This window comes from Alligator mississippiensis, chromosome 5, assembly GCF_030867095.1.
Source record: "Alligator mississippiensis isolate rAllMis1 chromosome 5, rAllMis1, whole genome shotgun sequence".
NCBI lineage: Eukaryota > Metazoa > Chordata > Crocodylia > Alligatoridae > Alligator > Alligator mississippiensis.
In genome coordinates this window covers 151,540,690-151,602,291 of record NC_081828.1, presented here as the reverse complement: position 1 = coordinate 151,602,291, position 61,602 = coordinate 151,540,690, and the positions used below count along the sequence as shown (strand labels likewise).

Below are 61,602 nucleotides of genomic sequence, written 5' to 3'. Positions count from 1 at the left end.
TATCTGTCACAGATGAAAATGGCTTATGAATCATAGTAATCCATTCATTAGTTTATGGATTCAGAGTTCTCTGGGGACTGTCAGAAGTCCACAATACCCCTGAGTGTTATGGGATTTTTTTTCATGAAAGATGTGTATAAATATGTGTATTCAAAAAGTTTCCTATTGATCACCTATCTGACGGAGACTAAGTAGAAATTATTGAAGTCAGAAGGAACTTAACGTAAAATATTTTTCTTTAATTCTATTTTTCAGAAGGGGTAATTCATAATAGCATGCGTTTGCCAAAGTACTTTAGGTCAATCTGTACCCCGTCTTAGTACTCTCTTATGACAAATCTGAGGACATACAGATATAGGCATGCCATTTTAGATGTGATAAACCAGTAGATCCTCAGTTAAGTGTGTACAGGCTGCTGTCAGGTATTTAGATGCACGTATAAATAAAGCCGGTGAGAAAATGAGAGTCGAATCTGGGCATGCGCATTCATGCAGTCCTCTCCCTGCACCTCCACTTCTTCCCCAGCCTCTGAGGTGTGAAATGAGACAGTCAAATGAGCCAGAAGAGGTACCATATTTTCTCACATACAACATGCACCTCCTCCCAAACTCAGCCCCTTAAAATTGGGGCTCATGTTTTAAGCAGCTGAGCTGTTTCCTTTGCTGGAAAAGGAGCCTGCGTGGAGAGACACTGCATGCCATGCAGCTGCCAAGATGGCTGCAGTTTGTGTGTTTGGCAAACTGAACGGGTGGAGTCTTGTGTTAACCCTCTCACAGCTGTAGCTAGTGCCTGAAGCAGCAAATGAGCTGCTGGTAGTATTTTAATGAGGCTCGTGATGTGGAAAGAACACTTTATTTATAGGAACTTATTAAAAAACCCAACAAACTACTTACCATAAAGAAGTAATAGCCTTGCTACTGCCTTTTGCAAGGGCCTGGGACCTAACTTTGTGTGACCTAAAGTAAGTCCTTCTGGAAATGTATGCTGCTGGCAGATGTTTAAAAAAAAAAAAAATCCCAAAGCAGAAAAAAAACATGTTACTGGAAGCAGTGTGTTACTACAACCTGGCTCCACAACGTCTGTGTAGATTGGGTGCTTCAGCAGGGCTTTTTGGCCCCGCTGAAGCACCCAATCTATACAGATGTTGGACGTACAGTCTCTTCTGGGCATGAGCTGGAAAGTGCCAAGTTTTAAAATAAAGCGCTGTTTTATTTTGTTTTTTTTAATGTCTGGAAGCAGCCACAGTGTCTAGGAAGCGTGGCATGGCAGGAGACAAGCTGCTACACCAGAAAGTTCCTGGTGCTACTCTTCCTGGACACACTCTTCCCTGGAGGACTTGCTCTATCTATGGCATACAGTTGGCCATGATCCTGGAAAAAAAAAAAAAAATTTCTGCATTCTGCCTTCTAAAAATAAGGTGCATGTCTTATTTAGGGGCAGTTGTTCACAAGATAACACAGTACTTCAGTAGGTATGTGAAGTTGGTATAATACTGAACTCTGGATGATACAGAAGGCCACATTTTTGCCTAGACTTAGATTAAATATCTGTAAGTGTAACTTGGATTCATGTTCTGCCCGACAGTAGCGCAAAACAAGTCTCTCTAAATGACAAAACCTCTTAATAAAGTTAATATGTTGAATTACTTAAATTGTTCCCAAGCAATTTGTTCCTAGTATGAATCTTGCTCTTTCCTGGCTCTGAGCATATGACTAAAGCAACAGCAATGAGATGTATTTCACAATAATTAATCGTTTTTATGATTTGTTGCTTTCACTACGGTTGATCTAAACTTAGCAAGCCAGAAACCAAAAATAACATCATATGTCAGGCCTTTTCCCTTTACACCCAAAAGCAACTTTATAATCAATTCACAGCCTTTATAATCAATTCACATTGTAACGCTGCTAAAGCAGTCAAAATACTGTTCAGTACCAAGACTTGCTCATAGCTGTGTTAGTAGCTTCATGACATGAGAAGACTGTAACCTTCCAGTTGCCATCAGGATTGAACACACACACACACACACACACACACACACACACTGCTTCATAAGTATGGTTTCACATAAAATGGTTATCTATTTTAGTTTAAGTTTATTTGACAGTTTTATCCTTATCTACTCAATGTTTGAGCCTCCAGATTCTTTCTTTACACTAGTACATCTGTAGAAGGAAATTTTAAATGACTCCTTTTGAAGGAGATTACTGCTCTCACTGTGGTCCTTCGACTACCCTACATCATTCTGTGCTGATTGTTCTAGATCTAATGCCATCTTTAGAAGTAAGATGGTGGAGGTTAGTCTCAGTCATTGCATGACGAATAGGTCCAGGGAGGTAATACTTCCCCTGTATAGGGTGCTGGTCAGACTGCAGTTGGAGTACTGCGTGCAATTCTGGGCGCCACACTTCAAGAAGGATGCGGATAACCTGGAGAGGGTCCAGAGAAGGGCAACTCGTATGGTCAAGGGCCTGCAGACCAAGCCCTACGAGGAGAGACTAGAGAAACTGGACCTTTTCAGCCTCCGCAAGAGAAGGTTGAGAGGCGACCTTGTGGCTGCCTTTAAGTTCATCACGGGGGCACAGAAGGGAATTGGTGAGGTTTTATTCACCAAGGCGCCCCCGGGGGTTACAAGAAACAATGGCCACAAGCTAGCAGAGAGCAGATTTAGACTGGACATTAGGAAGAACTTCTTCACAGTTCGAGTGGCCAAGGTCTGGAACAGGCTCCCAAGGGAGGTAGTGCTCTCCCCTACCCTGGGGGTCTTCAAGAGGAGGTTAGATGAGTATCTAGCTGGGGTCATCTAGACCCAGCACTCTTTCCTGCTTATGCAGGGGGTCGGACTCGATGATCTATTGAAGTCCCTTCCGACCCTAACATCTATGAATCTATGATATGTCTTCCTGAAAGTTCATTCACTGAGATCCCTAACGCACCTTCAGTAATAGGTTCAGTTGTCATTCCTTCAAACAGACTTTCTCTCCTAATTGTTCCTTTCTGGAAAGGCCATGTTTTTCTCCCTGATCCTCCAAATCATCTCAGTCCCTTCAACAGTCTTCCTAAACCAGGGTAGTCAATCTGTGGCACAGGTGCCGCAAGCAGAATGGGCAGCCTTTGTGTGTAGTGCAATAGATTAGGGAGGGGACAGGCAGCACAGCAGCAGATAGGGTAGGAAGTTGAAAGCAAAGTAGCAAATTGAGCAGGGAGCACAGGGATGGAAGGTGAAAGCAAAGCAGACGATCAGACAGGAGAAGGATCAGAATGGCGCTTGAGGAGAATGTAAGACTAATTTTGCAGGACAAAAAGGTTGGTCCCCACTGTTCTAAACAATACTTGCCTTCTAGTCAACATCACTACAGAAGATACTTTTGGTTACCTTTGGAAGTCAGTCCTACCCTGCAGACAGCCTTTCATTTGCTGTGTAGAAAGGAGGGCAGATCAACCTACTGCAATTGCAACAAGTACCAACATTTTTTTTCTATTTTTCCTGATTTTTTTTTTTCTTTCCTTCAGCCTGCTTTCAGTTTGCATATTCAAAAAGTTGCATTTCTGTTTGTATAATCTCTCTTCTTACTGTCAACTGTTCTTTCTTTCCTCTTCTGCATGTCTGCTCTGTCTTGGTTGCATTAAGATGTCCTGTTGCTTTCAGTGACAATACAAATCAAATCAATACAGAAACCAAGCAAACACCACACCTTTACAGATGTAAGATATGTGCAGTAAATGCCAGCTTTACATTTATGTACATTCAGTAATCATCTATTTTGGCTTATACAATGCTTGCACAAAAAGGTTTGTGTTTTGCAAGTGATACCTATCTCATATGTATTTTGATTCTGATTAAGTAACTAGATGACATTGGGTGTGTCACTAGAATTTCAAAAATATGTTTGGGAGAGGAGAAGAAATACTAGAATATCAGCTTCTCTAGCATACTTACAAAGTCCTGAGAGCAAGAATGGCTTTTGTTGCCATACTTGTCAATAATACAGATACCTATATCATTTCTGGGAGCTGTCTAGACACATGATAGGGGTGCAAACCTCTACATTAGTATTTCATAGAGCGTTAAAGCAGTAAGTGAAGAAGAGCAAGGGACTGCATATATATTTTTTCCTTACAGCATCCATTCTGCCACTGAAATAGAGGGTACTGGGTGAGAGGGACCTATGGTCTGACCCAGTATGGTACTTATTATGTTCTTATGACATCAGCATACATTACCTGCTCCAGATTAGAGGGTTTATATAGAAGACCTGGTCAACAAAACTTAATCAGCAAGACCTGTACTTTTTCTACTAGACAATGGGAAGAAATTAGTCACAATATAAAAATAAGCATTTTACTTCTGCAATTATGTTTTCACCTTGGTGACACTGTGAAGTGAAAATAGAGGATTTAACACAATTCCTCCTGTAATAGATGGGACATTTTTAATGTGGGGCCTTAGTTCAATAGTATGCATCCTAACCATTCACCAGAGTGTGAGTTTATTGATCATCAGCTCTGCTTCAGGAGTTAATTATAGTGTGGTATACAGTATCTTGAGTACTTCAGTAATGAGATTGATCAACAGGTTGTGTGTATATATTTTAAATAACATTCATTATAAAACAACCTATGATGCATTTGTAAATGAATAAAAACAGGGACATATTGTGATGAACACACATGCTTCCAGCAATGCTTACTTCTCAGTGAATAAGAGGGATCCAAAGGAGCTGGTTGTGTAAAGTGGGACTTGAGTCTAGAATTGTGTTACTGGAAAACCCCACTCAACTGTTGCCCTACTTTAGGGGGTATCTAAACCGCACAAGTGGCACAGTTTGTGACCTTGAAATTCCCTAGACAACTTCAGTTCTTCTACATGTGCAGCAACACCTAATTTTCAACAGTGCAGAGCAGGTCAGCACCTAGATCACACCTCAGCCCATGCAGAGCCATGCAAACAGGTGTTCCTCTGCTTAAGTCCTTTGGGGGCGGGGGGAAGAGGGGTCTTGTTCCAGTGGCCATTCTCAGAGCACACCTATAAAATACTGTTATGACTAGACTTTCACAAAATGCAGTAGTGGCTACTACTTAATTTAAGATGTGATAGTGCCTGCTCTCCAGGTTTGTTTTGTTTTATCCAATGACTACTAAATGCAAAACGCATAAATCCCCCGGGACCAAACAGTGGCACCCAGGACAGGTGCCCTGTTAGGTTAGTGCCATAACCACTAGGCTACAGAGTCGGCCCCCCACACACCTTTTTTTTTTTTTTTTTTTTTTTATTTCTTAGCCAATTCATCTTTTTTTTCTGTAGCAGTTTGATCAGGAAACAGCTTTGCCAAAATAGCCTATAGTCTGGTAGTTTAAAGCACTCTCTTAGGAAGTAGGAGCTGTGAATTTGGTTTCTTAGGAAGAAAGGAAAACTGAACCTGGATCTCTCACCTGGATGAGTGCTCTATCTACTAAACTCTTAGGTAAAGTGGTAAGAGGTGGCATCTCCTCCCTATGCTGTGTTTTAAAAGAAAAAACAATCAAGCTCTGCTTTATTCTTTGAATGAAAGGTCACAGGTACTGGTCCCCAGGAAAGTGTTAAGGCTGTGGTTCCTGGGTAGATTAAAGTATCTCCCAGCAGCCCAAAGATACCTAAGCTCTGTAAGAGGGTTGTGCTTTGGACTTCATTGTTCCCTATTGGCTAGTTCTGGGCAGCTGCGTGCTAAAAGTGGCTCCCTGCTCACTGCTTGCTGTCTTGGATTGCCCCTCTGAGGCACTTAACTCTCCCCCTGTGCTGCATGGGGAGCCTAAGCACAAAATAGAAATGTCTGGTTTCATAGGAATTAGGCACTACAGTATCTAAGTTTTAGGTTCATGAGTCCTTTATTGGTTCTGGCCCTCAATCTTGACAGTCATATTATGTTTATTCATAACACTCACTAAATGAAAACTAAATCTGCTATGAATGTCTTGTTCTCTGAAGAATATGTGAAACTTCGTATCATTCATATTAAGCTTGTCTAAGTCAAGTTTAAGCCATTCATCTCTTTCCCTCTTTCTGTTGCCAAAGATGGGGGTCATGAATCTTTTCAATTGATCATTGGTGAGCAGGTGACATTCCAGATGTCCAGTGAAAGAGGTGTGCTTGTGTGCATGTGTCTGACCATTTTATGTTTTACCTGGCCAATGTTTTGGTGTGTGTTCATCTATAAATTTACTGTATTGGAATTAACAACTTTCTCAACCTTACCTGTTGTGACTTACCAGCAGGTTTTTTATTTCTTCCTCAGAAAGTCTCTCATGTTTTCCTGCTTTAAAATAAAAGTGTCACATTATTCTTTACAAAATTAACTGTGGTCAAAAGGGATCTGCACATGGTGCTCCCAAATGGTACAAAATGTGTATTTGTTTCATATATGACAATCAAAACAACTGACTTTTCCTTTCAATGCTTGTATTATACTGTAAATGGTTTACTTTTATATTAAATTTGAAGCATCTTAAGAGCAGCACCACACAGCACAGTTCAAGAATATTCATTTTAAATAATTTATGATCTGATTTCTGTATTTCAGTGGATTGCATAACAAGATCCTTATCTTAATTTGAGTCCAGCTAGATGGAGTGCCTAAAAATGTGATTCATTGCTACTCTAACCCCAATGTTAAAGTCATTTTTCCTGCTAAAAATTAATTTTTTTTTGTAAATTTCCAAAAGATGAGAAAAGCTTATACATAAAAAAAAAAAATATTAAGAGCATAACTAATTTAGACTGAATATGGATTTACCCTAATCAGTTCCTAAACCAGGGATGAGGAGGCTGTTTAAAATCCACTAATATTCTGTAGCAACTCTCAGCACCATGTTAGAAGGAGCAGGGAAGGTGGGTGGAACTGGTTTATTATGGACTTCTCAGGTCTGCAGTGGCCCCTGCTGATACCACAGGAAAGGAGGGTGTTTTATCTACAAGGCAGCAAAAGTTGCTATAGAGCTATTCCACTTGCATTCTACCATCAAGAGTAGGGAATACTTTAAATTCCCTGGACTCTCCTCAGTAAACAAGCTGGTTGTTCTGGCTGTGCATTGGGATACAGATTTGAGCCCTAATTAGCACCTGCAGCCTAATCAGAAAACTCCGTATGATCCTGAGAAATTTGAACTGTAGACTTTCTGGTTTCTCTGACAGGCAACTACCTACCATAAACAAGAGGAATTAGAATAAGAGTTTAGAACAGACAAACTTGTTCTAAGCTTTACTCATGGCAGCTGTGGCATTCTTCATTTTTGCAGAGAAACCAGGAAGTCTGCAGCTAAAGTTCCCCAGAAACTTAAGATTTATCATATAGCAATTCTTAAAACAATGGATGTAGATACACTCCTTTGGGAATTTCTCAAAAAAATGTTGGCAAACATAATGTTTAAACCACTTCTTGTAGTTCACCTTTAATGATTTACATTCTCTAGTCCTAAAGCCATATTTGTTATAAATGACCGAACTTAAATCAATTGAATTGGACCTACCTCTGCTAGCAGGGAATTTGGCTGAACAGAGCAAAACAGAGATAAATATGGAGTGAAAGTGAACTAACTGTTTGGCTCCCTGATCTGCTGGAGCTGTCCAGGACTTTATCTCTAGTGCAGACAGACCTTTGTTTTTTATTACAGCACAATTTGTAAAGAAGTTTGGAATTGTAGTCTTTAATAACAGATATAACTGTTACTTTTTCTAACCACCTGAGACATGCATTTAAAAGTATGCAGGTGTTAGAAAATTCTAATACACTCCTTTTTTTACTTTGTATTGTACACAAATTGTGAATATGTATACATATGCATATACTTCTGAAAATCTAGCCCATGTGGATCATCACTGATGTGAAAGACTCTTTACTCTTTAGGTTTATATTGAATGCCATTCATTATGACAAGAATCATATTAGAGCAAGATTCAGTACAAGAACAAAGGCCTGGTAGATGTTATTTTTCTTGGAATACTTGTTTTGAATTTTCCATCTCTTGCCATAGGGATCTAAATTATTATCAGGATTACCGTGATCAGATGCTTCATCTTTATATAGTACTGTTAGTCCCTATTATTCATTATAAATGGACCAATTATGAATGGTGGGTTAAAAAAACCCCTCATTTTAATTGAGTAAACTTTCTGACAAAGGAAAATACTATCATGGAATATTTTATCTGGTGCATTTGCAGGGATCGTATCACATGTTAAACTATCACAATTATGAGGCTCTAAAAGCACAATGCTGGAAATTCTGTGCTCAATGATTGTTTCTCCGACCACATCATGCAGAACTTTGTACACCGTAATGGCATATTTACAGTCATTGGAAGTTCAGCAGAAATAAGCTTACTCTGTATGAACTTCTAATATAACTTCCATCTTGAGCACAGCAAACATAATTGTCAGTATTTCTGCAAGATGTAGGCTCTTGTGCCAGTTCCTTACAAAGATACTGGCTGTTATAATAGTTACATCAAAGTCATACTTAAGAATAGACCATACAGTGAACCACACAAAGTGATTAAAACAATCCAATTGTTTAACTTTATCAAATACTCACTGGTTCTTTAGATCTAAACAGAATTATTTCATTCTCCAGAAAAGCATTCAATAGTGGCTATTAATATGTACATTTGATTTGTACCATTCTGCAGTGGCATTCAAAGCTTTTACAATACCACACAATAATATAGAGAGAGAAATATCTAAAATAGCATTCCATATTTTAAAAGCATTTATTTTTCTCTGAAACCCAGTGTTTCAGATTGCAGACTGTGATGAGATGTCTGGGATAACAGTTTATCCACAGAAAAGGGTAGCAGCATAATGAGCTTCTCTATACTGACCTGCCTTTAGCCATATTTCCAGAGAAATTGAGTCTAAGATATTAGAAATTTCAGCCCCTGTGCCGATTCAAACCTAGACTACTTTGTTTAGGCTACAAAGAAAAGTAGTTCTTAGGACTACTAACCAATTCCATGAAACCCACTAGATAGCCAAAGTTTTTAGAGTTCACATAATTATGTATTTGAGCCAACTAAGAACCCTCCTTTATCAACAGAAGGCATCATAACCACATAGTAGGTAAGTTGATACCTTGTAGCAATGTACTTTAATAACCAAGAGCAAAGTAATTAATGTGAATATGGCTCTAGGAGAAATGTTAAACACAGTCATACCACTGCATCATTGTTACCACTGACCTTGTTCAAGATATGGTAGGACAGTGTTAGTATCTGTCGGTGGTATTCATACAAGTGGGCAGGGTGTTGCAGATTATGACTTTGTAATAGGGAATGTCTGTAGAAAACCTCTCCTTTTCATGCAGAAAAACCACTAAACCATGCAAATTATCTATGTGAATTATCTTTCCTAAGCCAGGTATTTGTGCAAGTGAGGTTGTTTACATACCAGGCAAGAATCCTGGTTCACTATTGCCTGGAAACATTCAGGTCACTACATTCAGAGTCAGGTAAAAAATACTGCAATTGAGACTGACGTAAACCAATCAGAGTGCATATGCAAATGATGCCTTCTGGTTTGGTTTCTCAGTAGTGTTTAGTCTTTCATGAAGTCTTACTGATAGCGTATGTTAATCTTTGCTTCTTATTTGACTCATAAGAGATAAATTACAGCTTTATCAGAATTTCCAGCTTCCTGTCCTTTTTACAGTGTTAAATTAGAAATACTATTCTTAAGATATTCATGACAATAAGATGTTTCTAATGAAGGTATTCAAAGAGCCAAGTCCTGCTTTCAGTTATACTGATCTAAGTCTGGCATAAGTCCATCAAAGCCATGTTTCTCTTACAGCGGGGCTGTTCAACTGGCAGCTCCTGCCCAGCCATCACTTCCCCTATCGCTTTGGCTGCAGCAGCAGCCCAAGTCTCTGGGCTCCTCCTGCTTCTGGTCCCTGTCCTTGCCTTGGGGGCAGTGTGGTATGGCCTGTGGAGCTAAGAGTGAGCCCAGTGCCATGCAGTGGATCAGGGGGAAGATGTGCAGCCTGGGGGGTGGGGGCATGACTCGTACTGGTGAGGCCTGCAGACGTGTGTACCCATGGGGTGTTCAACCTCCAGCCATTTAGAAGTTGGACAACTCTGTGTTACAACATTCTCACTGGATTCTCACTTACAGAAAGCTTCCTTTACACTGCACATGGTGTAAATGGGCCATAGTGTAAATGAAAATCAGGCCACATCATTTTTTCTGGTTTTATATGGTATGACTGAGAGCTGTAATTGGCACTTTGACTATACTGAGTATACTAATAGATACTTTATGCCATATGTGCAAGATACTTGGTAAAAGGAGTGAATGTGCGCCCCTGTGTACTTTCTCTGCCCATTTTTTCAACAGTTGCCTCCATCCCAAGGGCAGCAGAACTGGTAGAGAAGAGAGGCTAGATTTACTTTTTAAGGAATAACAAGACCTTTAAGGTGTGTTTCTGCAATATAAAGATAAAATTGGCCTGTTTCTCTCTCATGCTAAGTGTTGATCTTGTCCTTGTTCAATAAATTCTTACAATCCCTTTGCATGGAAGTTAACATATGTTGTAGTATGAATAAAAATAGATTAAGAAAATAGAAATAGCAGAATATATTGTTTTGCTTTTTTTTTTTATTTTAACCCCCTGCTGAGTTTGTAAATTATCTTTTTCTTTTTCAAGGCTTCTTGCTTTTTAAGCTGGTGGTTTTTCTTTTCCTTTCTTCTTTTTTTCTTTTTTTCTTGGTTTTTTTTTTTTTGCTAAGTTAAGTCACACTGTCCCAATCGGGATCTTCCCATCATTGCAGTATTTGCCACCCATAACCTTGTTTTATGATCAAAGGGGAAATAAAAGGATAGCAGCAATGTTAATAGGCTTTCCCATGCAGTCTCTCTGGGAATGGTCTTTTTATAAGTGTCTTGAACTTGACCTCTTTGGAAGGCACAAAGGTCCAACACACATTTTAAAAGTTATATTTAAATTTTAATTTTTTTTATTCTGTGAAGCCATTTAAAACCTGGCCCTCAAAACACAAAGCATAAATCTTTCAGGATAGTCATACAGTAAAATTGATGTGTGCAGAGAAGTTCTGGAAAACCCCTAAAGCTCTGTAACTTCACTTTCATGTCATTTTATAGATAATTTCTCTGACACACCAACAAAATAATCAAATGAAACCCAATATATAATATTGTGATTTCATCATTTTGGCATTTGAACTTTCAAATATAATTCAGCAATGTACTAGGTGGTTGGGAGGGGGAAGTTTTCCTTGCCTCACCCTTTTTATAAAAATGTTCTTTAGAGCCAAACATTTGAGGCATTAGAAAGATTTACAGTAATAATATTAGTAGCTATAATGAACTTGGGAGCAAGGGAGTGTTATAACAGATTGTCAGAATAAGAGTGAGTTTTTGTAAGTGATTTTACCAACAGATAATAAATATTTAGGAACATAGTCTTCTCTCTATAAATGTTTATGCTAACAGTAACGCTTGTAGGAAATGCATATGTTTGAGATGAGGATACAGATATCTCAAACTTTATAGCATGCTTTATTAATTTGCTTAGGTGAATATAGTTCTCATTAAGGGTATGGGCTTGACAGTCCTAGAGGCTTAAGTCCTTTAACAACAGAAAAATAGGTGCAGAGTAGTTCCACACCAGTGCAGTGTGGAACTACTCAGTAGTTCCACACTGAGTCTAAAATAACCTTGAAGAGAATAATTAATTCCCTGGGTGTGTTTAGTCCTCCATTGCTTTTCTGAGACTGGCAACAAAGAGGCCAGAAGTATATATACATTTTTCAGTGCAGACAGCTGTAGGCTTGAAGTTGAACTGAACAGCAATTTAATTCAGTTACTCAGAATTACTGACCTGGGCAGAGCTGGAGCTACTGAACTATAAAGATGCGGAGCCCTGAAGTCCATCATTGATGGACTAGTTGTCTGACATGCATTATACCAACTACAATGTTACACTACACTTAGGAAAACAAATACAGTGATAGAAAATATCTCTGTGTTCTACTATGTAATGTCCTAAATGCTGTTCCTAAACCATGCCAGAATTTGCCTTGCCAGAGCTGGAGGGTGAGAGCAGACCACATGAAATGGCCTTGTCCGCTTCTGCTCTAGTCCCTAGAGTTCCTCTCAACTGCATCTAGCTTCAGTGCCCACCTTGAAGCAGGGATTGCTTGATTGTAGCATGGCTTCCCTTTCCTGACATAGAGCTAGGGCTCCCCTGTGCCAGGGGAGCTGAGAAAGCTAAACTAAAAAAAGTTTATCTTAAAATGGTTTTGGCCATTTTGAAACTGGTTTATGTGCACGGAACTTCTGTTGTGTTACAGATTTGAGCCGGTTTCCGATCACTTATACCAGTTCATGTGTAATTTCTGTCCCTAGCCCTAGAGTCTGATCTAAATCCTATTGAAGTTGATGGAAAAACACTCACTGACTTAATGAATATTGGTTTAGGCTCATAGGACAACATTATGCTCCCTTTGTGCTAATGGAACAGCACAGAGGACCTACATTTGGAATGAGATAAAGACTCTAGAGTGAAATGATCCTAAACAGGCTGCTAGAAATTGATGCAAACAGAATATGTGCTCAGACACAAATGGCCAGAATTTGACCTCAGTTACACCAGTAAAAATCTTCTGACTCATGTAAGTAGAACTTAGAGGGCTAGCCCCCAAATCTGAAACTTAGATACACATACAAGCCAGAAGATTCAGAAAGAAGAGTGGCACTGTAAAGCAACAGCCCCATGGTTTGCTGGAACACCTTTGGACAAGCAAACGTGGCGGGGCAGCTGACTGAGAATTTTCATTCTGCTTAATCACTACTGTTGGTAACTAAGCTTAGAGCCTAGCTAGACTTCATTATGTTCATTATAATTTAATCTAGCTGTATTTAGATTCTATATAATACTGGTGTTTTTCTTTCTTTTTTTTTTTTTTTTGCTCTATACCAAATACATTCTGTTTTCATTTTAAATCGATGGCTGAGTTAAAATAGTTTTCAGGTGCCCCACAGAGATGGAAACTGACTTTTTCTGCACGTAAACCTGCTTTATAATTGAGACAGTTACTTTTAACAGATCAAGATTTTCCTTTCCATATAATGCTGTAATACAGCAGTTAGGCTGTTGGAGACCACTGTAAACAGAGAGGGAACTGATTGGTTTTAAGCTAGGTTACGTTCATTTTTGTCCATGTGTCTGCATATGGTCACTGAGGAAGAGTACTGTATTCGCCCTCAAAGACTGATATGCAGATAGCAACTTCAGTTTAAACTGTGATGCTAATGAGAGCAAATCGGTCCATTCCTGACATGGTTTATTAAAATCTTAATTTCAGACATCAATAGATGAAGATCCCAAAATTTGGAAGGGCAAAAAACTCCCACTATCATCAAAGTATATAGTAGTTTTGCTTGGGTAAGAATTGAAGGATTGGCTCTTTTTATAGCTTTACTTGCTACCTATCCAGGACTGTTTTCATTATTTTCTGATCGTTTATCTTAATGTTGCCAAATTAACTTTTTTATTTGGTAATTAATATAAAGAGCTAAGAGAAATTTTAACCTACTATCCATCCATCTCATTTTAGCTGATTAAAATCAAACCTCATTTCTTAAATGCAGGTGGGGGGGGGAGAGGGTTTGGCATTGCACATCTAAACTTGAAGGGGGAGAGAATATAAAACAAATAAGAATCAGTTTCTTTTCTGGAAGTTTTGAACAAGTTTAAACAAATCTAAAATGGTATTCACAATAATTGATACTAATTAAAATGTTGAAAGCTTCATTGGAGAGAAATGAAAAGGAATATTTTGAGCTTCATCTTCTGCAATTTGAGTGTGTGTGTGTGTGCATGTGTGAAGTTTTTTCATGTTTGAAGTAAGTGTGGAAGTATTATATACCTTGTGTTATTTCCCTGATAAATGCTATTGGTATTTGCCATTTTATGGGGTGTGATTTAAACAGCAGATGGAGTTAATACATTTATAAAAGATAATACAGAATGGTTAGAAATTATGAAAAAATGCCAGTGTGCACAGATTCAAGAGCAGTATTTCCTGTTTGTGCCTTACCTGGTAATTTTTTTCTACATAAACCTGATTCATAATGGAGCCAGTTAAATTTAACAAGTCAAGGTTCCCAGAATGCTACAAGTATTTCTACTTGACTATATTATCACTGTTATCAGTGCCAAATATACAATCTGTGTCTAAACAGCATTTGCTACCAGATCTATGTTAAAGGTGCTAAAAGAAAAAAGCAGGACATGGGAGTGGAATGAAGGATTGGGATGTGCAAAGGCTGGGAAGCATGGAGACTGCATATGATTAATACATAACCAGAGTTAGTCTTTTGTAAGAAAACAAGGAGGAGCCATATTCCCATTTGAGGTGCTAGCCTCAACTCACCTGCACAGGTAAGAGCACACATTGCAGCCATTAAATGGTTTCATCTTTGTACTATTACTAAGCTTGGTTTAAGGTCTTGGTAGGACCAGGGGCAGACTTGGGGACCTGGGTTGCTAAGTACAATGTAGAGGGGCCCCCTGGCTTACTCCCACCCTCATGGTTAGGCAGTAGCAGAGACATGCCTTGTATATAGGTAGGATCAATGACACTGTAGTCTTATTTCTCTGTCTCCCTTCCTAGAAGTTCACAGGTGATATTCCAGGAGATGCATGATGCTTCATCTGCTTGGTTGGATGAGCGAAATTCTAGCATTAAAGTAGCATTGAAACAGGCTGTCTAGAGAAGTTGTGGAATCTCCTTCCTGGAAATTTTCAGGAGCAGGTTAGATAGAGACTTGACTAGAATGCTTTAGTCAGGGATGATCCTGCCTTCATCAGGACAGACTAGATGACCCTTCTAGCCCTACTTTCCTATGATCCTACTCAGTTGTGGGAGAGTCATCCACCCCACAGCACAGTGGGCCATGAAGTTGATGTTATCATTATGCATTATATTGTAGCAAGATTTTTTAAGTCCTAAAGCGAATGGGATCAGCAGTGTGGAGGAGGAATGAATTTGTTTATCTATTTGTCTTTTCACAGAAGTAGAGCACAAGAATTCATCAGGAAACACCTAGAAATATCCGGAGGGATTGAAAGGTGTGGCAACTATGGATCTTACTTAATAGATTTTCTTGAAGTTGTATAAAGATATGCCATCATGGGCAGGTAATGCTACATTTTTTGCCACCGCCCACAGCTTGAGAACTAAACAAATCAGAACTCAAGAGAAGAGGAAGTCATAAATAGAGTTAGGAATGCTTAAGTGGACTTGGAAGAGTAGTGATGCAAGACTGGGAGAGGTGTCTGCAGTTGAACCAGATTTCAAAACCTGTTAACTCTTTGGCTACTGGTGAAGACCTTTCCTTATGAGAAAATATTTGTGATCCATTGTAGTCTGTTTTATGGACCCAGAGAGCAACCAAGTCTTCCTGTCAGTAACAGAATAGATGGAAGCTAATTTATTGGTTACCTAACTACTTAACTGTGGTTTTCTCAATTAAAGAGAAGACAGAGGCAAAGCACAATTAGATGAGGGTTTGCAAACTGTGATATGATTCATTGGAAAGCATAGGGAAAAGGTGAGAACCCTAGAAAAATATTAATTCATTGAATTTTTATAAGTTGATGCCACAAAAGAAAACCTGTAACTTTTTAGCTCCAAGATGCGCATTTCCTATCTACTCTTATAACTTGAGACGGGCAACTGCCTTCTGGACGAAGGACTGGAATATTTCTTAATAGAAGGAACCATCAGTCTGTTGTCTGCTTGTAAGACAAGAGTTTGGCTTCTGGACTGGAGTTTTTTTTCAAATTCTGGAGAGTGCAAGTGATGCGCGTTCTGTGTAAGGCCACATGGCAGCCTGACACTTTTCTCTGCATGTGTTTAAATTGACCAGAGTAGCCATACAGAAATAACCATTTTGCTATACCTACTTTTCTAGAATAATTTTCCTGGGTGAGCACCCTGTTCCAGAATGTAACAGATCTTGTTCTGAAATAATTATTCCAAGTTACAAAGCAAATTAATTATTTCAAATAGAGTCACTTCTATATTGCAATAGTATGTCCATGGGGATCTATTGCAGAATAGCTTTGCTGGTTAACTTTCCCCACCTAGACAGCCCCTGAGGAATCATTTCTAAAAGAAGATTGTGGGGGAAGAATGTGAGTATGAATGAAGTGTGAATGTTATGTTAAAACTATATTTTCTTTACATGAATGTGTGTTGTAATAGCAGCAGACAGACTTTTGTCCAAACCTGTGTAGCAAGAAGCAGTGGTAGATTTACTCTTTAATAGCCCTTAGTATAAGAGTTACTTAAGAAATATTTCAATCATGGTTTGGTTTATGTTAAATGCAAATATTTTGTTTACTATATGGTACTGCCTCTTTGAATCTGTCTGCAAGTTATGCCTAATACCGATCTTCAGTCTTTTTAGCATACGGTGGAACTTGTATCTGGGTGGTTCCAAAACCACTTAATTTAAAATGGGTTACTGAACTAAAAACAAGTTGCACTGATGTTTGCTGTGGTTTTTACTTCAAAGTGTGCAGTTTTTTTTATCAGCTGGGAGCATAGGTGGCATGGTCATAAATACCTGTTTGGAGAGGCATTGTCCTTCAAAATAAAGGTTACTACAGAGAGTTAGAACACCACAGTCCTGCAAAGATCTGAAACATCTGCTTCTTGCTACACAGGTTTGGACAAAAGTCTTTCTTCTGCTATTATAACACACATTCATGTAAAGAAAATATACAGTTTTAGCATAACATTCACACTTCATTCATAGTCCTGGTTTTGACTCTGTATAATCTTTTCCAAAATACATGCCTGAAAATATGGAACCCTAGTCTCTTCAGAGTTAAGCTAAAGTGCAGAAAAGGGGAGTTATTATATTATTTTATTCCATTCCATTAATACTCTGAGATACATAGTACTCCATTGTTTCAGACTGTCTTCAGATTCATATGGAGGACACTGAATTGGTTGTACTGGTGATACATTTTCAAATTTCAAATTTTCCTCTAAAAAATAAAAACAAATATTGGGATACAATGGCATGACTCTAGGACAGTGTTTTCCAAACTTTTGAGACCTGGGGGCACACTTTTCTCTGGATTAAAATTGGTGGCACACTTAACTCTTATAGCCAAAAAGGTGTGTGTGTGTGTAATATATAGACACATGCCTATATACACGTACGCATACTTACATAGAAAAATATTAGGACTGTGCGAAGCTTCAGTCCCTGATTCAATTTGGCAGAGATTTGGCCCGATTTGGTGGCCGAATCTCCGATTCTGAGTTGAATCAGAGGACCCTTTAATCTCTCTGAATCGAATTGGAACCCTCAGAATCGATTCGGAAAGATATGGAGATTCAGACATAGAGACAGCTTTAAATGTTTTTTCTACATGCCTCGCCTCCAGGTAGCAGGGGCTTGTGAATGTTGCGATGCTGGGGCGCATGAAGTGTCCCACAGAAGTACGGGGGGCTCCCCAGCGCACTCAGCAGCAGACCCGGAAGTGGACCAGAACCACTTCTGGTCCGCTTTCAAGTCTGCCGGGGAGCATGCTGAGGAGATTCCCCGCACCCCCCAGCTCAGTGACTGGTGCCTCCTGGATCTGGGGGGCACTCGGGGTCCCCCTGTGGCTGATCATTGAGCCAGAGAGGCATGGCGGGGTGGGGGCGGGGGCAGCAAGCTCCCTGGCAGACCTGGAAGTGGACTGGAAGTACTTTTGGTCAAGTTCTGGGTTTGCTGCTGAGCACGTGGAGGGTCCCCCGTGCTCTTGCGGGATGCACCAGGTGCCCAAGCATTGCAGCAATCATGAGCCATGCCTGCTACCTCAAGATATGTAGAAAAAACTTTTAAAGCTGTGTCTGTGTCCGAATCGCTGATTCTCTGAATCAGCATGGAATCTTCAGATTTGGATTCAGCCAAATCAAATTGGGGACAGTGATTTGAATCAACAAATCGAATCACTGTCCCTGATTCTGGCCGAATCTGAATTGAATAGGGCCTGCTTTGCACAACCCTAACAAATGTGTGTGTGTGTGTGTGTGTGTGTGTATGTATCTGTGTAAGTGTGTATATGTATGTGTGTATACATACGTGTGTATGTGTGTGTGTATATGTGTGTATGTGTGTACATGTGTGTGTATATACGTGTGTGTACATGTGTATGTGTGTACATGTGTGTATGTGTGTACGTGTGTGTGTATATACGTGTACATGTGTGTGTATACGTGTGTTTGTGTGTGTATATATGCATGTGTGTATATACATGTGTGTACGTATGTGTATGTATACGTGTGTTTGTGTGTGTATATATGCGTGTATGTGTGTACGTGTGTGTACGTATACGTGTGTTTGTGTGTGTATATATGCGTGTATGTGTGTACGTGTGTGTATGTATACGTGTGTGTGTATATATGCGTGTATGTGTGTACGTGTGTGTATGTATACGTGTGTGTGTATATATGCGTGTATGTGTGTACGTGTGTGTATGTATACGTGTTTGTGTGTGTATATATGCATGTATGTGTGTACATGTGTGTGTATGTATACGTGTGTATGTGCGTACATGTGTGTATGTATACGTGTGTTTGTGTATATACGCGTGTATGTGTGTATGTATACGTGTGTTTGTGTGTATGCGTGTACGTGTGTGTGTATGTGTGTGTATGTGTGCGTGTGTGTATATATATTTGTGTACGTGTGTGTATATATAGGTGTGTATGTGTGTGTATGTGTGTGTATGTGTGCGTGTGCGTGTGTGTATGTTTGTGTATGTGTGTGTATGTGTATGTGTGTGTATGTTTGTGTGCGTGTGTGTGTATATATGAGTGTGTATGTGTGTGTGTATGTTTGTGTGCGTGTGTGTGTATATATGAGTGTGTATGTGTGTGTATATGTTTGTGTACGTGTGTGTGTATATATGAGGGTGTATGTGTGTGTATGTTTGTGTACGTGTGTGTGTATATATGAGGGTGTATGTGTGTGTATGTTTGTGTACGTGTGTGTGTATATATGAGGGTGTATGTGTGTGTATGTTTGTGTACGTGTGTGTGTGTATATATGAGGGTGTATGTGTGTGTATGTTTGTGTACGTGTGTGTGTGTATATATGAGGGTGTATGTGTGTGTATGTTTGTGTACGTGTGTGTGTGTATATATGAGGGTGTATGTGTGTGTGTATGTTTGTGTACGTGTGTGTGTGTATATATGAGTGTGTATGTGTGTGTGTATGTTTGTGTACGTGTGTGTGTGTATATATGAGTGTGTATGTGTGTGTGTATGTTTGTGTACGTGTGTGTGTGTATATATGAGGGTGTATGTGTGTGTGTATGTTTGTGTACGTGTGTGTGTGTATATATGAGGGTGTATGTGTGTGTATATGTTTGTGTACGTGTGTGTGTGTATATATGAGTGTGTATGTGTGTGTATATGTTTGTGTACGTGTGTGTGTGTATATATGAGTGTGTATGTGTGTGTATATGTTTGTGTACGTGTGTGTGTGTATATATGAGTGTGTATGTGTGTGTATATGTTTGTGTACGTGTGTGTGTGTATATATACGTGTGTACGTGTGTGTGTGTGTGTGTATATACGTGCGTATGTGTATAGATTCATAGATGTTAGGGTCGGAAGGGACCTCAGTAGATCATCGAGTCCGACCCCCTGCATAAGCAGGAAAGAGTGCTGGGTCTAAATGACCCCAGCTAGATACTCATCTAACCTCCTCTTGAAGACCCCCAGGGTAGGGGAGAGCACCACCTCCCTTGGGAGCCCGTTCCAGACCTTGGCCACTCGAACTGTGAAGAAGTTCTTCCTAATGTCCAGTCTAAATCTGCTCTCTGCTAGCTTGTGGCCATTGTTTCTTGTAACCCCCGGGGGCGCCTTGGTGAATAAATCCTCACCAATTCCCTTCTGTGCCCCCGTGATGAACTTATAGGCAGCCACAAGGTCGCCTCTCAACCTTCTCTTGCGGAGGCTGAAAAGGTCCAGTTTCTCTAGTCTCTCCTCATAGGGCTTGGTCTGCAGGCCCTTGACCATACGAGTTGCCCTTCGCTGTACCCTCTCCAGGTTATCCGCATCCTTCTTGAAGTGTGGCGCCCAGAATTGCACGCAGTACTCCAACTGCGGTCTGACCAACGCCCTATAGAGGGGAAGTATCACCTCCCTGGACCTATTTGTCATGCATCTGCTGATGCACGATAAAGTGCCATTGGCTTTTCTGATGGCTTCGTCACACTGCCGGCTCATGTTCAACTTGGAGTCCACTAGGACTCCAAGATCCCTTTCCACCTCCGTGCCACCCAGCAGGTCATTCCCTAGGCTGTAGGTGTGCTGGACATTTTTCCTCCCTAGGTGCAGCACTTTGCATTTCTCCTTGTTGAACTGCATCCTGTTGTTTTCTGCCCACTTGTCCAGCCTATCCAGGTCTGCCTGCAGCTGTTCCCTGCCCTCCGGCGTGTCCACTTCTCCCCATAGCTTTGTGTCATCTGCAAACTTGGACAGAGTACATTTCACTCCCACGTCCAAGTCGCTGATGAAGACATTAAAGAGTATCGGTCCAAGGACCGAACCCTGCGGGACCCCACTGCCCACACCCTTCCAGGTCGAGACCGACCCATCTACCACGACTCTTTGGGTGCGACCCTCTAGGAAATTCGCCACCCACCGGACTGTGCAGTCATCCAAGTCACAGCCTCTTAATTTGTTCACCAGTATGGGGTGGGATACCGTATCGAAGGCCTTCCTGAAGTCCAGGTATACGACATCCACCCCTCCTCCTGTGTCCAGGCGTTTCGTAACCTGGTCATAGAAAGAGACTAGGTTGGTCAGGCACGATCTGCCCACCACAAACCCATGCTGGTTTCCCCTCAGCATAATTTGTCCTGCCGGGCTCTCACAAATGTGAGCCTTGATAATTTTTTCAAAGACTTTACCAAGGATGGAGGTGAGACTGACTGGCCTATAGTTGCCCGGGTCCTCCTTCCTCCCCTTTTTGAAAATGGGGACCACGTTAGCCCTTTTCCAGTCCTCCGGGACTTGGCCTGTGCGCCACGAGCATTCGAATATTCCCGCCAGTGGCTCTGCAATGACGTCGGCCAGTGCCTTCAGCACCCTGGGATGGAGCCCATCCGGGCCTGCCGACTTAAAGGCATCCAGTTCTTCCAAATGACTCTGCACCACCTCAGGATCTATGCATGGAAGTCTGGCGCCTTGCTGCTGCCTCTCTACAACCCCAGTGAGAGACTTGTCGTACCCCTCGCTTAGGAACACTGAGGCAAAGAACTCGTTGAGGAGTTCAGCCTTGTCCCCTCTATCTGTCACCAATTGCTTCTGCCCATTTAGCAGGGGTCCTATTCCTCCCTGGGCCTTCCTTTTACTCCCTATGTATCTAAAAAACAATTTCTTGTTGTCCTTTACTTGGGTTGCCATCCTCAGCTCCATGGTAGCTTTGGCCCGCCTAACTGCCTCCCAACAAGCACGAGCAGAGGAGGTATATTCATCTTTAGTGATTTCACCCTGTTTCCACTTTTTATGTGCTCCCCTTTTGGCCCTTAGGCTGCCCTGGATTTCTCTGGTCAGCCATGGAAGCCTCCTGGCCCCTTTCCCTCTTTTGCCTCGCTCGGGGATCGTCTTGCTTTGTGCCCAAAGGATCGTTTCCTTTAGGCACAGCCACCCTTCTTGGGCACCCATCCCATCAAAACTCCTACTCTGCAGTGCTTCCTTGACTAATCGCCTGAGTGCAATGAGATCAGCTTTCCTAAAGTCTAGCACTTTCACCCTACTAGTTACCTTACCCACTCGCCGTCTTATGTTGAATTCTATCATAAGGTGATCACTGTCTCCCAGATAGCTACCGATTTGGAGGTCCCCTATCATGTCATCTCCCGTTGCCAATACCAGATCCAGTATGGCATTCCCCCTAGTGGGACCATACACCTCCTGTGTCAGGTGGAGGTCCTGTACACAAGTTAGAAACCTGCGTGAGCGATGGGACCTTGCTGTCTGCGTCTCCCAGCAGATGTCCAGGTAGTTTAGGTCCCCCATGACTACCGCCTCACCAATTCCCTTCTGTGCCCCCGTGACGAACTTATAGGCAGCCGCAAGGTCGCCTCTCAACCTTCTCTTGCGGAGGCTGAAAAGGTCCAGGTTCTCTAGTCTCTCCTCCAGGGCTTGGTCTGCAAGCCTTTAACCATACGAGTGGCCCTTCTCTGGACCCTTTCCAGGTTATCCACATCCCTCTTGAAGTGTGGCGCCCAGAATTGCACGCAGTACTCCAACTGCGGTCTGACCAGCGCCCGATAGAGGGGGAGTATCACCTCCTTGGATCTATTCGTCATGCATCTGCTGATGCACGATAAAGTGCCATTGGCTTTTCTGATGGCTTCATCACACTGCCGACTCATGTTCATCTTGGAGTCCACTAGGACTCCAAGATCCCTTTCCACTTCTGTGCCACCCAGCAGGTCATTCCCTAGGCAGTAGATGTGCTGGACATTTTTCCTCCCTAGGTGCAGCACTTTGCATTTCTCCTTGTTGAACTGCATTCTATTGTTTTCTGCCCACTTGTCCAACCTGTCCAGGTCTGGCTGCAGCTGTTCCCTGCCCTCCGGCGTGTCCACTTCTCCCCATAGCTTTGTGTCATCCGCAAACTTGGACAGAGTACATTTTACTCCCTCGTCCAAGTCTCTGATGAAGACATTAAAGAGTATTGGTCCAAGGACCGAGCCCTGAGGGACCCCACTGCCCACACCCTTCCAGGTCGAAACCGACCCGTCCGCCATGACTATCTGGGTGCGACCCTCTAGCCAATTCGCCACCCACCGGACTATGTAGTCATCCAAGTCACAGCCTCTTAACTTGTTCACCAGTATGGGGTGGGCTACTGTATCGAAGGCCTTCCTGAAGTCTTAAGTATACGACATCCACCCTTCCTCCTGTGTCCAGGTGTTTCATAACCTGGTCATAAAAAGAGACTAGATTAGTCAGGCATGATCTGCCTGCTACGAACCCGTGCTGGTTTGCCCTCAGCATAATTTGTCCTGCCGGGCTCTCGCAAATGTGAGCCTTGATAATTTTTTCAAAGATTTTGCCAAGGATGGAGGTGAGACTGACTGGCCTATAATTGCCCGGGTCCTCTTTCCTCCCCTTCTTGAAAATGGGGACCACATTGGCCCTCTTCCAGTCCTCCGGGACTTGGCCCATGCGCCATGAGCATTCAAATATTCCTGCCAGTGGCTCTGCAATGATGTCGGCCAGTGCCTTCAGCACCCTGGGATGGAGCCCATCCGGGCCTGCCGACTTAAAGGCATCCATTTCTTCCAAGTGACTCTGCACCATCTCAGGGTCTACGCATGGTAGTCTGGCGCCTTGCTGCTGCCTCTCTACAACCCCAGTGAGAGACTTGTCGTGCCCCTCGCTTAGGAACACTGAGGCAAAGAACTCGAGGAGTTCAGCCTTGTCCCCCCTGTCCGTCACCAGTTGTTTCTGCCCATTTAGCAGGGGTCCTATTCCTCCCTGGGCCTTCCTTTTACTCCCTATATATCTAAAAAACAATTTCTTGTTGTCCTTTACTTGGGATGCCATCCTCAGCTCCATGGTAGCTTTGGCCCGTCTAACTGCCTCCCTACAAGCGCGAGCAGAGGAGGTATATTCATCTTTGGTGATCTCTCCCTGTTTCCACTTTTTATGTGCTCCCCTTTTGGCCCTTAGGCTGCCCTGGATTTCTCTGGTCAGCCAAGGAAGCCTCCTGGCCCCTTTTCCTCTTTTTCCCCGCATCGGGATCGTCTCACTTTGTGCCCGAAGGATCGTTTCCTTAAGGCACAGCCACCCTTCTTGGGCTCCCATCACTTCAAAACTCCTACTCTGCAGTGCGTCCTTGACTACACTACGTATATGTTTACGTGTGTGTATATGTACGTGTGTGTGTGTGTGTGTGTGTGTGTGTGTGTGTATATATATATATGTGTGTATGTGTATATGAGTACGTGTATGTGTGTGTATATACGTGTGTATGTGTATATGTGTACGTGTGTGTGTATATACGTGTGTGTATATGTATGTGTGTACGTGTGTGTGTATATACGTGTGTGTATATGTATGTGTGTACGTGTGTGTATATGTGTATGTGTGTGTATGTACGTGTGTGTATATGTATGTGTGTGCGTGTGTGTATACGTGTGTATGTGTATATGTGTACGTGTGTGTGTATACATGTGTATGTGTGTGTGTATGTACGTGTGTGTATATGTATGTGTGTGCGTGTGTGTATACGTGTGTATGTGTATATGTGTACGTGTGTGTGTATACATGTGTACGTGTGTGTATGTGTGTGTGTGTGTATATATACGTGTGTGTATAATTGTGTATATGTGTGTGTGTATGTACTTGTGTATATATATGTGTGTACATGTGTATGTGTGTGTATACGTGTGCATGTGTGTGTATACGTGTGTGTATGTATGTGTGTGTACGTGTGTATGTGTGTGTACGTGTGTGTATATACGTGTGTGTACGTGTGTGTGTATGTGTGTATATATATGTGTGTGTGTACGCGTGTGTGTGTATACATATATACGTGTGTGTATTTGTGTGTGCGTACGTGTGTATGTATGTATATGTGTGTGTGTGTGTGTGTGTGTGTGTGTGTGTGTGTTTAGATAGATAGAACCAAAAGAAATCTCATGAGTTTCAACAAGGACAAGTGCAAAGTCCTGCACTTAGGATGGATGGAACAATCCCATGCACCAGTACAAGCTGGGGGCTGACTGGCTGGGCCTCAGCTCTGTAGAAAAGGACCTAGGGGTTACAGTGGACAATAAGCTGTATATGAGGCACCAGTGTGTCCTTGTTGCAAAGAAGGCATACTAGGAGTGTTGCCAGCAGGTCAAGGGAAGTCATTATTCCTTTCCATTCAGCACTGGTGAGGCCACATCTGGAGTACCGTGTTCAGTTTTGGGCCCCTCACTACAGAAAGGATGTGGACAAACTGGAGAGGATCCAATGGAGGGCAACAAAAATGGTTCAAAGGCGGGGGGACATGACTTCTGAGGAAAGACCGAGGGAACTGGGTTTATTTAATCTTGAGAAGAGGAGACTAAGAGGAGATTTAATAGCAGCCTTCAACTACCTGAAGTGGGGTTTGAAAGAGGATGGAGCTAGACTGTTCTCAGTGGTGGCAGATGACAGAACAAGGTGCAATGGTCTCAAGTTGCAGCAAGGGAAGTTTAGGTTAGGTATTAGGAAGAATTTTCTTACTAGGAGGGTAGTTAAACACTGGAACAGGTTATCCAGAGAGGTGGTGGAATCTTCATCCTTAGAGGTTTTTAAAACCTGGCTAGACGTGGCTGGGATGATATAGTTGGGTATGGTTCTGTTTTGAGCAGCCGGTTGGACTAGACCTCCTGAGGTCCCTTCCAACCCTAATTTTCTATGATTCTATGATAGATAGATATTTGAAAATCACTTGATCTAAATTCAAAAAAGTTATGCAAGGGGGCCTTCAAGCTAAAAAAAAAAGTTGTGAATTGCTAATCTAGCTCCTGTCAGTTAGGCATAGCAGGGGTAGGCTCTCACCCTGTTGTGCCTTGCTTTTTCCACTGTTTGTCTCTACTTGACCCATGGTCTGTACCTTAGGGCAAGGGCAGCCCTGCTGCTGAGGCTGCTCCAGCAGTCTTACATGCCAGAAACCACTTCCATGGCCCCTTCTGTTGGCCCTGGGAGGGTGGGAGGACCAGAGCAGATGAGCTGGGCAGCAAAGCCTGGCTCCATCTGTGTGTCTGCCTGCTTGCAGCACAGGGTACTGCTGGAAGCATGGAGCAGGGTGTGGTCAGCACAAGGGATGCCTGGGACTGGAGAAGGCAGAAGCAGTGGTGGCAGTCCCCCGAGGAGCAGCCACAGGCATTGCTGGAGTAGTTGGGGCAGGCATAGCGTACCAGATGGGGGAGGAGAGCATTTTTCTCCTCACACAAGGGAATCTTACAGTATGCTTCCATTGATCTTACTGGCAGACAAGGTTCTTTGGGTAAATGTGATATCTTTTATTAGACCACCTAAACAGTTGGAAAAATTGGTTTTTGCAAGCTTTCAGGCACAACAATGCTTAAAGAAGGGTGTTGGTGCCCGAAACCTTGTATAGAACAATTTTTCCAACTATCTAGTTGGCCTAATAAAAGATATCACATTTACCCAAAGAACCTTGGCTGCCTATTTCCTTAGATGAAATATTGATCTCACAGCACACTAGTGTGCCTTAGTCCACCTTTTGGGAATCTGTTCTAGGAGTTTGTAGCCCAGGACATTGTTTAAGGCACTATAAATCCACACCCAAAGAAACAGTTTGTCTCCCAATCTTGAGATTTCTTGGGTCCTTGTTGGCCCCTGAAGGTTCAGAATAGTCTAAAAAACTATTTTATGAGTGTTGCCTTGGATTCAGAGGCTCGTAAAAGCTAGGGGAAAGAGAACAAGAGTAGAAATGACTAATAGTACTCCCTCCTTGCATTCTTCCTGTAATGAAAGAATTATCCTAGGCCTGACTGGGCTGCCGCTGCCACCTCTGGACACTCTTTACACTGGGAATATTCCCTGGGAAGCATCAGGCTGGAGCAGAGAGTAGCTGCAATACCATTAAAAAGTGGTCTCAGTATTGACCTACAAGAGCTCCCACTGGTGTTGCATGCCTTTACATGTCATCCTACCATGGATTGTGCCTCAAAGATTCAGTTTAGATGAAATGTTGCAATAACTATGGACCTAATTCTGCACTCTCACCATCATAACTCTCTTAGCATCAGGGGAATTTCTGTTGATTTATACCAGTGGATAGAAGGACATATCTGAGGGCAGAATTTGCTCCCATGTATTTGAGAGATAAAGCAGTTTTTAAAACGGGGTGGGGGGTGGGGGTGGTATTGACATCCTTGGGAGTTCTGTTATCATGATAAAAATGAACGAAGGACCTTCATTTTAATTTTGTTTCTACATCTGGGTGCAGATACTGCTCCCATTTAAATTAGTTACAAAGTTTCCATTGTCTTCAGCAGAGCAAAATTGAGTTCCCAGATGTGTGACACAGAAATATGACTGACTGTAGTGAGCGCACGATCAGGCCCTAAAAATATACTAATCGATACTGAGCAAAATCTCAAATGTTCATCAGTAATCCTCTGAATGCACATTCCTCCCAACCTTTTTGTTTTGCGAAAACTTTCAAAAACTTTGTGAGTTCCTCAGTTCTTTTTTCCATCCAACTCAATAAGGCTACATGTTTCTCTTAGTATTTTAATATTTCTTCTTTGTGATCTGGATTTAAAAAAATAATTACAGAAGCAATAGATTTTTTTTTAAACATGCTACTGCTCCTTTTTTAGAACCTCCAATGTTTGGGCTCAGTTGAAGAGTTGACTGATGAATCACATGCTCTAATGATGTTATTCCTAGTATTCTAGCATCAGCAGCTTTATTCCTATTACTCTCAGCTACTTTCAGTCAGGGAAATAATGTACTTGTGCCAGTTTTAATAATCAACCCTCTTCTTATATGCTTTTGTCAGCAATGATATTGCTAGCAATGTTCCCCTTTAAAATATCCTGATGGGCTATCTTAGGTAACAGCTTATTGAAGTAAATGGGGCAGGGTCTTTGCAAATGCTGGAAGGCATTGCTGCATTAGTTTACCCTCAGTTCATGGTTATTAACTGCATTTCCTTTGCAATCCTATCCATCAAAAGTAGGAAAATGTATAATGCTATAGTACATGTTAATTAAACAAGACTTAGCACTAAATGCAAAAAGGAACTGTAGGGTGTCTATAGATGTGTAGAGAGGCTTCTTTGATGCTTTGCGTGTTGAAGCAGATTCGATTAATTGAGTCTATTGGAGCGTGCTAGTTAGCACACCTCCAGCAGTCTCTGGATCTCGTGTACCAGTGTCCGTGCTTCACAATGGTGGCAGTAGTGCTTTAACTAAAGCTCATCACATGAAGCACAGGGACACTGATACATGAGATGCTGCGGGTGTTTTAATTAGAGTGGTTCTCAGAGCCACTCTAATTAAAGACCCCCCCTCCCCTGCCCCCACCTCCCTGGAGCACATGTAAAACACCTATAACATAATCTCAGCAGGTCAACCACTGATGAGACTAGACTGCACATCTCCAGATTTCTAGTCCTCTGTTTTATCCATTAGAGTCTTCCCTTCCAGTTTACTGTCTACATTATCCCACTTCAGCCTCACTCACCTCCATGAAGTGTTGATTATAAAAGAGGAATGTAAATTCTTTTTACTTGTCTCTTCTTTCTTGAATTTATGGTCTTTCCTTCAGTCTTTGCAGATCTATGAGACTTGTAAATATGGAATGATTTTTTTTCAATAGTGTTTTATGCTACTTCTTTCTTTGAGCAAAGGGATAGTCATCATTTTAATCCCTTAGAAGGGTGGGTGTTTCACAGTTCAAAGCCTCGCAAAACTAGAGGTGCACCAATGTATTGGTCCATATCGGATTGGCACCAGTAAAAGAAAAATTGATATAAATGGCAATTAGCTCTTTTTGGCTGGTGTAGGTGATAATGTCACCAATAAATGCTGCATACAGGCACACAGATGCAGCATGCACACAGCTAGGATTGCAGACCAGCATTTGGCTGGTAAGTCTGTGGGGTGAAAGGGGAGGGGGCAGATCAAGGCCCCCATGGTGAAGAGAGGAGTGGGACAAGGGCAGGGGTAGGTGCTGGTGCTGCCCAGCTGGATCGGGGTGCAAGACAGAGCGGCAGGTGGTTCATCTGGAGGGGGCAGGGGGGTAGGGAGATGGGGGACAGCTCCCTACTGCTGTGTGCAACCCCAAGGGAGGTATGGGGGGGGCATGTGCCCTCCAGATTTGTGCACGGGGCAAGGGCAGGTTGCCCACTGCAGGCATGGGGCCAGGGGCTGCACCAGTCTTCCTAGCAGGGGGACTGGACTGGGGCTGCGCTCATGGTGTGCAGGGGTGGGGCAGGCAGTGGCAGCACTGGGAAGGGGGGCTATGGGGTGTGCTACAGCCACCCCAAAATTCCCTAAACCCCCCTATATTCCCCGTCCCAGTACCACCACTGCCCAACCTGCCCACCCCAAGCACAGCCGTGGCCCAGCTCCATGCCCCCCACCGTTGTCTCCGAGCCTGCAGAGGGCAGCCTGCCCTCACCCCACACACATGCCCCCCATGTCACCCCCAAGGCTGTGTACAACAGTGGGAGCTGCCCCCCCTTCCCACCCCTCTGTGCCCCATGGATGAACCGGCCACAGCTCCATCCCACGCTTTGCCCCGCCCTGGCTGGGCAGCACCTGCCCCATCCCCTCCCTCACCATGGGGGTCTATATCTGCCCCCTCCATGCCCCTTTCCTTCCCCACGCCCCTTTCCCTTTGCAGACTTACTCACCAGATGCTGATCTCCAAGCTGCCGAGCTGCATATTGACTATCGGATTGGTATCAGCCAATTGGCATGGTTGGGAGAGGATTGATGTTTTTGCCAGTGCTTCCCAATTCTTTGTATAGCTAAGTCCCTGGATACAATTTTTGTCACTCTGCATGGCACATTCACTTGTAAGATGAAGATGCATAGTCAGTCTGATATCTCAGACTTTCCAGTTACATTGGGACGGTTTTAGCTTATATGCAAGCAGTGATCTTGATTATTTGAGGAGAGTAACTAGATACTGTACCATGAAAATACATGATTGTTTTTTCATTCCTAGGAGCTATGAAGGATCCTGGGTTCCAATCCTGTGTCCGTCTTCCTGACTGTCAACTTCTGTTGATTGAGATGAAAGCACAGCTATCCTTTTTCAAGTATGGTTTTCAGCCAGAACCACTGAAAGAGAATGGAAAATATAATGGATCATGTTGCACTGTTCTGCACAAAAACACTTGTATCAGTTATTAAGTTCCACTATACCTGTTGCTTTAATAAATCTTAACTACTTTTTTTCCCTATCCAAACACTTTATACATAAGTCTATCAGCCCAAAGACTAGTTTCAGTTGCATAGACCTTGAATCTAGAGTAGTGCAGTGAAGTTGATGAAGCTGCTATGAATGGTAAGCCACTTAACTGAAAGAAGAATTAGCTTTGTTCAGTGCTTGGTGGTGATTATTTACTAAAGGGTGGTGATTATTTACTGAAATGTATTTCTTATGATAGAATGTACATGGCTCCTTTTTATTTCTGATTGCTCCTAAAGTTTCACCTCTGATACTGAGGCATATTGGAGAGTAAAGATAAGTCTCCTTGTGCATAAGGCATAAATGAAATAAATTTAAATGTGTCACTGTGCTCTTACAGCCCCAACAAAAAGTCCCTTAAGGTTCAGTTTTCTCAAGTCTGTGAACTTTACACAAGACTCAAGGTGCTGACATCCTTGTATGATTCATAAAGATATATTCTGTTTACACATGAACGTAAGCCTCCATAAGTTGAGTTTAGAAATGGTTTGAATGTGGGGCAGAAATTAGATGTAATAATGAAAAGCATTTGATTTTCCCAGAAAATGTTTTAGTTACAAGGTCAGCATCTGAAACTGATGTACACATTCTTCTTACTATAAATGCTGTTACAGGGTTCCTAATCCAGAGCTCTCATTAGGGGGTTTGTAACTCAGCTATAAAAAACAGTATATTAGTAGCAAACATCTCAGTTTAGATGGCTTTTTTATCATAAACTAAATTTTAGAAAAAGGAGAGGATTTTATTCAAAGGCATAACAGTCAGGGTGGCAGTAGTAGCAGTGGCAAGGCCAGGTCAGACCAACAGCAATAGCAGTTGCCACCATTTTTGCACCCCTTCTATATGACCCAACCTTAGTTACAGTACTAGATTTTTGCCATTTAAAAAATGTAAGAATTGATACAATAGGTCTTCACAAGTAAAACTCTGAAGTCATTGGATGTTTCCCCTACCCATAGAACTACATTGTATAGGTGCAGAAATAAAGATCATCAAGTTGGGAAACTCTGATTATATTATAAATTTAAAAATAGATGGTTAAAATAGATTTGTGAGGAGGAAGTGACTTACTTCTAATTGGTTAATTTGTAAATATAGATTTAAATCTATTTGTACAACTAAAGAAAGGGGCTATTCTCATAAATATCATCACACTGGATATTTCTCCTTTTAAACTATTCCATTGTGTATTAAAACTTGTAAACTGAGTAGTGTCCATTGATTTGATATCAAATCTCATGACTAAAACTCTATAAATATCTGATAATGTAGGTATTTGCTCTTTTGTAAATCAGTCTTTTCAGTGAGACGTGAGAGAGGAATTCACTGTCTCCTCCATATGGAACAACAAGGATATGTGAGAATAAGTTTTTCTTTCTTTCAGGAGGTTCTGAAGCCCCCTGCCTTTATCAGCTAACTCTCATTCTGTTGTTTGGTATCATTGATCATAATGCTCTCCAAAATCAATGGATCAAATGTTGCATCTGTCAGACAAACTTCATGGGAGTAGTTCCTGTTGACGTGAAAGGGCAGGATCTTCAAACATATGCAAAATTAGCTACATCAGACTGGGAACCCTGAGCATCTACCTCCCATATGCTCACTTTTCATGTTAGGGAGACAATAACGAGCATAGGTCTATAGTGATAAGCAAGATCACACTACCTAGCTCAGCATATGGTCACACTGCTTCTCTCAGTACCCTGATTAAACCCGGAAATGATGCACAAATGATCTTTTGCAGGAGGTAGTTGAGGGCTGATCTTGCACTCTTTGCATTTCACTGGCAATTACTGGGACCTAAAATAATTTGGTTATAGTCAACATTTTAAAACTTGGATGGCAAATATTATACACTCAAAAAATAGGAAAATGTATACTTTATTTGAAGTGCTGTCACAGTTCTTAAGGCAAATGAGAATTATTAGTGCTCAACACCTCTGGAAATCAGGACATGTCTTTTGATAGGGCTATCTTTGTACATTTCAAAGTGTTGCCCTTTGTGCTTTATTTACAGAGCCCTAATGCAAAGAGCCATTTATCTCCAGCAAATGTGGCTGATTACTTCAATCTCCATAGCTCTGAATGATAATTCTAACACAATCAGTGTTTCTGCTGTGACCTGTACATTGGCTATGTCCTACAGACTCAGTAGTTCTTATCAGTTTGACTGCTAATACTAGCCATTGCTAGCCAACTACCCAGTAAGCCCAATAAGTGGTGGGCATTGTATTAAAGTGCATATGGCCTGATCAAAAGGAATAGCCTAAACCACTTACCTTCTCTTCTTGTATTTTTAAACTTTTTAATGCTTTTGGTCAAATAATCTTTACATTATAGTTGCCTCTGACCTCAATGGAGAATCAGAACTTCATTGCTGTCATTTTTAAAAAAGAAAAATTAATGAAAAAAGAGAAGTGTTGTTCCAGAGATTTACAGTGTAAGTTCAGGACAGGATGCAACGGGTGGATGAGAAAAAGAAATAGGCAGCGAGTAAGAGGAGTAAAGGTTTTTTTGCATACTCCCCACCTGCCTACTCATTATCAGATGGTCATGTTCTGGACATTTCCAGGAAAGATTATATGACTAAGTGAGTCTTGATCCTGCAAACACTTGAAAAAAGCCACATACGTGTTTATACATTTGCAGGACCTAAATACCCTATATTATACTGCAGCATCACATCCGATTCCATTTTTATTACCTTCTCACCTCATGTTATAATAACAAAATGACAGTCAAGCACTTCTGCTATTATATTTACAGTAATTTTGAATGATTATATGGGAACTTATACAGGAAAGCATGGCTTACTTTGAACCTCCTACCCTTTCCTCATCTATGGCTTACAATAAGTAGGCACAGTTATCAAACTCTTGTCAGGACTTGTAACTTGTCTGCAATAACAAGGTTAACCAGCAACAGCAGTCCATGCTTTGTGGTTGCATGCCAGTAAAGTACTGACAAATTGAAAACTGTAATGAGAATAAACACATTCTGAATATTCTCAGCACACTGACACTTTTACATTAGGAACTGCAGTCATGTTAAGTAGTCTTGTCTTACCCTACCCATCACTCTTGAAATAGGGGACCATTTTAAACCTGTCACATGATCTACAACAATAGTAATAAATGTGTCTCTTGGGCCATAATCCTGAGGTCCACAGGACACGATTTGGTATGCTTTTTTCCTGTTTGGTGTGTTCCCACTTACCCCCAGTAAATAAGAGTGAAAGTTAATAAGAAGAGTGGTTTTATAAATGAAAACATAAATTGTCATGGCATTGGATATTGTTTTAATTTTAGGCCATCATAACCTTCCTACAACAGTGGGTCTGCTGGTTTTGTTCTTTTAAATAATACTGTTTGACCACTGTTTGTGTTAACATTTATTACATAGCAATACTAAAATAAAATATTTGCTTACAATCCATTTTCTAACTGAATTCTTCTACAATTATACCCTTGATGTTGTTCTTTAAATCACTTCTGGGGTTACAAGAGGAGAAGTGTGTATTTCCAGGTTTTTTATTTAATATGTAGAACAATGAAAGGGTTAAACCACAGCTTAATGCATTAGTCCTTTACATTTGGAGCCACAGGTCTCAATCTGGCTGTTTATATTTGCAAGTGAAGGGAATGTGGTGGTTTGATTCCACTCCACAGCACATTTCGGTTCAGAATATAAAATAGCACAGTAACAAGCATTTGGTACAATAGGCAGCCAATAATATAGTGCAAACTGAAGCACAGCTCTTAGCAAGCAGGTGTGTCACAGTCAGGAGTGAGATAGATTGGCAATGTTGCGTGGGGAAGTTTGTACAATGACTGCCAGCACTGTCTAGAGTAGTCATTATCTTTCTGGTTTTCATGAGCATTATCAAAATGTATTTAATTTTCTCCATCCTCCTGCCCTCCCCCCAAAAAGTGAGATTCTGGTCTGTGCCTCTAGGAGGCACAGCACACCCCCTACAGAGTTTCAGGATAGTAAGCCAATTGTGGCTTTGATATGCTTTTGTGGCTTTAGAATTAAATTATGGGAAGGGGTAAGGGATGAAATAGTATGTTAGGTAGCACAGAGAAATGCTCTAAGTTATAGCAACCCAATGTGAATTGCCTACAGGCACTCTGTGTTGTGCAGAACATACTCCCAGCCTTGCCAGGATTTGAGAAGGGGCACGTGTGGGTTAGCTCATGGGTGTCTGAGGTATATGAGCGCCTGAGTCATGGAATTCTCTGCTGCACACAGCATGTTATTTCTGGCCCTTGTGCAGCAGTACACAGGGACCATAGTGAAAAAAAGAGTCCCTCCCAGTGAAAAAGCAGCATTGTGAAGCATGGAATACAATAGTAAGATATCACATACTTCACTGCCATGATAATGTCATGTATGCAGTTAAAATCAAAACACCAGAGTAGGAGTTTATACAGCAGGGACCAATTTATGACTGGCCTTGCAAGCCCAGACAGGTGGTACAAGAAAGCACAAAGGTCTTCATGAAAAGTCTGTGCCTTTACTGTGCCTTGGGAAGCACGATGTTGAAAAAAGTTTGAGGAGGAGGAGAGGCCTTAGACAGATGAGCCCTGCTTACTGGACTGGTTTGCTGGTCCATATCTGGAGGTGGGGAGCAGATGCTCATTTCCCAGGAAGAGAGCCTCACTGCACTGTGATTAGAGAAGGCAGTTTTCCTATCCCACGGAAAAAAATCAGTTTCAAAATTTCCCTATTCTGCATCAGGACAAGACAAAAACATTACAAAGTGTGGAGCTTGTGCCCCTCTCGCCGCCCAGTCTGTTGGGGTGTTGCTCCTCCCCTCAACTCGCCTGCCACGACTTGGATGTTAAACACACTTAAGAGGGGTCTACAGTGGAGATCTTAGCTCAGATGGGCCTCCTGATAGACGGTGGTACTCACGGTCATCCGACATGGTGTTCCATGGGGCTCCACCTCCCCTACACCCCGTCCACATGCCAGCCGATGGGTGATGCGTCACAGATGTTTCCTGGCCTCGTATGATGGCCTCAGACCGGTTCCCAGGGTTCCGGTCGCTCTCTCTCCCTTCTTGGGGAAGATTTCTTTTTTTATAGAAAATATTCCTCCGAGTCCGGAGGAGCTGAAGGGTTATCCCCCTTATTCCAGCTCCCTCTCGGATTCTCAGCTGTTTTCTTTCCCCTACCACAAGCAGGGAGCTCCCTTGCCTCCTGAGTGTAAGCCCCTTCAGGTGGCTGAAAGAATGCCTCTGCTTCCCCTCCTTGTCTGCCTCCTGCTCTGCCTCCCACAGAAGGTTTAAAGCCCTTCCCTGGGCTGCCTGCTGGAGCCTCACAGGCTGGGTTGTCTCCTTCCCGTGCCGGAGCTCACCTCACGAGTTGCCAGCCCGTGTTCTCTCTCTCCGACGACCCCCTCCTCCCCGCTCTGCCAGGGTTTTTAAATCTTCCTGCAGTGACCGATATGGTTGCTGGGATTGGCTCAGCTGTTCCCCTCGCCGGAAACAGCTGATGTCACAGCCGGCGTAATGCTGGTTTGCGCGGCTGCAGCCGCAAATGCGGCTCCTGCTCCTGCTGCTCTCTGGGAGGTACGTATGCCCCTCTGGGGCTTGCTCTCAGGATCTGGGGTCTGCGGGCTCTCTTCTCTCTCCCTCTAGAGCCTGTGGGGGCATCTCACCGCCACACAAAGTATTTAAGGAAAATCCAGAAAAGCCACTTGCCCAGATATTGTTGTAAGAATTGCCTGGGACGTGTCCAGCTTCAAGTCTCTATTCTGACCAGAGACTGGAATTTGCTAGCTCTGTGTCCACAGGTCACCAAGATCATGGCTATTTTGAGGTGGGCTTCTGTCTTTCCTGTTTGGAGGTGTTCAGATTTATATAAACAGGTACTTGTTGGACCAGAGACATATGAGATTTCATAGATTTCATAGACCTTAGATGCTGGTAGGGACTTTGTGAGATCATCGAGTCCGGCTCCCCTGCCAGAAGCGGGAAGTCTGCAGGGATCAAATGATCCCAGCAAGATAAACATCCAAATGCCTTTGAAAGAGTCCAGAGTAGGTGATTGCACCACCTCTGGGGAGAGTCTGTTCCAGACCTTGGACACAGACTGTAAAGAAGTTTTTCCTTGTACTGAGTCTGAATCAGCCTTCAAGAAGTTTGTGACCGTTAGACCTAGTTATCCCTTGGGGAGCCCTGGTGAACAACTGTTCTCCCAGATCCGGGTGCACCCCCCTTATGTACTTATAGGCAGCCACCAAGTCCTCCCTGAGCCTCCTCTTCACCAGGCTGAAGATTCCCATGTCCCTCAGCCTCTCCTAGTAAGGCTTGCTCTCTTAGCCTTTCATCATGTGGGTGGTTGTCCTCTGGACTCTCTTGAGTTTATCCACATCCCTCCTGAAGTGGGGACCCCAAAACTAGACGCAGTACTCCAATTGCAGTCTTACTAAGGATGAGTAAAGCAGGAGAATGACATCCTTGGTTTTGCTTGAGATGCATCAGTGGATGCATGTCAGAGTTTGGTTTGCTTTGCCAGCTACGGCATTGCATTAGTGGCTTGTGTTCATCTTGTGGTCAGTCAAGGCCCCAAGTCTCTTTCAGTTGAGTTGCTAGCAAGATTTCATAGATTTCATAGACATTAGGGCTGGAAGGGACCTCAGAAGATCATCGAGTCCAGCCCCCCACCCAAAGGCAGGAGGTCAGCTGGGGTCATAGGATCCCAGCAAGATAAGCATCCAATTTTTTCTTGAAGGTGCCCAATGAAGGTGCTTGAACCACATCCAGTGGCAGGCTATTCCAGACCTTGGGGGCTCGAACAGTAAAAAAATTCTTCCTTATGTTCAGCCTGAAACGATCTTGCAGTAGTTTATAACCATTCAACCTTGTCATCCCTTGGGGCACTCTGGTGAACAAACGTTCCCCCAGATACTGATGGTCACCCCTGATAAACTTATAGGTGACCATCAGATCACCCCTGAGGCTGCGCTTTTCCAGGCTAAAGAGCCCCATGGCTCTCAGCCTGTCATTGTAAGTTTTGTTTTCCTGACCTCTGATCATGCATGTGGCTCTTCTCTGGACTCTCTCAAGCTTCTCCACATCCTTTTTGAACTGTGGGGTTCAAAACTGGACACAATACTCCAGCTGCGGCCTCACCAAGGCCGAGTGCAAGGGGAGAATGACGTCCCGGGATTTGCTTGAGAAGCATCTATGGATGTAAGACAGTATTTTGGTTGCTTTACTAGCTGCAGCATCGCACTGCAGGCTTATGTTCATCTTGTGGTCAATGATGACCCCCAAGTTTCTTTGTTTTGTAGTGCTAGCCAGCATAGCACTGCTGAGCCTATAAGAATGCTGCGGGTTTTTCCTCCCAAGGTAGAGAACCTTGCATTTTTCAGTGTTAAACACCATCAGGTTCTCATCCGCCCATTTGCTGAGCCTGTCCAGGTCAGCCTGGATCGCCCTCCTGTCTTCAGGTGTGGATGCTTTGCCCCAAAGTTTGGTGTCATCGGCGAACCTGGCCAGTCCACTTCTGACTCCAGTGTCCACATCATTAATGAAGATGTTGAACAATATGGGTCCAAGGACAGAGTCTTGGGGGACCCCACTGGTCACAGGGCACCATGACGATTGACTTCGGTCAATTACCACCCTCTGGGTCTGACCATGGAACCAATTCCCCAGGCAGCAGATCATGGTGGACCTAAAGCCACAATTGGCCAGTTTCGCCAAGAGGTGATCATGGGATACCAGATCGAAGGCTTTTTTGAAGTTGAGATATATGACATCAATCTCTTCTCCCTTGTCCAGGTGATAGGTCACCTGGTCATAGAAGGAAATGAGATTGGTCAAGCAAGACCTACCCACAGCAAACCCATGATGGCTATCCCTCAGGATGTTGGTGTTGGCCAGTCCATTAAGGATGGCCTCTTTAATAAACTTTTCTAAGACCTTCCCCGGGATAGAGGTCAGGCTGATGGGCCTATAGTTTGCCAGATCCACTTTCCTCTCTTTCTTGAAGATAGGCACCACATTGGCCTTCCAGTCTTCGGGCATGACACCAGAGTGCCAGGAGTCCCCAAGATCTGTGCCAGAGGCTGGGCTATGATGCTTGCCAGCTCCTTGAGTGTCCTGGGGTGTAGATTGTCAGGGCCAGCTGACTTGAAGGTGTCCAGCCTCTCAAGGTGTTCCTTCACTAGGTCAGCATTGATGGAGGGCAGGGAATCTCCCTTACCCGGACCTCTCTGTCCTGTAGTGGGCACGGGCGTCCCATGGGACTGATGAAAGACCGACGCAAAGTACCCATTTAATAGGTTGACTTTTTCCTGGGCATCAGTAGTCAGTTGTCCCATCTGGTTTAGCAGGGGTCCAATGTTGCCCTTGCTTTTCCTCTGGCTCCCCACAGACCTGAAAAAGGACTTTTTATTGTCATTGATACTCAGAGCTAGTTGGAGTTCAGTTGGAGTTCAGTTCAGAGAGTAGCACCACCGAGCCTATAAGTATGATGCTGTTTTTTTCTCCTAAGGTGGAGTACCCTACATTTCTCTATGTTGAATGCCATCGAGTTCTGCTCTACCCACTTTACAAGCATGTCCAGGTTGGCCTGTATCCCCAGCCTGTCCTCCAGTGTGACTGCCTTCCCCCATAGTTTAGTGCTGTCTGCAGACTTTGCCAGTCTGCATCTGATGCCCGAATCCAGATCATTAATGAAGATATTGAAGGGTACCGACTAGAGCACTGAGTCCTGCGCCATGTTGATTTGATGTGGTATATGAGAGACTAGGGTGGATTAAAGAAACTTAGAGACCTAGATCCAACATTATATGTGGTCCCCCCATTGCTCTGCCTATTGTTATACCCTTTTTCCATTAGGAGTGATTGTAATAGGGAGGTGGGGGCAGTATCAGGGATGCCCTCTCCCATTCTCTAAGACAACAGCTCATGTGCATCTGCTTGAATGAATGGGCTAGACCCATAACACTCAAATATTCCCCTATGTTAGAGTATCTAACATCCAAAAGTAATGCAGCTCTGAAACATCTCAATGGGGTAGCCTGACCTTGCAATCTGATTCATGTTGGCAGACTGTAAACTCAATGTGGAAGGCTCATGAAGTCAGTGGGAGCCTCCACTAGCTAGCAGGGTCTGCCAGTACAGATCACATTGGAGGAATCGGATCACCATTTGTCCAGCGTTTGCCTAGTTAGCCATATTGATAAACTCAGTATGCCAATAATCTTAATAGAATTTAGAAAAAAATCTCCGTTACTACCTGTCACTTTTTGGGATAACTGTCAGGTTTGTCAGAGTAAGGGTACATCTATACTGCATACAACAATGCATTGTACAGATTTGCAGTGGCATGGAGTCCCATGCAGTCTAATTAACCCTGCTGAGAAGGCCTTGGCTGAGCTATCCAGAATCCACTATTTCCAGCGTTTGCCTAGTTAGCCATATTGATAAGCTCAGTATGCCAATAATCTTAATAGAATTTAGAAAAAAATCTCCGTTGCTACCTGTCACTTTTTGGGATAACCGTCAGGTTTGTCAGAGTAAGGGTACATCTATACTGCATACAACAATGCATTGTACAGATTTGCAGTGGCATGGAGTTCCATGCAGTCTAATTAACCCTTCTGAGAAGGCCTTGGCTGAGCTATCCAGAATCCACTATTTCCTATTTAGTTGTATGTACTCTAATCCAAAACCAATTGTAAATCACAATGGGGTGCACATTTCTAGACAGTGAGTACACTGTCAAGCAAAAAAGGTTTCATTTCAGGTGCATTATAAAGCAGTATTCAGTGAGTGGCCTACTATAATTACATGGACTTTGCAAAGAGTTTTAAGAAAAAAAAACCTGTCTTCAGATTTAAAAAAAAATTTTTTCCCTTTGACTTTTTTTGAACCATCATCATGACTTGAAGAGAATTATACCAAATTAAACATAGATGCTATAAAACTAAACCTTCTTATATTAAAAAAAACCCACAATATCAAATGTAACCTCATGTAAAACAGATCCTTATTTGAGTTCTCCTTTCTTACGTTTTTACTATTTTATCACATACGACTTCTACAGAACTTTGGGCTGGAACCCAACAGAACATATTGGGCCTGAGGATAAATCCTGTTCTCGTCATTACAATCATGCCAAAGTGGCTTTTTCAGCAGTAGGCCAAAGAAAATTGGAAACTAAGGGAAACAAAGGTTGGGTTAAGGATAGGGCAAGAATGTCTAATGACTATAGATCAAGGGAGAAGAGGAGGAAGGTGTGGGTATAACAGAATAAAGTTCAGATAGGGATAAAACTTTTCAGCCTCATCTAGGGCTTGTAGTAGTTTGAAGTTTTCCCGATACTGATTGTTCTGTTACTCCTGTTCTAACAGACCATTGGTGGAACCCAACAAATCCCTGCCACATACCACTTCCATGAAGAACTCTTCAGGGGCAACATTTTTAAGCTGCATGCAGACAATGCTAGAAAAAAACATAGGAAAAAAATAGGAATGGCAGTGATGATAGCTCTCTTTTAGCCAAGAGCAGAGCAGGGAGAGATGTCCAGATAAACAGATTGTGATATAAAGGGAAAAATGATAAAGCCTGTAGCTTTCTGAACTACAAAGGCTGAAGAGAAGTTTCATTAAAGAGTTATTTCACAACTGTATCCCCCTGCATCTGAAGTAATGCTGTGGGAGAAAACAGAAAGATGAAGACCTCAACATGGGTCCAAGTCAGATAATCTTATAGCGACTACTTGTCTGTCCTGGCACAAACGAGGACAAACCACTGGTGGTATGTGCTACAAACAGGTAATTTCTTTTCTTTCTGAGACATCTCTCTGTGGATGTAGACAGAAGTGCGGCTCCCAGCTGTAACTAGGAATGATTTCTGCAAAGCAGTTTGAGTTACAAGGTTACCCCAAACCAAACAAAAGTCAACTGTTGGTTCCAGGGAGTCAGGTGCTTATAGCAATGGCCAGGGCTTTCTGCCAGTGCTTGCTGTTTTCAGAATGGGAAGGGGGAAAGGCAGCAGAGGGAACACATTCTTGGGACTCCCCAGCCAGTGCTGGAGGGTGGGGTGGGTGAATTGGAGCTACCCCACCTGGGGGGAGGGGCTGAAATACACCTGCCCCACCCTGGGGAGAGGGTGCTGCAAATCGCCCAGACTGAACTCCCTCTGCTCTCTTTCCTCCCTCTCATTCTAAAAACAGCGACAGGGTGGGAGCTTAGCAGACACAAGTTACAAAAGAGGCTACATTTTGTAACAACTTTATCTGATACCTCATGCAACGAAGAGTCAGATTTTTCACCCAGTCAGCCATTTTTTTAAGCTGTTCACAGCTATGCACTTGTGTTTGGTCACAGCTATAAATTGCCTTCTGTGGCCAGATCAGGCAGAAATTGTCACTTCTGTCTGCACTTTAAGAGATTATTTCTAGCATCAGCAGCACAACATGCAATATTGTGAAAGTGACCAAGTTACATCTTTTATACACACGTTTTAGCATTGTCCAAATATATTTTACTGAAGTAACTGTCACATGACCTCTTATCTATTCTATTTTGGATAGCATTGAGGGTTGACTTTGACAACTATTCCTGCAAAGCAGTTATACAGACACTTATCAGTAGATAATCTGCTTCCTTCCATGAGTTGCTTATCTCACTTGTATGTGATGCACACTTGCATTTCTGTTATTTAGAATTTTTTGAGCTATGTAGAGACAGCTTTGATACATTCTCAGAATTAAGATAGCCTCTCTTCTTTTTTATAAAATAAGCAGTCTTGCACTTTCAGGTATCCTGTCAATATAATGTTAGTTTTTTACTTCTCACTCAAAACCTAATTCACTTATTCTCCACAAACTTGAAATTCTCTTCATAATGGTCCCTCCTGGCTTTAAAATCTATGAACTGAAGCAGCAGAATGCACATGTTTGGTTTAATTGTAGTGCATTCTCTGATAAGATGGTTAATCACTTTTGTTTTATTTATTTTAGAAGCGTTTTATGAGAAGGATGAAAAATGATCTCCAAAGGCTCCAGAAGGATAATACTTAAGCCTTAGGATAGTCAGGTAAAAAAATAGGAATGGCTTATGACTTACAAAGACATGTACAGACATGCATCCATAGGTGGAGATAGTTGTACTAAAACAATTTCTGTCTTTTGTTTTGTAAAATGATGAGGGAGAATTGTTGAGATTTTTTTTTTTAATTCAGCTTTTGGATCAACTTGATAAGGAAGGAGGAGCTTTGTGAATTGAGCTACTTTTGAGGTATACTCTCTCATTCTTTGTTGATGTTTTCTGCAACAACAGAATCCTTTTGGGGGCCTGATCAAGAAGTTAAACTAAATTAATGGGCCAGCTCTAGCAGTAAGCAGCTGCTCATTGTGTACTTATAAATTAGAGAACAAAATACACAATAAAATACAATCGCATGTTGATTCAGGAACTTTTAAGCTTCTGGATATGGTTCATAAACCTTTTTTTAGTGATCTGGTACAAATAACATTTTGTTTTAGCTTATTTGAAACACTAAGCATTTTTGCCATTCAGAATTTTCAAAAGGAAGGTGTACATTTCTTTTATAGCATCATTTTCCTGCTTCATCTATAAAATGAATTGCAGGTCAGGACTAAACCTATGTTGTAATTATGTCTTTTACATATTTACTTCAATGAAGAACAAATTCTGACATGCTTGCTTATGAAGAAGTGAAGGGACAGAAGTAGAGAGATGCCACTACACAGTGTTTATCTAAACTCATGCTTGGGTAGTATCCCTTCAGTGACTCATCCATACACAGTGTCCCACCTAAATTTACTGATGCTTTCAACCTGGGTGAGTTGAGCTAGCAGGGAGGCATGATTCAAAGTCTGGGTTCTACTTGCCTTCAGGTCACCTGCCCACTTTGAAGTGAAGATGTAGACTAAATCACACAAATGCTGCTAGTCCTCTGATGCTTTCTCACAATCCCCCTCTCCACGTGCCCAGAAAGATAAACAAGTTCTTCTCTCATTAGTTACTGGGAAAGAACCACAGAGCAGCTAATCTTCCTGCAACACAAAGAACCACAGGGCACAAACAACCGAGAAGGCCTCTGAAAACACACACACACACACACCCCCACCCCGAAGCAGAGTGGACATAAAGCAACTTTGGTATAACTTTGCAGTGTGGCTGCTCACACCTGTATAGGCTAACCTACTGATCATCTAAGCCAACTTTGCAGTGGAGATGTACCCTAAGGGTTGCCACATCTCAGGTTTCAGTTTAACTATTGTTTGCCTTTTGTGACTGTTCAAAGATTGAATTTAGAGTAGAACGCACAAGAGTTATTTAACCAAGCAACATCCATTATAGCAGTAATGGGAACCACATAACTAAATCCCTGTGACCTAGCTGAAAATATATCCTTTGAGACCCTATTTAATACACGTAATGGGCATAAAGAGTTGGTTTCTACAGTATCTCTCTGAGAGGCTGGTATTTTTATAATCATTGTATAACTTGAGATCTCTGGGCACTTTAAACCTTTTACTGCATCCATTTAGAAGTAGTCTAAGACAGAAAGAATTAATTTTTCTTATAAATATGACATGAAATAAATTCCCTCTTAAAGAAATAACAAACTTGTTGACATTCAAATGAAAACTTCAGGTTGTAAATGTAGTTGAAACTTGAATTTCCTAAAGTAATAGTGACAGTTTGTTTTTTTCCTGCGCTGAACCATCTTGGAAATAAGAGTATATCTCAATAGTACAATACAGTGCCACAGAGAGATGCTAAAACTAGTTTCTCAAAAGCTACCCTTGCTGAGAAGCAGATTAAATTAGCCCTGGCTGAATTTTGCACTAACACCACTGTATTATTGGAACTCACTTGTTGAGAAACAACTGTCTGCATGGTACTGCATTGATCTGTGTAGACATACCAGGAAATAATGGCATCTCTATATTTTGCTTCTCCATGGGAAAGTAATGTACAAATACATAACTTAATTCTTTATCAATAAAAGGCAGATTTTCAAGAATGTTTGGGGAACTCTTCAGAGCCCAGTTCCTGCAACACATATGTACATGCTTAACTTACAGCGTGAGTTTACAGAAACAACATCTACACAACTTCAGAAGAATTTTCCAAACTGAACTGCAATAATCATGTGTAAAACATTTTTTTAAAGCAGCTTTTCCCATATACCTTTCATGGAACTGTTATTGTCATTGTGGTACTGCCTAGAAGCCTGAACTAGGCTAAAGTTCTGTTGTACTAGTTCAGCACATTGCATTGCTTTACCTACATTTACTATCAAATAGGGGAAGGAGGAAATGGGGGAGAAGGGTACACTGTAGAGAATCTGTCCCAGGATTGTGAAAGCAAGCAAAATTCTTGAATACAAAAACAAAGCTTAGGCACCTGCAGGTTAAGAAAAATCAGGCACAGGCAAAATAATAGGGACAAAGTAGCAGAGTATAAGGAACCGGAAGTCAATATCTCACTGGGCTGCTACAAAGAGAAATGCATCAGGTTTTCTTCACATAAAATAAACAAATTTCTCTGTGTGTGTGTTCTATGGGCATCTACAGATGAAAAGTGGGTAGGAGGAATTATTTTATCCACACTTGAAATTAGTTCTTGAGCTTAGATGTAGACTTATATTTTGCTGGTTTTAAGCCTGCAGTTTATAAAATTCAACGTAATCTGGAGGGAAGATTAATCTTTTAAATTATCCAAATTCACCATGACCAGGTTTTCTTTTGTTGTGATTCACTATTGCATCACGTCTGAAATCGGGGCTTGATCCAAAGTACATGGAAGTCAACGGAATTCTTTTGTATTGGCTCCAGCAGGCTTTGGATCAGGTCTTTGGATGGATATTTTCTGAAGGGAAGCCCTGTGCACCGTGAGGTTATTTGCAAAAATAGGTAGATTGTGTGAGACCTTAAGGGTCAGGAAATGTCTTTTTATTAAGGTTCTGATCAGGGCTTCTAAGTGTTACCAAATACAAGAACTAAAAAGTGGAATCCAAAACTCTGATGCTTCAAGATTAATTTCAGTTCCACAGAACTAAAAGAACTGAACAATAGTGGGTTCTTAAGTACTGAGGTGACCAATATTATTCAGATACATCAGTGCCTAAACCTTTTGCTGAGCAAACTGTAAACTTCTCTTCTATCACAGAAATGACTACCAGTTCCTGTCTCATAAGCTCAAGATGGAACTTTTTCAAAGAGTGAAATTAAAGTAAACCTCCAGGAATAAGTCATTTCAGGATTTTTGATCAACGAACTCAGTTGAACCCAGCCCAGCTGCTGCTTTCAGCTCCAAACAGCTGCACCATTCATTCTAGATGTAGTACCTTCTAAGTTGTCCATTGCACCCATTCAAATAATGGGAAGAGGAACTGCTACAGCTACAGAGAAGTTCACAGAAAGTTTTACACAAAAGATGTGTATTCCTTTCTTGATGTGCTAATTCTCTTTTCATGTTTATTAACAATGGCTGATATAAATTTGTCAGGATTGTGCAACTGGCATCTTTAGTGTCAGTTAAGCAAAGTTTTCCCAAGAAGTTCAGATTATCTGTGGTTAAAGGCTATTGACATAATAATGTAAACTTTTAATTATTGCACGATTTCTTTTTCCATTGATAATTTTTTATTAAATCAAAATGTCTGAGTAGAGACTCTCCAATAATAGAGCATGATTCCATTGGATTTTTGTTTAGATAATGTCTTGATTTTAAAGAAACGTGTCAGGAAAGAGGTTGCAAAACCCACTGGTGCTTACTAAAGTGGTTGCCCATATAAAAAACTATATATTATTTGCCTCTATAGCTGAATAATATTACCAAGATATTTGCAGTCTTCCTTAGGTAATTTCTATAACCCACAAGAAGACTGTGAATGCAAATCATGTTATCAAAGGGAAATTAAAATTTTTAAAGACAATGAACCATATTTAGAGAATGTGTGTAACAGGATAGTATCCCAAGTCACACATTAGTAAGTGACTGTGAATCAAAGTAATTCTGGATAATTAAGTGAGCCTAAGAGTATCTGAGTACATCAGAAGGCAGCCAAGTACAGTGTAGCATACTACTTTGTAGCTGAAAAAGGTAATTTTTACCAACTTATCTCTGATTTTGACCCAACCGCTGTATACACAGTCCTGTGTAGATTCACAGAGCTAGATATCATCAGCTCCATTTGCTGAACATTTTAATTAAGGGGATTCTGTCAAGGTATTTCTCACAATTAAGAAAATGTTATATGTAAAACAACTAGGGATGGGTGAACTCATTTTACCTAATTACAAACCCATTCAAACATCATTTTTAATTGTGAAATACTATTTGCTTCTTGGTCTGCACCGGAAAGACTGAAAAAGAAACACCAAGTATAAAGCCCAATCATAAAAAGGAAAGGAATGGAGCAAAGAGAGAAAGCAATATGGGAAAACAGATTTGAGTACAATATGATAAATGATGTAGAGACAAGGAAAAGGAAATAGCCTAATGAAACAGGACTGCCTACATGTCGCAGAGAGACCTAGCAGGTATATTTGCTTGGGCAGAGATCTGAAGCTATTTTTCCATCACCATCTCACCATACAGACTCAGTTCTATCTTAGAGAAAAGAGAACTTCAAAATATAGAAAAATGGTATGCAAATCCAAACTAATTTGCTGAATTCTGTAAGCTATAATAATGATGTAAGATAGGGAGAAGGCAAGGGAGGGGGGCACCTTGTAGACAAATTTGTTCAGAAAAAGATGACCTTTCATAGGTTACAGCCTACTTCATCAGAGGTTAACAAGTTTTGAGTTTGTTCAGCTCCTATGATGATCCCTTGGGAAATCCAAAAGGGAATTTTCTCATCTTTCCCCACCTCCCCCTTTTCCACAGTATGCAGACAGGAACGGTTTGTTATTATAATTTATGAATTTAGTCTCCATGAACATTTCTATAGTAGAATTGACTATAAATTGTACAATTTTATATCAGGATAATGGATGTTGCAAAGAGAAGTATGAATTAATATGAGATCAGGATTTAGGCATGTCAATGCAAAACTGAGACCCTTCACTTTTATTTGTCTTCCTTTAAGGCAGGAGAGTGCTTTTGGCTCCATTTTACAGATAGAGAACTGAGGCACAGAGAAACAAATGGCATGCCTACCTGGTCTCCCGCTGAACCCTAACCACCCCAGACTAAATAACCCCTGCCCACTCACTCCTACTCAGGAGCACCAAAGACTAGCATTAATCATAGAAACATAGAATCATAGAAATTAAGGGCAGGAAGGGACCTCAAAAGATCCTCAAGTCCAACCCCCCCTGCCCTGGGCAGGAATACTGCTGAGATCAAATGATCCCAGCAAGGTGTCTGTCCAGTCTCCTCTTGAAGACTTCCAAGGTTGGGGACTGCACCACCTCTTTGGGAAGTCTATTCTAGATTCTGGTCCCCCTTACCATAAATAAATTCTTTTTTTACATCCAACCTGAAACCATCCTCTAACAGTTTATGGCCATTGCTCCTAGTCCTCCCCTAGGGCACTCTAGTGAACAGTTTTTCTCCCAGTTCCTAATATTCACCCCTTTCATACTTATGGACAGTCACCAAGTCCCCCCTCAGTCTTCTCTTCCCCAGATTGAACAGTCCCAGATCCAGACTAAGGTCTTTCCTCATATAAGGTTTGTCCTCCAGGCACCTAATCCTTCTTGTGGCCCTTCTCTGGACCCTTTCAAGATTCTCCACATCTTTTTTGAAGTGTGGCATCCAGAACTGGACACAGTACTTCAGCTGGGGTCTCACCAGTGCTGAGTAGAGAGGAAATATCACTTCCTTAGCCCTGCTTGCAACGCATCATCTAATGCACCCCAGTATGCTCTTAGCTCTATTGACTACAGCATTGCACTGGTGGTTTGTGCTCATCCTGTGATCAGCCATAACCTCGAGATCCCTTTCAGCCATTGTGCTGGCCAGGACATCTCCTCCTAACCTATATTCATTTTGCTGGTTACTTCTCCCCAGATGAAGCGCACTGTATTTATTTTTATTGAACTGCATCCGGTTCCGCTCCACCCACCTTTCCAGTTTGTCCAGGTCTGCTTAGATCCTCAGTCTATCCCCTAGTGTGACCACTTTTCCCCATAACTTAGTATTGTCTGCAAACTTGGCCAGTGTGGTAAATCATTGATAAAGATGTTGAACAGGAAGGGGCCAAGAACTGAACCTTTCAGGACACCCCTGGCCACCTCCTGCCAAGATAATACAGACCTGCCCACTGCCATTCCCTGGGTTTGACCCCTTAGCCAGTTCCCAACCCACCTGACCATGGATTCTGCCAGCCCACAATCCCCCAGCTTTTTTATAAGAGCATCATGGGAGACCATTAAGGCAGAACAGGCAGCTCAAAGAGGTCCTGAATGTATGGATCAGGCATGTTTTTTGCTTCCATATCTCAAGAGACTGAGAACAGAGCTGGGAGAAGGGGGAGAATGTTGTTTAGATTTCTTTAGAGTTGCTTCTGCCTAATTGCTGGTACCTGGTATACACATGTGAACATGCTTAGGTGGGACTTAGTTTGTTGGTGGCAGACCTGAGCTTAAGAAGAAAGCCGCTACAGATATGGCCTAATGACTTCCCTGACTCATTTCAGGAAGGACTCTGAAAATGGGACAGGGAGGAGGTGGAGTCAGGGCCTGGACTGCTCCTCGTACACTAGAACTATAAAAGCTGAACTACCCAACCCATTAACCATAGCTCTGAAGACAGTGCAGTGTATTTCCTACTTGCACTAACTCAGCCATGCTGACTAAAGTGTAGGGAGGAGGGGGCAGGGAAATAAAGCTCCGTTCTGTTTTCATCATCTCCTTTCTTGCCTATTTGGGGAGCTGGAGCTTTGGGTAGGCAGGGTCTGCTTTCCCCTACTACAAGGTAAGAGAGAGGTAAAGGAGAGGGAGGGACAGAGGAAAGGGCCTTACTTCTCTGCAAGTCCATGCTAGGGACAGTCACAGTCTGCCTCACTTTGTAAAATGTAATGTATATCTTGAAATATTACATGTATGTTATGTATAGAAAGGAGGAGGAGGCAGCTAACATTTCAATGTATTAGTTATATGCCAGTTTCAGCCACCCTCCTCAAGCTCACTGGAGTTGCTTCATGGAGAATCTTTGTTTTAACTTTGCTTGTTCAAAGAGCCATCTGTCACACTTAATACTGGAAAAGCAGGTTCTTCTGGGTACTTGACTTTGACACTGGAAGAGCAAGTAATATGAATTTCCCATTTCCTTTAGCTCTTAGCTTCTGCAAACAAAGAATCTGACTGCAAACATTCTGGGGAAATTCATAGAGAGCAGGTTGGAGAGAATAGGTTGGTTTCTGTTTCCTTTTTGCATGTTTTTTTTAATAGGTTACAGAGTGGACCCCTTGAAATCAGACACAAGTCGAGAAGATCCAGGCACTGCCCTCCTGCTTATGTCCCTACTCACCTGCACATATCATATGACCTACATACAATTATTTGCCATTTTGGATCAACAAAACAAAGCCAAATCTCACCACTTTTATGCAGACAAAACTCTGTTTGACTTTATTTCGCCCATTCTGGATTCAGCTCTGTTATCTATCCATAAAACTGTTTTTCAGTATTTTAAATATGAAGCATATATGCAATATGTGTTGCCATCTTGTCTGCGTACCTGTCTGAGCATGAAATGATATCTTCTTGGAAATATCATTTTTCTTTGGGCAGGTCTTGCTCAGGCAAAACTCACATTGCTATAAGGCACAGTATGAGTAGCTCCTATATGACTGGTGGAAAGGCAAGGAAGATTTCCTTATTAGCAAACCCAGTGCTCTTGTCTGAGAGAGAAAATGGGACTGGGAATGGGTCAGGCCCTGGATTGCTCCCTTCCTTCTGAAGTGTCATGCAGAGTGAAGCTAGTACACTAACAAACAATTGCGTGCATAAGGAAGAGTCTTGTAAAAGTTAGACCTTCTTGTGGTAGGTCTGTGCTGTCCATTTTCCCAAGGATTGTGGCTAAAAAGCCACAGTATAGGCCAATTAAGTTAAGTAGAAAGCGACTTTATTTTACATTGCCCAAATAAAAGTTTTTTTCTGCTGTATTTTTTTGCTTTTATTTTCCATTCAGTATTTTAGGTGCAGAAGCTTAGGTTAATGTGCACCATCACTGATATTGCCTCAGGCTTTTGTCATATCTTTGGTACATGTGAGAACATCACAAAAGGGTAAGCAAAATAGATTGTAAATATTGAGTGGTGGGAAAAATTAAGAGGTGTGATGATTATGTCTCTTCATAAATGAAAGGACCTGCTGCTTTAGAAGGATGTCACAGAAAAGGGGTAACTGTATAAAAAGCAGCAAATAAAAAAAATTAAGTGTGTGAAGTGTAAAAAATAAGTTTTCATCTGCTGATTTACATCTGCTTGTCATTCTTTTTATGTGCCACAAGATGGCTCAGTGCAGAATGACCTGAGCACAAACTGTGAATTCCCAGAGGCTGCAAGAGGTGAGAAAACAAATTGGTGTTTCTTGTTCTGTCACATTTTATAGGAGCTTGTTCATTCTCTCTTTTACTGAAGAACAGACACACCCCTACAACAAATTTAAAAGCTGTACCCAGAAAAAAGGAAGACGTTAGCTGAAACTGCAATTAGATTTAGGCCTGTGATCAAACTTAACATCTTTTAGCCTCATAAAGTGAGATAAATATTGACAGCTGCATAGATTTTAAACACAGAAATGGCGAATTAGTTTGTAAGCAAATATACTTGTGGCTTAGTTTGCAAAATAAATGTTTAATAGTAGAAAATGGGTGGGGTGACTAAGAACCTAAATAAGAGATATTGCCAAGATTTTATGGGCTTGGAAAGTCAGAGTCAAACTTTTTTTTTGTCTCACCCCTTTGACACAAACTACTTCTAGACAGAAAATTCTGCTTGCATTACAAAAGGGGCATATCATGGGGTTTGACTGTCATTGAGGTTGAAATGAACTTTCTCACCCCGTTTAAATATTGAAATAGTGCAAAATCTCCTGATACAAGCAAATACATCATGAAGTGCTAAAAATATTTTAAAATACAGCTGCCTTTGAAATTAAGGATTCATATTCACACTGTATCAGTTTACTTTATTCAAGCAATGAATCATCCAAAGTATAGATCTGACAAGAAACAGTTCACCAGAGAAAAGGCTCCACACCCTGATTCCTGAGTTTAAAGTGACAATACTTTGGTTCTCTAATCCAGTTCACATTAGTAATTGTAACAATTCCATTAGTTTTACTGATTTCCAAGAGGCAAGTAGCAAGCATGGGTAGTTTATGTATCTGTATCCAATCAGATTGATACCCTAGTCTGTTTTGCTGTTTTATTTTTGACTAAGGTATCTTAGCTTCATAGAGATTGGTGTTAATTAAAGGACTTCTATATTTCCCTTGCAGTCTTTCTTTCTCCTCTCTGCACAAATGTAAGCTTTCCTTTCCACCACTATTGTAGCTGTATTCAAAATAAATTATATAATATAATAATATAATATAGTTCTTTAAAACCTAATACCTAATATATTCCTGCTTTTGCTGAAATACTAAAGAAAGAACTGGATATCTTTTTAAAATAAAGAGCCTGCTTTTTTAGATGAAGTTTGGTAGCTGAAATCATTAGCCAGGTGTTAGGTTTGCAAAATCCAGGTTTGTCTCAGTACATGCTGCCAGTTTCTTGGGGACAGTATCCAAGAGCAGTGGCCTTACTTAATGATAGGAAGAGTGGAAGATTCATTTGGGTGCAGCATTTTGAATAGGAGCCAGAGAAGAGGCTGACAAAATTGAAAGGTTTACCCTGGGGCCTGGCCATACTTCCAACCCTAGTAGCACAAACATGACCTTTCATTTAGATTTGCACCATCCCATCAAAGAGATTGGGGAGAAGGTTTCTGATTCGTCAGCCGTTATGTGATTCAGGCTTGCATGATTACAGCTTTAATATAAAACAAACAAATGCTGTTCAACATCTGAATGCTTGACAAATGTTAAAGATTTCAACAGTTGCCATCAGATGCATTCTATTCTTGGCTTGTTAATTTCTTAGTCGCGTACAATATATAAGACATTTCATTAACAGATGTGTCAGGTGAATCATGGGGATTAAAACAATAACCTCTGTCTGCAGGGCCTTGGGATGGAAATTACACATAAGCTGGTATAAGCAATTGGAAATCAACTCAAATCTGTAACACAACAGAAGTTCAGTGCACATAAACTGCTTTCAAAATGGCCCAAACTGGTTTGAGTAGAGACAGTAGTTAAGTACTACATCCATAAACATGGATGGATGTTGTAACAGACTTATTTGATTAACGTTTATTGAACTTCTGTCTGAGATCTCCTCCAGATTCAAGTTAGCTCACAGTCCCCCAGCATCCTAGGATGCTTTGCACCTCCCTCGTGGGCTCCCCCTCGCAGGGTGAGCAGGCTAGCCTTGGCCCAAGTGGTCCACTCCAACCAAGCAGAGAGGTGTGCTCTAGCACCTCCTGGCTTCTAGTTTGGGCTACTGCAGGCATATGGCTGCATTTCCTGAATCAAAAGTGAATGTCTGTTCACTTGCTTATTGGTTCAATCTACACAGCATAGACTAACCTGCATAGATTGAATCAATCCAGCCTCTGGCTTTTTGACTGTCTGCATTTAGCCAAGGAGAAGATCTCTAAGGGCAGGGGTGGGCAAAGTCTGGCCCACGGGCCGGATCTGGCCGGCAGTGGACTCCATTTCCCAGCAGCCCCTGCCCACATGGCTGGGGTCAGTCTCCATGGAGGCCCCAGCCACAGCTGCACTGTGACAGCTGAAGGCTGGGGTTGCCATGGAGACTGGCCTTAACTGCGCTGCCAGGGTGCACGGCAGGCTAGGGCAGGGGACTGCTCTGGAGCCTCTGGGATCTTGAGGTGGGGACAGCTTGGTCTGGGACTGTAGCCTGCATGCTCCAGGCAGGGGTGTACAGGCAGTGGATGGTGGCTCTGCCACGGCTTGGAACTAGGCTGTCACTGCTGCAAGGAGCCAGGGCAGAGCTGGGATCTGCTGCCTGTGCGCCCCTGCCTAGAGTGTGCGGGCTGCAGATCACGGCTCTGCCCTGGCCCCGGACCAAGCTGCAAGATCCCAGTAGCTCCAGAGCAGCCCCCTGCCCTGCCCTGCCATGCACCCTGCCAGCACAGCTGGGGCTGGTTTCCATGGCAACCCCAGCCTACTGACTGGGATCTCCATGGAGACCAGCTCCAGCTATGCAGACAGGGGCTGCTGGGAGATGGAGTCTGGCTGCTGCCTGGATCTGTCATTTTGCCCACCCCTGTCTTAAGACATGCACTATTCTCATGGCACCAAAATTTTAGGGACCTGATTCCAAGAGGGACAGAATCCCTCCAAATGCAAACCTTGTAGTAAATGGAGGTTGTAGATGCCCTGGGGTATTGAAAAAATAATCACTGAAGTTTCCATTTTAAAGTGTTTTTTGGGGGACTGTGATTGTATTAAATCATACATCATGTATTGACATTTATGTCTTTCAGCTCTATGACATCACTTGTCACAACCTCAATTTGTTCAAGCCAAACCAAAACCAAAGCAAATCCTGAAACTGAAATCTGACCCCCTAATTACAACCAAACATTCCTTTATTGACTGGCTCATAGGTTTTTACTTTTTGTACTACTAAAATGAATTTTTGTACTACCAAAATGAATAAGTAATTATGAATCATTAAGGCATTAAGGAAAATAGTATCTGTGCAAATCTAGTATCAGATCACTATACCTTTTGAGTCACACAAATAACTTGTACTTAAGCAATGGTTATGGTTTGGTTTGGTTTTTTTTAAATCAGTCAGAGCACTCATTGACTGACATATAGGAGAGAGAATGATCCACATGAGGGTTTTTGTGATCGGCCTGCATGTGATTGATTTGCACAAGTGTGGGTCTGTGTGGATTTTGTACGTATTTAAAACAGGAAATCTGAGCCAGAGGTTTGAGTGATCTAACATATTCACTTTTTCCTGATCATGGACACATTTCTGTTAAACATTATGATTAATGAGATTGAGCAACTTGCAGCTTCTATGCTGTTGGCAATAAATATGAATATGTTATAATAGCTGTCTGTCAGTCTATTTCTCTATTATAAATTCTCATATAGTCTTTATCAGAGTGTCATGTAATGCCTCCCAAACTTACAGTATACACATGTTGGTTTCTGTCTCACTTTCCATTTGGTGGACATGACATTTTGTTCATTTTGCAAATATTTTGTTTTCAAAAGTCTCAGCTGAAGAGGCAGAGTTTGTAATTTGCTCTGATGTTAGTGAAGTCTTTGGTATTCCTGAATTCATCTGAAAATGAGCTCTTGGTAGGAAGGCTAATCATCACAAAAGCCCTGCCCCCGAACTTACAAGTTTCAGTTTTGACACTGGCAGCTCCATTTTTATCATGGAAAATGACCAACATGAAAGATTGTAGTCAAGGAGAATGAGGTAATCACACATTTAACTTGAGTCAATCCTATATATGGCAGTGCAGATAAGGGCCAAAGTTTAAGTTTAACCTTTCAACAGGAAGTAAGTATAGACTACTGAGCAATGGGGCGATGGCTTAGTGGCTGGGTTGCTGTGATCTAAACCAGCTTTCTTGAGGCTGGTTATTTCAGTTCTTCACATATTAAATGTAATTAATGGAACCTGGAGAAAAAGATTTTTGCGGTATCTTTTATTGGACCAACTGTGTAACTGGAAGAGCTGTCAGACAAAATTTGGGAATCAAGTGCCCTTCCTCGGGTCTCCTGGGGAAGGGTACTTGAAGCTAGGAAGCTTGCCCAACAGCTCTCTTAATTATACATTTGATCTAATAAAAGCACAAAAAATCCTTGCCCTTTGTACATTGCTTGGAGCATCACGGCTACAACACTGCAACCCTACTGAAGGCTGGTAGTCATGAATGTATGAGTTTCTGTGACTAAATCTAAGATAGCCCTGGGTAGAAACATTTCTGATTGTTATGGCCAATATTTGAGTATCTGGAAGCAGCAAAAGAATCCAAGTAAACACTCAGACTTTGCACCAGATCTTCATGATTTGTGGGTAGCTGCTGTGGAGAAGGGAAATGCCACTGAACTGGTGATGGTGAGAATACTTCCTTCTGCCCAGCAGTCTGTTATGGTATGCTACATATGACTTAATGAGTGTTTTTTATAAGTGGCTTGAGGAAGAAGGTGGGAAGCACATTGAAAAGAGTACATACGGAAAGCTTGGCAAAGAAAGTGATAATGCAAGGAAGGAAGAGAGAGGCAAATATTTAGAAGGAGAAAAATGATAGAATGAAAAATAGAAAGCTATGGGGGTGAAAGAACTAAACAGAAACATGGAAGAATGAAAAGAAGACAAGCTACATTAGATAATTTTGTTTACATTTATTCATATTTTATGATTGTTTTTAGTCAGCTACCTTTTTTGTAAGAAAAGGAGAGCTGAAAGTGGAGTGTCCCAGCATCATAGGCTAATCGCAACTTGAAAGAAGTTTTCAATTTAGTTGTACCACAGGATGAGAAAGGAAGAATATTTTTAGGCTCATTCTGGTCCAGAAGGAGAGCATACCAGCCAGTTTATTTTTCACTTTGATGCATGTGTTTATTTAATATCTACATTATTTGTTTGTCATACACACAGTAATGAAACAGCATATAAAACAGAGATTTTACAGATTTTCATAATGGCTGCATCTTTGAGTTTGTGGGAAAGCCTGTAAAAAATGGTATATGTAGGCAAGATGAAAAAGAACAGTTTAACTCAACATCTTAGCTAAGATTTTAAATACGCGAAGTCAAGAATTCTAATTTGTGCATCCTCAGCAACTTTTATTAATCCCACAGTACACAGTATTTTGTTTTGTTGTATAGTACGCTAATTTTAGTTTTTCTGTATACCACGGCTGGGTCATGTTCACTATGGGAAATCTATGCATTTCCCAACATCTGTTCATTTAAAAGTCAGTTATATAACATTTTTCATTAGTTTATAATTTTATATTATTTTTTATTTTAATAAGGGAGAGAAAATGTAAATAAAAAATTCAGAAAAAGAAGAAGTAAAGTTACATATTTGACTGCACACAGCAATCGTCATTGTTCAGATTAAATGGCAGTCTCAGAGTATGGTGAACACATCACTTGCTGTCACTAATAATAATTTGAGCATTTTTTTTAATGTATTGTGCCGGAGTTGGGTACGATGTACTTTGTCAGATGTGCCAGTCCCCTTGTGATATTATCTTTAAGGTGGGAACATTCAAACTATTAAGCAAGGCAGAGAATGATCTGATGGGTGTGGGGAGAGTTTGAAGGATGAACAGATATATCTATATATGCATATGTGTTTAATTGTTTCACGTGAGTACATGCCTATCCTGAAGTTTTGCTGTAAGATAGTTTTGATTTATCTAAGAACATAACAAACACCCAAGAAATTTTCCTGAAGTATATGTACAGCAGGGCTTTGTGAGGAAAACTCATAAAACAGCTGTATGGACTGGCTTTGCTCTTGCCAGAAATTTCTCCTTCTGTCTGCAAATGAAGGCCAAACCTTAAATACCACACAATGGTAAACATACTGGCAAAGGTGTAACACGGACAGTGTAACATTTTCTTTTTTGTATAGTCTTATACTGTACGCCAGCAGCTCACATACTTCATTTCATTGTATATAGCATGCATGTGCTGCAGTGGAGAAAAAGCCCCTACAGTTTTGTTTGGTTCTGTTTTGTGACTGACATCTGTTTTTTATTATCTGGAAAAAACAGGGTAATTTTTAATGGCAGAGATACTGATCTTTCATGAGCTGAAACTTCTTGAGTTCTGATAAGGAAAGACTTGAAATGTTTGAAATTAATTGCCTTTGATCAAACAACTATTATTTTGTGAAAGCTAATGATATGCTTAGTGATGTACAAGCATCAGAAGATGTGTGATATTCTGTAGTCTATGGAAAACTTATCTCTGACTTCAGTGGAGGGAAGAGTAGGACCTGCAATACAAGTCGACAAAAATGATACACGTGATACAAGTTTATTTAGACTTTGGTTCAGCAAATCGTTTAAGCACATGCTTATTTTAAACAAGCGAATAGTCCTCTTCAGATTTCTCATTCACTTAATTGTTAAGCACATATCAGTACTTACGTGCTGTGCTGAATCAGGACTTTAGGATGCAAACAAAAGAGAGAATCCTTCAGCTCTGTGCAAAAGCTGAAAGGAAGTTGGGTATAAATTTTAAAGAACAGAGTTCTGTCATCCGTAATCATGGAAGAGTTTGCTCATATACTTTCGTCTTATTATAAAGTACACTCTTGTGCTACAAGCAAGGAGGTAAACTAGGCCTCATTCTCTTATTTTGGCTAATAGCTATTCCACATAGGATGGCTGGTTATTCATCTTGCATGTTCACAGATTTTTCCCTTAGAAAGCTAAAATAAATATTGCAAAGTAAATGTTATACTTCTGCTTTTAAAGTGGTAGGACCAAATCCCTTTAGCGTCATTGACATGTTTTACTTTTTTCTTTTAAATAATGACTTTAAGCTGGAGTCCATAAAACCAGTGTTTAGCTCATTGTTTCTGTCTAGCAATGTGATGGTGTGGCCTGGTTGTCATTTACTGGCTTGAGGAGCTCTACAAGGTTCCAAAAGATGAGCCTCTCCCATCAGGGCTTCCCTCAAGCTTCTCATTTCCATCCACTCCTTTTAAACTTTACAGTTTAAACATTTCCTCCAATTCCCAGGTAAGACCCCAGCCAGGTTTTTCAGCCTAGACTTTTTCAGTGACAGTTGCAGACTTAGTTTAGTTCCTCCCAGGAACATGTGATAATTAAAACCTAGGAAACACAGGCTCTAGAGAATTTTCTAAATCAAATACATTTTACCTTAGCTACACAAGAACTATGCAGATCTATGCAAACATGGAACACCCATTCACCATTCCCTTCTTCAGTTGCCTCACCACTCTTGCATATCCTTTGGGATTTGGTCATTTCCTTTTTGGGGTTTCAAGTCTCCTCTCTTGCCTTCACTTCTCCAGCTCATGCTTCTGTTTTGGCCAGTGAGAGATGGCTGCTCAAGCGGACTTGAGCCTTTTATATCTTTCAGTCCCCTTTGCCATTTCCACACCCCACCGCCTGCCAAGCGATCAAGGTCTACCATTGGATGATCTTTTGCTTATCATTCTTTTGGAATCCTGAGTTGGGGGAAAAAATGGTTTTATTGGGCTAGAGTCACCCCAACATATTGCCATATTCTATTAAGTCTCATTTAATCGGTGGTGGGTTGCCATCTCATTTACAGATAGGCATCCTGTCTGTAAGTGGCATAAGAATGCCTTAACTTTTTTTTCCTATTCTTACGACAAGATACAGTACATCTGCTTAATTACATACCTCTATATATCTGCTTTTCTGTACACGCGCAAAGGCATGCCTTAAATGGAACAAAATTAGAATGAAAATGTCTTCAAATATGAACACATAGTGCTACATCAGTGGCCCCTGGCAGATGTTAAAATAATGGCAGGCACTCCCAGCACCCAGGTGGTATGATACAAGGCTACAGTCAGGGCAGAAACATGCAGGGAGTTTATAAAATTAAACTGACATTCATAAGGGCAGTTAGATCACATGATGGCTCAAAATGAATGCAGTAGAAAAAGGCAGAGAGAGAGGCATACATCCTCTCTTTCTGACAGATGCATAAAAAGGGCAGCCACAAAGGCTTTGGAAAAGTTATAAGTCACTGAAAATAGGGCCTTATAATGAAAAGTGTCTTTTTAGCAGTGCCAGTAACAATTGTGCCAGTAGCATGACTCTGTAATATGTACATGATATTCACTGCACAGACACACAGGAACATTTATCTTCAGCATATTAAAAAGAAAGAGACAGAAATCTATTAGTGCTCAATAGATAAAATATTTAAATGGCTATAGCTATATGGGCATGGAAATAGAAATATTAATCTGATGTGTATGCATGCACTGTACATCTTTATACTAGAGTCGTAGCATAAATGACCCCATTAAATCCTGTTATTTTCCTAATCCAATAAGCACTTAATCTCATTGCAAGTGTTGGAAATAATTATTCATTTATACACTTGTTTTTGCCACACATTTGATGTCAACAAGGAGTGTGCCTTTGACTAATCAGTTAAAACAGCTGGTGGATAAAGTAGTGAATGAGGATCAAGAATGTGCTATTCATAGGAGAAAGATTGTTGATAGCTTTTCTTTGGTCTAAAATGGTATTGCATATGCAGAGAGAGATATTTTATTATACACAGAGGAAAAACTATGTGGGCCAGATTCTCTTCTGTGCTGAGATACACCCAGCACAAAGAGTGGAGAAGGAATTATAGCCAGTTCTCTGATTCTCAAGTTATCCCAGGCTCACTTACAGTCACCCAGGTGCTCTCTCCTCACTCCATTTAGTACAAGATGTTTGATACAAGGGTATTGTCAAATATCCAAATATCCTGGGCTTCTCTAAATTATGACATCCACTTGAGTCCCTAGAGGACCACGGGACATCCATAATTTGGTGACTCTACCCCTCCACACTTCTTTATGTCTCTTCCTTCCCCAAATGTGTCTACTGTAATGCAGGGGAAGTAGACGTTTAATGAAAGAGCTAACTGGATTTTACATCAGCAGTGAATTCTCCCCTGATGGAGGTATACCAATTTGGGCAACTGCAGCAAGATCCCAGTTCCTTTGGACCACTCACCCATCACAAAGGGCCAAGAGAATGGCAGAGAATCACTCCCAGTGATGGATTAGCTTGGATTGCATTGAGATTAAGGAATATGTCTTGCTACTAATAGTTCTGGAAACAGATCAATTTAAATGCATTTGGACCAATTTCACATTTTTCAGAAATCTTCCTCACCTTGGTTTGAGGATGTTTGGAGACCTGTTAATGAGCATTATTGAGCTTGTTAGAATTATCAGTAAATCTATTCTCCCATTCTGTCATTGGGTTACAATCCAGTTCATAGTGGTGCTGAGTGCCTCCAGTGAAGAGCTAAGCACACTCTGTTCCTACTGATTTGAGTGAGCAACATGATCACACAGATTTATGCAGCCCTGTAACCGTTGTCATTAGAGGGCAGCATCACACACAAGTTCTATTAAAAAACAGATGTGGGGACCTGTCAGACATTACATTCATGGTATGGTCAACATACTAATCATGTGATAAATTACAGCATGTCACACATCCAGCCATTTTATGGTGCCATAAAATGGCAAACCAACCCACAAAATAATACACACACAATGTAGAACAACTTTGTGGCTGATTTGCATGGTGCCTTAAATTTGAACATTTAGCATGTCCAGACCCAGAGCTCTTTGGGGCCAATGCCAACAATCACTTGATTGTTGGCATCAGGCCTGGGACAGTTCTGGGTCCTGGGACTATCCCCAGCCTGATTCCCACTGAGTATTGGTCAGCCTTTTGGTCTGGGACAAAGCCATCCCTTACACAATTCATGGCATTGGACTGGGGGCAGCCCTGGGTCCTAGTTCTGCCCTGGCAGTCATGTACTTTGGATCTGAGGAATTTTATGCCTCATCCCAAACACCACATATCCTGACATCACATCTGGCATTGTAGGAAGTGGATTTTTGGGATGGGGCATAGCATTCCTCAGATCCCAATCATGCCATTATCTTAACATCTGCCAGGGGCCACTGATGTAGCAGTGTGCTCTCATATATGAAAACATTTTTATTATAATTTTGTTTCATTTTAGGTGTGCCTTTACAGGGATACAGAAAAGCAGATATACAAGGATATGTAATTAAGCAGATGTACTGTATCTTGTCATAGGAGTAGAAAAAAAAAAAGAGTTAAGGCATTTTGATGCCATTTCTTTACAGCAAAATAAAATGTAGCCATTAAGCCAGCTCCAGGTAAGAAATGAAACATTTTAAAGACTAAGGAACACTTCACAGTGGATTAACATGAATCTATTTTTAACACAGGTGTTTCTGTGTGGTGATGTACAGTATCAGGAAACTTCACGGTTCTCAAAGGCACTCATGCTCACTATTACACCTGTGCAGAGTGATTGCTTAGTGTTAGTAACTTAGGGTATAATACAATACATGTAGGAACACTGGCAAGCTTCACTAGTGCTAAAGGTATTTTCCTTTAAACAGTCTGTGCTTCTTTACATAAAGGTTTGTTCCTGTATGTACATTTACACACATTTTTATGAAGGGGATAAGCTGTATTTGTAGCTGTGATTTTTCTGAACTGTACACAAATTATGGGTGTACTCCACCCAAAATGATAATAATGGGAATCTGAGGGGTGTATTGGTTCAGTCTGTAATCAATTTATTCCAAGGAGTGATTGTTTGGGCAGTATTTCTCAGAGGTTTTATTTAGTAAGTAGTTTGTGCTATGTCTAGCCAGGGCATGTAAGCAAGGATGCAATCAGTTTTTAGATGTTACATTGCTGTATGGATTTGAAAAGCTGTTTCTAATGTA

At 41.5% G+C, this 61,602-nt stretch overlaps 1 long non-coding RNA gene across 1 annotated transcript; it reads left to right on the top strand.

Moving 5' to 3' along the window:
* Nucleotides 1-2,656: 2,656 nt before the first annotated feature.
* On the top strand, nucleotides 2,657-33,446 carry LOC106737927 (uncharacterized). Its single transcript, XR_009462596.1, has 2 exons — nucleotides 2,657-15,122; nucleotides 29,770-33,446. It is a non-coding gene; the product is annotated as an uncharacterized LOC106737927 (long non-coding RNA).
* The last annotated feature ends 28,156 nt before the right edge of the window (nucleotides 33,447-61,602 follow it).